The 72,089-nt window shown below is 36.7% G+C and overlaps 1 protein-coding gene across 1 annotated transcript; it reads right to left on the bottom strand.

Moving 5' to 3' along the window:
• Positions 1-11,529: 11,529 nt before the first annotated feature.
• SMC2 (structural maintenance of chromosomes 2) lies at positions 11,530-62,103 on the bottom strand. Its single transcript, XM_029203792.1, has 24 exons — positions 61,871-62,103; positions 61,109-61,258; positions 58,746-58,868; positions 58,090-58,128; positions 55,376-55,486; positions 55,125-55,169; positions 53,610-53,843; positions 53,223-53,372; positions 50,010-50,243; positions 48,390-48,549; positions 47,762-47,879; positions 46,867-47,005; positions 46,365-46,484; positions 38,650-38,854; positions 36,576-36,711; positions 33,234-33,358; positions 29,154-29,347; positions 27,980-28,123; positions 24,593-24,787; positions 22,500-22,700; positions 20,050-20,166; positions 16,762-16,922; positions 13,550-13,697; positions 11,530-12,656 (listed from the first exon to the last, which is right to left on the bottom strand). The coding sequence occupies exons 1-24, from the start codon at positions 62,036-62,038 to the stop codon at positions 12,498-12,500; spliced, it is 3,576 nt and encodes a 1,191-aa protein (XP_029059625.1). The 5' UTR covers positions 62,039-62,103; the 3' UTR covers positions 11,530-12,497.
• Between the last annotated feature and the right edge of the window lie 9,986 nt (positions 62,104-72,089).

Below are 72,089 nucleotides of genomic sequence, written 5' to 3'. Positions count from 1 at the left end.
AAAGCAATCTACAGATTCAATGCAATCCCTATCAAATTACCAATGGCATTTTTTTACAGAACTAGAACAAAAAATCTTAAAATTTGTATGGAGACACGAAAGACCCCAAATAGGCAAAGAACTCTTGAGGGGAAAAAACAGAGCTGGACGAATCAGGCTCCCTACTTCAGACTATACTACAAAGCTACAGTAATCAAGACAATATGGTATTGGCACAGAAACAGAAATATAGATCAATGGAACATGATAGAAAGCCCAGAGATAAACCCACACACTTATGGTCAACTAATCTATGACAAAGGAGGCAAGGATATACAATGGAGAAAAGACAGTCTCTTGAGTAGTGGTGCTGGGAAAACTGGACAGCTACATGTAAAAGAGTGAAATTAGAACACTCCCTAACACCACACAGAAAAAATAAACTCAAAATGGATTAAAGACCTACATGTAAGACCAGACACTATAAAACTCTTAGAGGAAAACATAGGAAGAACACTCTTTGTCATAAATCACAGCAAGATCTTTTTTGACTCACCTCCTAGAGTAATGGAAATAAAAACAAAAGTGAACAAATGGGACCTAATGAAACTTAAAAGCTTCTGCGCAGCAAAGGAAAGTATAAACAAGAGGAAAAGACAACCCTCAGAATGGGAGAAAATATTTGCAAATGAATCAATGGACAAAGGATTAATCTCCAAAATATATAAACAGCTCCTTCAACTCAATACTAAAAGAACAAACAACCCAATCAAAAAGTGGGTAGAAGACCTAAATAGACATTTCTCCAAAGAAGACATACAGATGGCCAAGAGGCACGTGAAAAGATGCTCAAAATCACTAATTAGAGAAATGCAAATCAAAACCACAATGAGGTATCACCTCCCATCGGTTAAACATCTGAAAATCTACAAACAACAAATGCTGGAGAGGGTGTGGAGAAAAGGGAACCCTCTTGCACTGTTGGTGGGAATGTAAATTGATACAGCCACTATGGAGAACAGTATGGAGGTTCCTTAAAACACTAAAAATAGAACTACCATATGACCCAGCAATCCCATTACTGGGCATATTCCCTGAGAAAACCATAATTCATAAAGACACATGCAGTCCAATGTTCACTGCAGCACTATTTACAATAGCCAAGTCATGGAAGCAACCTAAATATCCATTGGCAGACAAATGGATAAAGAAGGTGTGGTACATATATACAATAGAATATTACTCAGCCATAAAAAGGAATGAAATTGGGTCATTTGTAGATATGTGGATGGACCTAGAGACTGTCATACAGAGTGAAGTAAGTCAGAAAGAGAAAAATATCATACATTAAGGCATATATGTGGAATCTAGAAAAATGGTACAGATGAACCAGTTTGAAAGGCAGAAATAGAGACACAGATGTAGAGGACAAACGTATGGACACCAAGAGGGGAAAGCTGGGGGTGGGGAGGTGGTGGTGGGATGAATTGGGAGATTGGGATTGACATATATACACTAATATGTATAAAATAGATAACTAATAACCTGCTGTATAAAAATAAGTAAAATTCAAAAAACACATAAATAGTTAAAATAAGTTTAATGATGTAATTTAAAGTTTGAAAATGAGAGAATATCCAAGTGTAATTCTAAAAGTCCTGCACTACTGTTGGTACTTTCTAATTTTGTTTCATATGCGTGTAGAATGGAAAGGCTGTATGTGGTCTGGGGCATTTTTTGCTTTCTTGGGAAATGGCAAATAGCAGAAGTGTCCAACATATAACTTCCCCCACCATGTTTTCTAAGAAAAGTGATCTACGAACTGATGCCTCTCCCTCTCCAAATAATTGCTGCCTTCTCACTGTATTTTCTTTTTTTTTGCGGTACGTGGGCCTCTCCCGTTGCGGAGCACAGGCTCCGGGGCGCAGAGGCTCAGCGGCTCCGCGGCATGTGGGACACTCGCGGACCGGGGCACGAACCCGTGTCCCCTGCTTCGGCAGACGGACTCTCAACCACTGCACCACCAGGGAAGCCCCCCACTGTATTTTCTGAGTCACATCAACCAAAAAGATGGTGCGGGTTTTAATAAGCTCACTTGGAAACACTTTAATATTAAATAATGTATACATGCTGTAAGAAAACACCAGTTGAAATGGAGTGCTTTCAGCTGCAAACAGGAATTTGTATTAAGAATGATAATTTGGGTGAGAAGCTAAAAACTAGAATTGAAATATCTCTGAGCATGTGTTCACAGGAAAAAAAAATGTAAAAACATGAAGACTGCTAATTGCAATTTCAGTGGAATCTGTCACAACCTGCACAAGGATAAAACAGGTCTTTGCACCAGCACGTTAATTTGTTGTGGTCACCTGAAAGATTCAGTGCTAAGAAGTTCCTCCATTGTGGTAGCTGCTACGTTTATAAACTTAATGTGCGACAAGCCTTTTTATCTGGATTATTTGATAATGTTCCCTGTGACATGTTGGAGAACATCATTGCTTTAAGAGATTCTGCAATAACTAGATTAGTTGGCATTATTCTCCCAAAGTTTGGATGTTCTTTTAGAGAAAGAAAGCATTTATGAGTCGAATTCCTCATTAGAATATTTTTACTTAAAAATATTTTTACTTAAAAATATTCTGAAGGTCCAAATTTCCTTCCCAGAGAAGCAGAGGACGCAAGGCTTAGCCTGGGCTGGAGTTCTAGAGACAGGCTGGACCTGGAAGTGAGGTAGGAACAGGTCTTTGGGGAAAAAAAAGATAGTATTGGGGAAAAATTGTCCTGTAGAAATACTGGCAAAGGATCTACCTACAAGAGCATGCCATTAAACATCAAAAGGCCAGGCAAAAGTGGAAGAATCAGGTTCGTTAGCAAGACTTGAGCAGATAGGTTCAGGAGGTAAGAAAAGGAGTTGCCTGAGGCAGGTGTGAAAGGATGAGAGGCTCCTGAAAGTGACTTGTTGATTCTGATGCTCTGTTACTCAGACTCTCTCTAAGGCTTAAGAACCTAAGTGGAACCTTATTTCCATCCCGGGTTACTGAGTTAGGTTTGTTGTCATTGTCTGTAGTTTAGACAGAGTAGGAGGCACCAAAAAGTGTAGTCTATTTAGTGTGCCTGGAGTTAAAAAGTTAGTGAATTGACAATTTTCACACCATGAATTCAAGTTTGAATTTATCAGACTTCCACTTTAGTTAGAGACGGTGCCTTTGTAATAAAAAGAAAATCAGAAGGCCTAGATAACTCTAGGTGTGGTTCCTTTTCCAACAATATTGCCTAAAATGCAGGAACATCTTTTACCTGCCTTTGTAGTATTTTTTTCCCATTCAGGAACATTTTAATTATGTCTCTGGTTATTGCTCTTGTTAGAATTGTGCTAAATTTTCTAATTTCTAAATGGGGCTACAGCCACATTTGAATAATTTTTGTCCGTTTTCCTTTTATATTTTAGGAGGGAGTTTCAGTTTTATTCTCCTGATATCTGATTAGATATTCTAGCATCAATTTTCCATTCAAATTAATTTGAATAGACTTTTCTCAATCCAGTCCTAGACTACCTTTCCAGCTTTTTTAAAAATTGAGGTGAAACTGACATATAACATTATATTAGTTTCAGGTATACAATGTCAATATTTGTATATATTGCAAAATGATCACCACAGTAAGCCTAGTTAACATCCATTGCCATGCTTAGTTATAAAAATTTTTTATGAGAACTTTTAAGATCTCTTATCAAATTTCAAATTACAATATAGTATTAACTATAATCACCACGCTGTACATTACATCCCCGTTATTTATTTTATAACTGAAAGTTTTTACCTTTCGACCCTCTTCACCCACTTCGCCCATCCCCCACCCCTGGGAACCACCAATCTGTTCTCTGTGAGTTTAAGGTTTTTTTGTTTTGTTTTAGATTCCACATGTAAGTGAGATCATATGGTATTTGTCTTTCTCACATTTCACTTAGTATAATGTCCTCAGAGTCCATCCATGTTGTTGCAAATGGCAAGATGTCCTTCTTTTTCATGGCGGAATAATATTCCAGTGTGTGTGTGAGTGTGTGTGTATCACATTTTCTTTATCCATTCATCCATCAATGGACACTTAGGTTGTTTCCATACCTTGTCTCCATATGCTAGTGGGAATAGCGTTTAACATGTTTTCTGTACCTTATATGTTTCAAGAAAGGACAAACATGTACCATTGTCTAATTTAATTTTTCTATCATCCTATCAGTTTGATATTATCAATTTCACATTATGAAAGAGGCATAATAAATAGGTTGCATTACATTTGACATTTTTACAGGACTTTGTGAAATTAAAAATTAGACCCAAAATGGGAGAGCTATTCCAGCTAGCTTTCCTTAGTCCCAAAATAACAGGCAGGAAGGGTGTTCTGAAACTGTCACCTTTCAGGAAGGTGGAGAAGCTTTATCCTACATAAAGTATAGTGGAACAGAGATGTGAAATACTAGTAAAAATGCTGTGAAAAGAACCTTGCCTTTGTTAGAGAATAATGATCCTCTATACAAATTATGTAAGTATATCTTTGATATACTATAGTGCAATCTTTTTCAAACTGCAATTTGAGGATCTCTGGGGAGCAATCTCAGGATACATTTTCAGGTCTGTAATGCCTTCAGTTAAATTTTTGTGCTTTTATTTTGGTAAGTTTAAAAATACATACATATTTGGGGCTCATCTCAACAGCTTGCATATTAAGCATTGCATGGTGATTTCATTTATACTTCTATAAACAATCTCTTTAGCATGAAGTAGAGGTATTTTAATAGGCTATGAAATAAAAGAACCGAGGTGTTCTTAATCTGTACACCCAGCAGGTGATGAGAAAATGACATTATAGCGTGCCGTACAAGGTTTTATAGTGAAGGGTGAGGAAAGTGGTGGGAAAATGATTCATTACAAGATTCACATTAACATGCTGCTCTTCAGAGTCTCGCTCTAAGCATTAACTGTTTCACCTTTACCTGAATAATTAGATGTTATTGAGCTAAACTTTGTTTTTGTGGTGGTTTGTACTTATTTTGTATTTTTTGTTATTTTACAGTTGTATGAGAATGGAAGGCAAAAGGAGTTCATTTCAAAGTTATACATATTTAAGTAAATCTTGTGTGTAAAGTTTTTTTTCCTTTAAATAGTTTTTACATTTTAAAATAATATTTTAGAAGCAGTTGTGTAGTTGAAAGATCATGAACCTTGGCGTCAGACATATTCAAATTCTGATTTTGCTGCACCTTAACTGAGGAGGTAAATTAACTTCTCTTAGCCTCTGTTTTCTCATCTATGAGAATGATCACAGCAACTTTGTTGTTAAAGTCAGGTAACAGGTGAAACTACACGCAATGTATGCTTGTTTTCTTCCTTTCTTTTCTCTCTTTATCCTGAATCTACATTTTGCCTTCTCACGTTTTCAGTAGCAACCCACCAGGGAAGAGCGTAGGCCGTGGATTGGCAGCGCAGTGCAGTTTTGGTTCATGTAGCCCTGGTGGAAATTACTTGAGAGAGGGAGTGGAAGATAAAGCTCATGTATTGGAGTTATTTATAAAAGTAAATTATTCATGCTCTTTCTGGTCCCCAGAAGCAGGGGTAGTCAGGGTATGTTTAACACCTGCCGCCTCATGCTGAGCTGGAAGCACTCTCAGGATAAAAGTATTTTTTAGATTTTTCTTTTTCTTTTCTTCAAATTAACATCTGCTGTGGATTTTTAATCCTAAGGATTTAACAATGAAGCAAGCTTCTATACTTAAGTTACTAAGGGATTTAAAATTATGTCTTTGATTAAAGTTGATGTGAAATAAAAACCTTTCAACTTTGGAATACAATAGTTTAGACAATTTATATACTTTTCACACCTACAAAAATATCAGTAGAATAGGAAATAACAGATAATAACATATAAAAGGGCTGATACCGTCAATTCTTTTAATTCTTTGGAGGAAAAAATCTCTAGCATGAAATCCTGGCTTATAAAATTTTACTGCGACACTTCATTAACAAGCATGGTTACGTGACAAAATCCTACTAGTAACTTTTCAGAGTGAATACGGGTTCATCTATCTCATTCTAGTTAGTTTGATAATCCATACAGTGTGGTAATGGTCTATTCCATCTTTAACTTTTATGATTCCTTATACTCATTTACTAAGCAAATAATCTTTGAGATCAAGGCACTACTAGGTTACGAGCTCTAAAGAGATGCACTCAGCCGTTTATAATCTACTAAAAGAACTAAGACGTGTTCAGTTACTACAACTTTGGACTATTTTTTGATGCCATTTGAAGGGGATGGGAATAGAGAAGTATCCATAGAAGTGGCGACTTTTGAGCAGAATCTTGTGGGTACACTGTCGGTAGGATGGTACAGAGTAACTTCCACGTGGAGAGAAGAGCATGCGCAGAAACGTAGAGATAGAGAAGAAAGCTGTGTTCAGGAGGGGCAGCTGTTGCAGATTGGGTGGGGTAGGGCTCCTTCATAAAGACAGTTTAAGATAGGCTGTGATTAGAGGGCTTAGAATGCCAAAATGTCTAAATAGGGCAGCAGTGTGCACTAGGACCAATATGCAGAATGGAGCAAGAGTGAGCCTTGAGATTTAAAAGAACTTTAGATGCTTAATGACCATCAGGTAACAGAGCTCATCCTATAACCGGGTAAGTGGTAAAGGATAATATGTGAAGCCTCAGGCCATTGAAGAAAACTCTGGTCCTTAACTGGTGGCAAGAAAAGGGACCGTTTATGCCTACCATTCTGTCACATCTTTAGGGATTAGTAGCCATACTATCTCACTAAACCCTTAGGACTAACCTGCAATCTTTGTTCTCTACAATGGATTTAAATATATCACTCCTTGCTCCCACCCATGCATGACATGTGACATAAGAATCTCACCTATGCAAAATAATGTGAATGTTCTCTCAGCTCCAGGTACAAAGCAAGGAGTATACCTAACTTACAGTTTGTTATATCATAATGGCTAGGAGTATGGCTCTTCAGCTAGACAGTCCGAGTTTAAATCCTGCCTCCACCCCTTTCTACTTATACAACTTATTCAAGTTTCCTGTCTAGAGTTGAGAATAAATACATAGTTGGGAAGGGGAGGAGTATTAGATAATGTAGATATTCTTTCTTGATGCTAACAACAAAGTGCAACAAGTGACAGCTTCTTAAGCCAGTTGCTATGTGGAATCTGAAACTGTATCAAAAGTTGTCCTACCAGGCTTCCCTGGTGGCGCAGTGGTTGAGAGTCTGCCTGCTGATGCAGGGGACACGGGTTTGTGCCCCGGTCCGGGAAGATCCCACATGCCGCAGAGCGGCTAGGCCCGTGAGCCACGGCTGCTGAGCCTGTGCGTCCGGATCCTGTGCTCCGCAACGGGAGAGGCCACAACAGTGAGAGGCCCGCGTGGTGCAAAAAAAAAAAAAAAAAAGTTCTCCTACCTTCTAACACTAGAATCACTGGTCTTTCCTGTAATTAGAATGGCTATTTTACCCATCCATGATTTTGTAACATCACACATTGGTCACTGGAAAATACCATTCACTGAGTTATGCAGATCTTCAAAATGTTAACACATTTCATAATATCTAAAAAAAATCCCATGTGTTAATATTACTACCAGTGTTATCAGAAAAGTCTTTAGTATTGAGAAGATGTCAAGTCCACAATGAGGAATACAAGGTTGCCAAAATTCTAATTTTCATTTGAGAGCTACAATTTTATTATTTGCAACAAAAATGTCAGGTTCTTATGACAGGCTCTTTGTTCATTTTTGACAAATGTCTACCAAATACCATAGACTTAATAACTATAGTTTGTCTTAGTCTATCTGTTCAAGTACAAATGGAATTCCATGAAAAGGGTTACTTCAGCTCCCAACTGAAACAACTGCATTTCTGAAAAAAAACCATCATGTTTTGATATGTGCTTTATACATAATTCTCATTTTATCACTCACGTTATTGAAGACGTGTACTCAAGATGTTGAGATATAACTTTTACAGCTTCATTATACTCAAGTGAAACTGCCATTTTTTAAAAATTCAAATAAATGGCAGTGAAGAATGCAATCAGTACTACTTGTACAGTGTGTGGCACTGCCTTGATTTATGCCAAGTGACAGTTTTACCTACCATTGCTTTCGCACCATTCATGCAAATATCCAATGTTAGTTATAAGTTCTTTATACATCTTGTACTCAATCCTGTCAACTCCGTACACTGAAAATAATCTTTCCTAGTCTGTGGTCTTTTTGTTATCTTTTGAAGAGATTTTCAATTCAATTTTAATGTTCCATTTGTCTTTTTTTTTTTTTTATGGTTTGTTTTTTGTCCTAGGAAATCTTTGCCTAATCTAAGGTCACCAAAATGGTCTTCTAGAAATGTTTTAACTACTTTTGGGTCTATGACTCATTTTTAGTTACTCTTCCTGTATGCTTCTTTTTCCAAATAAATATGTCAGTACCATCTTTTGAAAAACTTGAAAATGGCTTAACTTTTATCGATGTTGTTAGATTTGGCTTGCTAATATTTTCAGGATTTTTGTTCCTATGTTCATGAGGACCACTGTCCTGTTATTTTCTTGTTTTGTAATGTCTTTGTCAAGTTCTAGTATCAGACAACACTGGCCTCATAAAATAAGTTGGAAGTATTCCCTCCCCCTCTACTTTCTGAAAAACTTTGTATAATTATGCTTGGTGTTATTTCTTCGTTGAATGGAAAAATTTATAAGAGGAACTATATGGGATTGGAGTTTTCTTTGTGGGAAGATATTTCATAATAATTTCAGTTGTATTCATAGATGTGAGGCTATTCAGGTTTTGTTCTCTTCTTGTGTCAGTTTTGGTGAGTTTTATTTTCCTAATTGTTCTATCTTGTCTTATGTTGTCAAATTTACTGGCATAAAAATGGTCATAATTTTGCATCCTTTTAAGTAAGGTAAGATCCACAGTGTCAACTCTTCCTTCATTCCTGATATTTGTGATTTGTAATTTCTCTGGTTTACTTGAATGGTCTAATTAGAGATCTACTGATTTTGTTGCTCTTTTGAGAAACAGATGTTGGTTTCATTGATTTTCTCCATTGTTCTTCTGTCTTATACATTGTTGATTTTTACACTTTATTATTTCTATTTATTTAATTTGGGTTTATTCTTATCTAGAAAAAAGATTAAGAGAACTTTAGACCACTGAATTTGTATCTTTTTAAATTTTCTAATAGAAGTTCTTAAATCTATCATTTTCTAACAATTTTTTTTAAAAATTGAAATGATACAAAGTATGAGCCCTGACCATAACAAAATTAAACTAGAAATCAGTAAAATAAAGCTCCCTGGAAAATCTCCAAGTATTTGGATATTAAGAAAAACACTCCAAAAAAAATTCAATAGTCAAAATGTAAATTAGAAAATCTTTGAAGACAATATCATTGACAAATCTCCAGCAAGACTGACAAAGATAAAAAGAGAAAAGACACAAATTACCATTATCAGGAATAAAACAAGGGATATCAATTTAGAACTTGTAGACATCAGAAGGATAATGAGGAAATGCCATAACCTCTATACACTAATTTGATAGTTTAGATGAAACAATTCCTAAAAAAATACAAGTCACCCAATATGAAATAGATAATTTAAATAGCCCAATAACTATTAAAGAAACTACTCATTTTACCACCCCCCTCCCCAATCTCTAGGCCCAGATGGTTCTACAAAATAAAGAATTCACACCAATTCTATACAACCCTCCAGAAAACAGAAGAGGAAACATTTCCAAATTCATTTTATAAAGCTAGTATTACCCTGAAACCAAAAAGTAGAAGAAAAAAACCAAAAAACCCTACAGAACAATGCCCCTCATGAATATTCACAAAAATCATGATCAAACTATTAGCAAACAGAATCCAGCAACAGCTAAAAAGAAATATACATCATGACCTAGTGGGGTTTATTCCAAGGATACAAGGCTTGTTTAATATTCAAAAATTAAGCAATGTAAATTTATAACATTAACAGGTGTAAAGAAGAAGTCATCTGGTCATATCAATGCAGAAAAAGCATTTGAGAAAATTCAACACCCATCCATGACAAAATTATGATCAAACTTGGAATAGAAGGGAACTTCTTTAACTTGATAAAGAGTATCTACCAAAGGCCTAGAGCTAACATTATATCCAGTGGTGAAAGACTGAATGCTCCTAATTTGGGGGAAAAGGCAAATATGCCAGCTCTCATCACTCTTATTTGCAAATGACATGACTGTGGGAGTACTGGCCTGTTAGATTACTCCAACATATGGAAGAGGGATTCTCAAGTCTTTGCTTTTGCATTTGCTGTTAGCATACGTGAAATACCAAAACAAAAATACAAGGAATCCTTTCTTCAAATGTTGGTGGTTCTTCCTAAAGATAATTTTCACATGTTGTGCATACTAGTCATCCAGACCTCTTTTAAATTTACTATGTACAATAAATGCAGATGTTTGAGCTGTCAGAGAGGTAGTGTATAATAGGTTCTGGAGACCAACTACTAAGATTTGTATCTTGGCTCTGCTATTCACGATCTGTATGAACACTGTGGGCAAGTTTCTTAACTTCTCTGCTCAATTCAATTTCGTCAGTTATATAGTGCTGATGACAACAGTTACTTACCTCACTGGATTATTACTAGGATTACTAGGATTAAGTGTGAAAAGGTGTGCAAATGAAAATAGTGTCTGATGTATAGAAAAAGCTCAATAAATATTAGTTACTCATATTATTGCAGATGTTTGAAACAAATGTTCCCATTCCCCTTAATGTGTTCCCTCTAATCAAAGAATAATGACATTACAAAAATTTAATGTTTGGGGATTTCCATTAGAAAGCAAACAAACAAATAGAAAATTTGTTAGCAGAGGAAACAAAATCAGTACATATGCAAAATATTCAATCCCACAAGTTACTTATAAAATGATAATTCAAATAGCAATTAAATATCATTTTATAACTAGTAAATTAGAAATATTAAAATTAACAGCCAGGTCTGACTAGGTTTTAGTCAACAGGCATACTGTATTGGTGACAGTGTGAACTGATGTAATTCTTTTTGGCAAATGATTTGCAAAACATTTGAAAAGAAATATACTTACGTCTATTGCATGACACTGGACTTCCTGTAACTCAGCATTTTCAGCTTTGTCTCCTTCTCCTCCCACAGTGGACAGAACTAATTCCATATTCAGTCTTTCCAATGTGCCCCCCAGTATCAGTTACCTGGGTGTTATCTGACATGCTCAGATATGATATGAGGATGAAGGATGAGAAGTATTAAACCCAGGCCAGGAAGTATGAGCATACATTAGGAAAAGGATACCACAAAGGAACTGAGACTCAAGTATTAAGAAATGTGGGGCCAAAATAACATACCCAAGGTCAGATTAGATCGTGTCAGAACTTTCAAGATTTGGAGTTCGGAACACATGGTTCTAGGGACATATTAAGAGAGACTAAGAACCATATATAGTATTCTTACAGTGTTTATTAGCGCCATCTTTTGAAATCTTAAAGGAAATTCATGGTTTTAAGCTGGAAAGCAGAGGACACTAAGAAATATAATAATCATCAAATTTTGAGTCCTTTTGGTAGAACAGATGGATCTATTTATTTATATATATTGGCTCCTATATTCTCACTCACCAAGATTGTTATTTATTGGATTATGAAAAGGCTGACAAAAATCTTTGAAAATATTAGGAGACTTCAGATAAACTTGCAACAGAGAGCAGCATGCAACATACCTCTCTCCCAAGCTTTTATTAAAATACTCATAAAGGTTTTTAAAAAGACAAGACTGCACAGACCAATTACTAAGCATACAGAAACATGATATTCAGACATCATTAGAATGACAGAAATCTTTTAAGATCTGCTTCCCATCTGAGTCTAAATCAAGGATCTGGCATTGTCCTCAAGGAACTAACCACAAATAACACAGTGCATGCCTAATAGCTTTCTTTGTGTTCCCTTTGTTGGTCCAGCTACTTGCTTTATAATTCTTCCTTACCTGAATGACATTATTAGCAATAGAAAACACACAAATATTACCGTAGGAATTAGCTAATTATTAAAAGCTGATTATCAGCTATATTTATCCTATAATTTAATTTCATCTGTTTCTTTGTAGTTTTGCTTTTACATACAAAATATGTATCTCTGGCTCCCTAATATATAAAAGACTCTCTGGCTCCCTAATATATAAAAGACTTGTGTAAGAAAAAATATTTGATGACATACATAAAATCACAATCACAGTAATTGGACCACAGTTTACACTAATTCAGAACAGAGGAATTTATGCTCATTTATAAGTGATTATATAAAGGAAGAGAAAATGGGTTAGGTAACAAAATGATTAAATTTTTTATATGAAAAAATTACATGAATCCCAAGTTCTTAAAAAGTTCATGTTTAAAAAATAAGTCAAGGTGAAAGAATAAACTTGTACTTTTAACTTCCGTATGTGATCATTTGGGTCCTTTTGCCTTGGATTTGGTTTCCTTTGGAACTTTTCCATTTTGACACTGAGTAAATCTGGCTACTGTAGAAACACCATCCACAAACTTGGTTTTGAAAAGGACGTTTGCATTGTTGAACATACCTTCCTTTAGGGACACCACAATGAACTTAAGGGAGAAAGAAAAACAGCATAAAAAGTACTTTTTGCAGTATCCTTGAAGAAGTTCACTCTTTTTATACTGAGGTTAAGAATCATTTGGAGATACTTTGTTATTGCTTTAAATGCTTGGCTCCATGCATATGCACATCCTCAAATGCAAGTAACAAATAGTTATTATTAGGCACCTCAATGAATTCTTTCCATACGCAGTTTTAGGAGTCTCTTAATTTTACTTTGAGTACTTCATTACCCAAGTTACTATCTTCTGCTGGTTGGCTGCTTGTTGCTATCTTCTCCAGTTAGTATCACTGTCTTGTTGCTAGCTCTAAATGCCACTGTTAGCTGCTAAAAAAACTGCCACAATAAATACACAGTCTATGATAACTATGGTAAGTGAAGCCCCCCAGAATTGTTCAATGCATTATCTATACAATCATATTTAGTAGCCTTAGTTCCTGTAGCAACAGTTCAATAAAAACAAACTGTTTTTAGCTTCAAGGGTTTTTTAAATCACTTTCTAGGAGGAATGAAGAGTACCCCATCAAGTGCCACATGATTTTATGATATATTTTTCAGGTGTATCCTTGAAACAGTCTTGTTTTGATTGTGTATCTTCTGGCAGCTAGCTAGAGAAAATAATTACCCTAAAAAATTCCAAATTACAAAAAAATTAGATTCTCCCTCATGTTACAACCTATAATTTATAATTCCAGGCTCTTTTCTTTAATAAGAGACAAAACCCTCTTTCCTTCTATACCCATCTGAATAGAAATATATTTAAAGAGATACATAACACCTTAGTATTCCTCAATCCTGAATATCTTATTTATACTGACCATTACTAAAAAGTAGTTTTAGAAAACAAACTAGAACTATTCTGAGACTTTTTTTGGTTCTTACCTGAGAATGTGTGAAATGAGTACGTAGCATCTGTCCAATATTCTGAGTATGAGAAAGATCCAAGGCTGCATCTACCTCATCCAGGATGTAAATTGGGGCAGGTTTGAAGAGGAGCATGGACAGTATTAATGACAAAGCCACTAAAGACCTAAGAAAAGAAGGCCGAAAGAAAAGCTGTCAGAACTTGATTTTACCACTTTTTACCAAAGCACTGAAGCAAATCTGCTGTCCTGTTACTATTATGAATAGTGCCAGTTTAGCTGAAAGATAGTTATAGAAAAAAGAATCTTAAGTTTCAAACTTGAAAACTTTTGTTTCATTAAAATGTTTTTTACTTTAGGTTTCCATTTTTCCCTCTCTTCAACAAGTTTTATTTTGAATAAAACAGGTATATGTTCTTCTTTCCTGTCAGATAATTAGGATGTTATATTTGGCACCTAACCTTAAGAAAAGATCATATTAGTGTTAATAGTTTTCTCTTTCTCTCCCTAAAACTCTTTTTCAGTTCTTTTCTATATCCCCTTTAACTACAGCTGTTTTTGTTCTAGTCTGGAATGAAGAAATATAACAATTCTTATATTTTTCTTAAATATTTCATTAAAAAGCCTTGTTTATTATAATACAAATGTTTAGAATTATTTAAAAATAGTATTAAAATTACAGTAACATCTGTAGCACACTTAATTCTGTAACTTCAAATATCTCCTGACATGCAGCACTGGAGTAAATAGTCTAATGCTTACTGTATTCCAATAGGGTATTTATTAAGAAACATGTAAGTGGGGAAAAAAAATTGTGTGTGTAAGTAGAGGGGGGTCTAGGAAGGTGAAACCAAAATTTCTAGCAAAGGAAATGAATGAAACAGTACAATAAAAACCAAACAAGTTGATCTTTACTGCTATAGAGGGTAGCGAGGGTAGCTGAGGTCACTCAAGAAACCTAAAATTACTTTTCAGTGTCTCTGTACCAAATATTTAAGGCACTGAGCTTAAAAACAACTCATCAACACTTAAACTACTATGCTGGATTATGGTATATCTGAAAATTAAGTTTATATCATCTAAATTATGGAAATAATTTTTAGGTTCCAGTAAGAAAATAAGCATACATTCTCTATTTTCCTCAAAAAATTTTCTAGAACTTTGGCAAAAACAATTAAAGATGCTGTGATCTAAACTGTGGAATTCAACTTTGATTGACAGGCAGCAGAAGCTGTCTTTTTTGACTTAAAATATTTTGGAATTTTATCAATAATGAAAAATAAAGAGTGGACTTCTATTCATAAAAATGACAGAAGATTTCATAAAAGAAATTAACAGGTCTTAGTATTTTCTACATACATAAGAGAAGAGTTACAAGATGGCATAGAGCACATGAGAACAATTCAAGAACTGTGGACTGTACATCCTGTAGGGGAAAAAATACAAAATTAATAAACATCTTCAATTATATTGATATTCACAATTTTCTCTCAGGAGGTTTTAATTATTTGGCTCTCTGCAGTTAAGAAGTTAGGCCAAATGACCTTCTAAGTTTCTCTCGATATACTGATTGTCTGAATCACTGTGTAACACAAGGCTGGGAGAAACTTCCCTGAAGCCCAGAACATGCTATTTCCAGTACTCTTCTTTCATTTATGTAGATCCAAGTTTCCATTTGGTATCATTTTCCTTTCACCAGAGAACTTCCTTTAACTTGTACAGTTCTGCTGGAATCAAATTCTTCCACCTTTTGTTTTTCTGAAAAAATATATTGCCTTCAATATGAAGAATATTTCTACTAGATACAGAATTCTAGGTTGACACATTTTTCTTTTAGCACTTTATAGATGCTGTTCCAGACTTCTGGCTTGCATAGTTTTTGTTTTGTTTTTTTTAACATCTTTATTGGAGTATAATTGCTCTACAATGGTGTGTTAGTTTCTGCTTTATAATGGCTTGCATAGTTTTTAACAAGAAGTCTAAAGTCATTCCTCTTTGTTCCTTGGCACTTAATATGCCTTTTTACCTCTGACTGCTTTTAAGATTTTTCTCCTAATCACTGGTTTTCAGCAACTTTATATGACATGCCTTGCTGTGTTACTGTATGTGCAGGAAGCGAGTGTATGCGTTTATCTTACCTGGGGTTCACAGAAATCAAGTATGTGGGTTTATAGAAGTCATCAAATCTGGAAAACCTGGGTCCATTATTTTTTTTGTTTTTTTCTGTTTTACCTCTTCCTCTCCCTTTGAAACTCCAATTACATGTATGTTAGATCTCTCAATATTGTCCCACGGGTCACTGAAGCTCTTTTTGTTTTTACAGTTTCGTGTTTCTAAGCTTGACTTGAATAGATTCTATTGATATGTCTTCAAATTGAGTCATCTTTCTTTTATTCTGTCGAATCTGTTGTTAATCTTATGCAGTAAACTTTTCCTTTCAGGTATATTTTTTATCTCTAGCAGTTCCACTGGATTCTTCGTTGATAGCTTCCATGTCTCTCATCACATTCTTCTTTTCTTGTAAATAACCTCCTTGTCTGCTAGTTTCATCACCTGTCATTTCTGGGTCTGTTTTTCCTCTAGGTTATGAATCATATTTTCTCAATTTCTGTCTAGAATATTTTCTCAATTTCTGTCTAGTAATTTTTATTAGATGCTGAACACTGTGATTATGTTGTTTACAGTCTCAACGTTGTTGTCTGTCTTTAAAGCATGTTGGGCCTGCAATGAACCTTTGCTAAGGGGTGTCTAAAATAGCCTTCACTTAAGGGGTAGTGCAAATGTAATGCTAATGTGTAGTAGCTCTCTGGGGCTTCCCCAAATTCTAATCTGTTTCCTTCATTTAGTAAGACTACTGGGCTTTGTGTGGGTTTCCCTCCCTGCATCTGCAGTCAAAAAATTGCTCCTAGGGAGAAAGCTAGGGTAAACAGTGGACTACAGCATTTTTGTTTCATTTCTCTCAGGTATCTCCTGGGTTATCCATTTTCCAATGTCTGAAAGTAATTGTTCCTCATGTATTTTGTCTAGTTTTCTAGTTGCTAATCCTTATTTCTACTTTGTTGCCTACTATGTTAATCAAATGTCCTAACTAAAATTTGTAGTCTCACATATTAGGCTCCTTAAATTCTACATGCAAAGATAGCAAAGCAAATCTGAAATAAAACTGGGAGGCAATGAGATGTTGGACTATAATAAAGTAAGAGGATTATTGCAAAGGGATTACTCACTCACCTCTGACCACCACTAAGTTCAGTAAGGTTTTCTTTCCAAGTATTTCCTAAGGCAACCTTAAACTCCAGACCATCCAATACATTTTGCCCTTCTGGTGGTGCAAGCATAGCATTAGCACCGGGTAAAAGAGTGGAAAAAATAGATCCAAAATCCTTGTTCACCTGGATAAAAAAATGATATTAAAATATCAGAGAAGGTTTTCCAAGAAGAATCAAATGATGTGTATATATGCAAACCAGCAGAAGCATTCTGTTGTCTGTTACCCTAGCTCTGAGGTTGGCAAGTTATGGTCCATGTGACAAATCTGGCCATGCCCGTTCATTTATGTATTGTCTATGGCTACCAGCAATATAGTCTAGTGGTTGCAACACAGACTACATGGCTCTGAAATACTTATCTGTCCCTTCACAGAAAGAGTTTACTGAGCTTTGCTCTAACTTCCAGGGGAAACTAGAGGCTATACCTCTAACTCTACCATGAAGTTTTGATACAACAAAAGGCCATGGTTGCCGGAATCCTCAGAGACACACAATTGGATAATATAGGAGATTGAATTTTCAGCTGGAGAAGAAAAACAAAAACTCTTTTTGGCATAAAGTGTTCTCTTAAAAAATTTGTTTTCTCTTGACTGGTATGGTAAGGCCTGTGGTTATCAGCTAACTTTAAGAAGCCTAAGATCAGGGTGAAGTCTAGGAGAAAAAGAGGCATGAAATCAAACCAGATCTGTTAAAGGTGTTCAGTGGTTCTTTTCTATGCTTCTTCTCAAAGCCAAAGAAGTTAAGGTATCAAGGGAAAGGAACAGGATTGAGCCCCAAAAGAAAAAGGCTAAAGAAGCTATTTGGCCTATTCCCATAAAGGCTGAGCAGAAGATTACACAGAGATTTAGGACCAATATTCTAGACTGTAACTGAGTAATTTTTGTGCATACACACTTGATCAATGCCTTGAGAATTCAGCCATCTGTCTTCAAAGACATGACTAATAATCTTAGAGAGTTCAGCAGACAAAATTGAGAATGTATACATGCATGCACACATGTACACACACACGAGGATTTGACGTCCATGTTCTCTAGGGAAATCTCCACCTTCAAGTACAAAATTCAAGTGCAAATACACTTTTTATGAATATTTGTAGTAACAAGGAAATCTCCTAGACATAAACAGTCTCCTAAATATAAATTTACTAAGGAACACATATCTTAAGAACAACTGTACACATGCTAATATCCTACACAGAGAAAGTAGATTCTAGTTTTATCTGGGATAGATTTCCAGAGCTAGGCAAGGTTCATCACAATGAGGAGAGGACTGCTGTCTTTTCTAGGAGAATGACAGAAGATAGCATTGTATTTATAAACACCCTTTTCTTTTAAAAATTTTTTTGACCAGGCAGGAGAGAGGCAGCTCAAAACTAAGACTACTAAATGCTACTAAATCCCAAAGATGACCATGGATCCTGGATCCCATGTGGAAATTCCTCCAAAAGGGAAAAGACAAACTTTCAGTTAGTGGGTAGAGAAGAATACAGATAGGAAATAAACTGAATTTTGAAATTCCAATAAGGCTAAGAAGGAAACAAAAAAGCAAAAAACACAACCAGTGCCTAAAATACTCTGGCTTTGTCAATCAACTATACTTGAAGCCATAAGGAAATAATGTAATGCTGATAATAATAGTACCTACTTCATTAGGTTACTTTGAGAATTAAGTGGGAAAATTAATAGGAGAATAGTGCCTGACATATATCATAAGCACTCAATAAATTTACTTGCTTTGGGAGAACTTTAGAGACTGGGGAAAAATCAGTTTAAAAGATAAATTTGTACTCACACTAAATCCAGGAACCGTGGGGAAAACAAAAGACAGAATCTCTCAGATCTAGCGTTAAATCCACATATTGTGCAAGAATAATGGGGCCAACTTTCTGCAAGCATTTTTAAAAAGACAAATACTACAGGGAGACTGAACACTGAAAATAAGTTGTAGAGCAGGAAAAACAACGCAATTGAAAGACACAATTGTTCTGCCATTACCAAAAATAAAGTTCCTGAAGAATTAAAAAGAGAAAAAGAGGTAAGGTGCCAGTTAAATCCCCGAGGCCCAGGCCTGTTAAAGTACCAAACAGCATAGTAACTATGGAATCTTTTGAGGAGGAGTCTTTTTCTATGGTAGGTATAGGAAAACTTCACAGAAGAGGCTAGGGAATTATCCTAAAGGAGATAAATCTATGCAGCCAGGGAAGTAGAAATAATAGTAAAGAACCCTGAAATCTGCCAAAGTTGTCATAAAACGAAACAAAAATGGTAATTGGGATTCTGTTGCATATGAATCCTGGAAATGAATACTGAACTTCCTTGTTTATTACCCAGTTCTACTTCTTAAAAAGCAACAAAAGGCAATTTTAACTTTAGTTCTAATTAGGAAAAGAGAATTCCATTTTTTCTACCTTTTGATTGTTATGATATTAGGCTATTTCACCTTTCTAAGCTTGTTTCCTCATTTGTAAAATAGAGATAATAATTATCAAAGTTATAGAATTAAGATAATTCATGTAAAATGACAGAACTGCTCTTAACTATAATTATATAAAATTAATATTACTTTATAATTATGTAATTATTAATCTAACATGTATAAAAATCCTTTGCTAAAAATCTAAGAATGCCTAATACTTATGAATTCTGAAATGCAATTAATTTATAAGTGGTAAGGAATACACAATCTTGCTATAGAAACATTCTTAGAACTAATATTTGACCTCTATGAGTCTGGGCAAGAGAAACTGAAGAGCTAAGAACTGAAGGAGTCCTTTGGAGAGGTTTTCCAACAGTTAGAGAGAGCTTCCCCAATGTGAAACAGATAATGCTTCCAGTTTTAAGCAGAGGATGCGTGGGACTATAGCAGATATTTGGAAGAAACCTTAGATACTGTCCAACATTAGAACCTACGATCTCATAAGAAGAGGTAAACAGTAACCCAGACCCGGCAAACGATGTAAGAAGGAAACATGTAGAAATCTAGAAAATTAGAAATTTAATATAGCTTAGGAACCAGAGAAGTAGACTATGAGAGCATGATGGAATGACACAACTTGTCTTTGCAAATCAGTAGTAAAGTCCAAAAGGACAAAATGCTTTAAAAAGCCTACAAGATTTTAATTAAGGTCTGAGCTGTGCCTCAAACAAAAATTAGCTATTTCAAATTCATCTTAGAGTACAACCCTATTAACTTTATCTTTCATCCTTTCCTCATACAGAATAAATTATACAATTTTTGGTTCAAATACCTTTTGCCAAGCAATATTTAGGGCTTGGTTTTTCTTCTGGTCAAGGTCTTCTATAGTTGCAAGGATTTTGGATTTGTCATTTTCTACAATTCTCTTCTTCTTCATCAAGTCATTATACTAGTAAGATAATAAAAGGCATACTTAATTGGGAAAACACAAAATTTTCTTTATATTCTAGAATTCAGTCAAGAATAAAGAGATTTCAATTTTCTTATATGCAATATATACAACTCCTATTTACCAAAAAGATATACTACATTGAATTATAATGTAAGCCAAATTAAGGAAAGTAAATATATCATCTATATGTAAAATTCAATTACTATAACAGAATTTATAGGACAAGCTGTTGAAATATTTTGACTCCACTAGTATTCCCTTATCTTCCTAGCAGCCAAGGCAAAAGGGAAAATTTGTCATATGTAAACTCAAAAGTAGCCCTGCATGCTTAAGAAGCAAGGTCAGTCTTAGCAGTGACACAAATAAAATTTTAATTCTTCACCATGGTGTATAAAGTCCTACATAAATTGGATCTTATTTATCTCTGAATTTCTGGCATCACACTCCTCCCCAGGCTCCAGCCATATGGTCACTTTTTTTCAGTTTCGTGAACATAATAAGCTCACTGTAGCCTTATGGACCCTGCATTGTTCTTCCTCTATTTCTGACATAACAGGTGCCTCAAGTTTCCACTCAAACATCACATCTTCAAAGTAGCCTTCCCTAGTTAATGTAGAAATTTACTGAAAAAAATTCTGAGGGAGGCAACAGAGGAAGAATAAACCATGAGCAGCAGCAGAACTTTCTAAAAATCCTTTTAACTTATTTCTCCTCAAAGCCTCACATTTCAAGGAGCTTCAAATTCTCCCTGAAAAACTCCAGCCAGTCTTGCTAGTTTCCTTGCCATCCCTCTCCTTTGTGGAGAGGAGGTTTTAGGAGCGTGGCCATATTTTTATCCTATTCCTTGCTAATTCCATATAGTTTCTTATATGTGGTGACACAAAATATAACAACAAAAGGCCAGCTGCTGATCAACAATAGAGCCTTCCTCTCTGGTAAGGAGATGGGAGTTGGTAAATTCTTTTTAAAAAAATATTAGCCCCAGTTATCATTATCTAATGAAGCAAACAAGTAAAAGTAAACAAGTTTCATGATGTTAAGCAGCTCAAATTCAGACAAAATATTTCCTTTCCAAAAAGATGCCATATATTGCAAAGGTTTAATGGAGAAATGTAAACCAGCAGGATCATTTTATAGAGATCACAGCAGGTGCATTATTAGACTGTTCAGCATCTAACATAGATTCTCTGTAGACACTAATGTCAATAACAGTTTACAAAAACCTGTTACCAAAAAATTTGTTAAAAGTCATTGAGCTCGTAAGTATTTCCATTTTTAAAGAGCTCTCATTAACTCTGCTATACAAATTCAATCAGAATTTTACAGAATTAAAGAAGGTATAATATAAAATTACTCAGATTGCTATTTCCTATGGAGCCATCAAGAATAGGAACTGCTTTCTCCTTTGGGTTTTTCTAGGGACATGCAGACTATAAAAGGTAGGGGAGATGGATAACGTTATCAAGTAACTGAGAGCATTAAAACAGAGAAGACACTGCTGCATTTACAGATTAGTAAAACAGTGTTTATGTATACAACAATCTTAGCCATTTACTTATGTGATGGCTCCAGCATATACTGGAGTCAAAGGAAGACAGGACTTATGGAGTGGCTGACCGTGAGGAGGCAGACAGGACACAGGTGTCCCCCACTTTTCAGAAGTTTGCTTTACACCACTACTTTTACAAGAAAAGGTAAAAAGCACAAATAGTGTTCAGCATGTGTTTTGCAGTGAGCCCTTAGAGAAGCAGCACACACCCCGAGCAGGGAGAGTGGCACCATCAAGCTCCTCACAGGGAACAACACTAAGCATCTCAGCATTAAGCCGCCAGAGCTTTGAACTGTGTCGATGAGCATCTGTGCTTTATCTCAGTTTATTTTATGCATCTGTTAGCAAGATGTGCCCTAAGGTAATTGCTTCTTTGCTTTATATCATTTCACAGGAATAGTTTCACAGGATTGGTGCTACTTTTGGACAGTGGGGGAAACCTGTACTCTATTTTTCAAAATCTTTCAAAAAGGCAAGTGAAAGAAATGATAGAAATGTGAAGAGCTAACATGATCAAAAATGTTGTTTTTATTTACACCAAAAATAAGAAAGGAGTTGGAAAAGTCATTCAAGGTAAAACAGAATATATAACTGATGATGCAAAAAGAATGAAATAAGAAAAGAAATAACTGGAAAGGGAGAAAGGGAAAATGCAAAGAAAACAAGTTATCAAAAGCATCAAGTAAAAGATTGACTCTAATAATCGCCTCAGGGGTCATATGAAGCCATCAATGCTACTCATATTCTGAAGTGGCCAAATAGTCATAGCAAAGTGACTTACCCGCTCTTCAGCTTCTGTCAGTACATTCATAGCTCTCATATTGACATTTCTTCCTAGTTTCTCCTTCATTTCTTGCAACTTCTGAAGTCTCTGACCAGCTTCTTTTGGGTTGTTAGTTTTGAAATCATAGGTGCTATTGGGTTGCCCAAAGAGGTGTTTCTCTGCATTAATCCAGTCATAATCTTTCAACATTTTGGACACCTAGCCACATGTGATAATGATAATAGAATGATATCATTGCCTACAAACCTTTATTTAAAAATTAGTTTCTTAAATATTTACTAATTTTAAACCAGACATTTTGGAAAAAAATCCCACAACGACACATTTGGAAAAAATGGGATTCACTGTTGGCAGTGGACCTATAATAAGTATGAATATTTTTACCTGGAGGATAGGTAAGAAACTTGAGACTATATAGAAAAAGATTTTCCTATTACTCAAGCATGAGAGTAAGAGCCAACTCAAGAGAAATAGTTACAAAGTGTGTGTGTGTGTGTGTGTGTGTGTATGCACACACATATATAGAACATCTCCATTATAATGAAATATAAGTCAGATGAGGCTCCAGATTTTACCAAATTCAATCTATTGCTTCAAAAAAACAACTTGTGAAAGTTAAAAGTCTTATAAGAATACTTAAGTCACAGATTTGGTAAAATCATGGAAGCCTAATCCTGAGTGATATCTAATAATTCTTCTAGAAATTATAATCTAAGTAAAAAACTGTCCTAAATATTGACTCTATCCCCTTGCCACCCTCTTTTGACAAGGCACAGTAAAATACTTCTTCATATAATATAACCAATTAAAGTTTTTTAATTATAGTGCTTAAGGAAGACTTTCTTCTACTAGAATTGTTCAAGGTTGGTTCTGACTGGTAGAATCTAATCCTCTTCAATCATCCTTATTAGTTCCATAGGTACAGTCTCACCACTAGAATCCAAAGTAAAATAATCATTTCTTTCCTGCTGATCTGTAAGCTCTATGAACACATTCTGTGTTCATTCTTATATCTTTAGTGCCTGGCATAGTATGCAATAAATATTTGACAAACTATGTATTTCAAAGAATCCTTGACTTTTTAGCAGTTCCACTTACAAGTCCTTCTTTCTACCCCCTTCCCTAACTGTAAATAAAATCCCCTAGCAATCACCAATACTAGCATTTTCAATTATAAAAAAACCATTAACAGTAATATTAGCATTGGTAATAATTCAGTGAATCCACTAATAGGAGGGTACTAGGAAAGCAATACTAATAAAATACTAGGATATTATGACGTGGCCATAAAAAAGTGTTTTTTAAACCAAGTAATGAACCTGAACAGAGACTCATGGCTCTTTCAGAGAGGGTGGAAAACTGTTTTTTATGTTAAATCTCTTGTATTTTTATGATGTTAAAAAGATTTAAAAGGCACCAAACTGTTACACACCAGTAAGAAAACATGCTGAGTGAATTACTAAGACCATATAAATGCAATCTCTTAACCAAACAACGAATTTCTACAAAACCATGTGTTTTCTCTAAAGTACTTAAGGCACTGTGACACATGAAAGAAAGAAACTTCAAGAGTAACCAAAAAACTGTGGGATAACTTCAAAAAGATAACTGCTTGGCCAAACATCAGATTTCAAATGAGGCTGCTAAAACTGACTATAACCGATCCTCATAAGGACATCCAGAAACCATTTAAGACGTTATTTTAGAAGTTGCCTGTGTATGTTTCTCTGTGAGCTCCCTAAATTCAACTTGCAATAAGGTAAAGAATACATATTATTACTACTAACACATTAATAACTAGTTCTATGAGCAGCTGGGGATAAAAACCAGTCATTTCCATAGGAGACCACTCAATATTTGGTTAAAAACATCTTGGAGATGGAATAAACTCCTGAAATTAAATTTAAAAATAAAACATTTTTGCCTCTTGGTGATTACTGAGGAGCAGTTAACATAGTTGTAAGCCTCAAAGTTATGTTACACAGTAGTTCTGCCATTTATAGTAAGGTCTTCATTGAGCAGTTTACCAGACTATTTCAACACAGAGGCAAAAATTTGATCAAGGGTAAAAACGAACAACACAAACGTGCCTTTGCAGCAGCATCTTCAGCTTCCCGTTTATGTTTGCTGATGTTGTGGTCCAGTTCCTTAATTTTAAGCTGAGATTCATTGTTTTGCTCCTTATGTTTTGCTACTTCTGCATATTTAGCTTTAACTATGCTGTCTTGGGCTGTTATCACTTCTTTTTGCTTGGTCACCTCTTCTTGAGCTTTATTTACTAACTCCTGAAACAGATCATTAGAAGACAACATATAGCAAGGTAAGGTGGAGACATTTTTAGTTTACTGAAAGATCATCTAACAGACTTCTGGGCAAGATGGCAATGTGATTACAGACAGGTAGTCATCTAACCCTCTACATTTTATATCCCCATTAAAATGACTAATGAATTTACAGATAAGTGAAAACTTGTATTACCATTAGAAAAAAAAAAAAAGGTTGGGATGTACTGTTCCTGCTGAAAGCAACAATGTTTCTGCAAGAGACAGTGTAACTGGGATCACCTTGGGGAGGAGGGACTACTGGAATCTGACCTGTGAGGTCTCTCAAAAAAGTGGCATTTTGGGGAGTTTACAAGATAATATGACAGACTCCCAAATGACATTTATTAGGAGGGGCAAAGAACAGGGGTGGAAGCAGGTAAGCTGGCATTTGTTCCTTTCCCTTCTATAGAAGTAAGCCATAGGGACTTTACCAGTGGCAGTAGAAAGTCAGTGTTTGGTTCTAGCAGAGGGATCAAAACGGAGATATGGAAGAGGAAGAGAAACTTTTTTGAAGAAATGGATCTGTGGCACAAAGAAAAACTTCTTGCTTTGACTTTTACTATCCCCTACCTCCTGAGGTTGAAGTTATTCAACCTCCAAAGTGATAATTACAGCTGGGATTTAGTCTATCAACTCTCACCTCCTCCCCCTCAAACCTCTTTGCTAGATCTTAAAAGTCCTTCTGGTAAAAAGATATGGTCACAGACTCACACAAATGTCTGAAAACAAAAAAACCTAGCTCAACTCAGATTTAGGTAGAGGGAAAACAGATAAGTAGAACAACCTGCTAAAAGACTGAGGAAGAATAGATCTCTGTAAGTGATGAAAAGCACCAGTAAAAATTTAGGAATTTTTTAGGCATGCTCATTAGAAAACAAGATCATTTTGAGCAGTAAACAATATTTGACATTATGGTTAGGTTATGAATGTGCCATAAATGCTTTAATTTCCTTATAATGTTTTATAATGTTTAATTTGTCTCACTTAAGGTCCTTTGCAGGAGGAAGATAAATCACAGCATTCAGCTAAAAAACCCAAAACAAAAACCCATGACAAAATCGTGTTTATGAAGAAGATTCCCTCATGCCTAGAGGTTGAAGATTGCATCACAGGTATGACTGTTTCAATCTTTACAATGGTAAGAAAAAAACAAGGAAATCTATCACTTAAGATTGAGCAAAAATGTTTGAACCTAATTAGTTAGTAGGCAATTTCTCTTCTTAGCTCGCTGAGAGTGTCCTTAGTTACTATTATCAGCAAATGGAAACAATTTAGAATGTAAAGCCTGAAAAAACAACCTTTACAAACTAAGTGATCCACTTTATAGTTTTCCATAAAGAGAAATGGATGCCCTCTTTACAGAAATATGTACATGTTTGGATTTTATCTTTATTTAGATTAAGGAAGAAGTGGCTTATTTTACTTCCACATTTCTCTTTAGAAACATGACATCTAATTTTTTAAAATTCCACATGATGTCCATGAAAGATGGTAGAAAATATGGAGGAATGAGATGAAAAATGAGATTAAAAGACAAGTCAGAAGGCAGAAAAGAAACTGTAGAAAATGTAATCAGCAACACAAAACACAAAGCTGAAAAGCATTTCTACACATTTCTATCCCTTATCTTCAAAAAGAGTAAAGAATTGTTATTCTGCTATTGGTTTGATAAATAATGTGTTAAAAAAAAAAAACCTGAATTTAACCACAAACAGAATGAAGAGGAAGGAACTACTTTCTAAAACACTGCACGCTACAATTAAAACAATCATTTCAAGGGAAAAACCACAGAAAATGTAAAAGCTGATGACAAAAGGCAAAAACACACTTTACTATAATGTAGGTAAAATGGATGGAACTCCCCTGTTAAAAGCTGTTATATTTTAGTTAACATGAAGATCAATGATATATTACTTACAAAAACAGTATCTATATAGCCACACAGCAGAAAACTTAAAAATGAAAGTTATATTGAAAAAACAAAAGTGGGTACACTTTGTACAGCATAGTGACAATATTTAATAACACTACTGTATATTTGAAAGTTGCTAAGAGTACATCTTGAAGTTCTCGTCACAAGAAAAAAAATTCTGTAATTATGTATGGTTACTAGACTTATTGTGGTGATAGTTTCACAATGTATGCAAATATTGAATCATTACGTTGTACACAGGAAACTAATATAAATGTTATGCTAATTATATCTCAGTTTTAAAAAGTAGGAGTAGAAATAATATGAAATAAAACAGAATTCAAGTTCAGAATTTAAAAAAAGGGTTAAGAGGGTATCCAGTATTCATGAGGGACCATTTCTAATATTTGTAGATAATAGAAATGTCTTCATAACATTTGAAAGCCCCTCAGTCCCAAATCCACCCTTTACTTCCTGCTTCTGAGATGGGGACATTGCTCCCTTGCCAGGTGCAACAGTATGAAGCCTCATCAGTAAAGGATGCTATAGGGTCACTGTAGAAGGAAGGGGCTTTACTTCTTGGTCCAATGTGCTTTTCTCAAAGGCAAGCTTGTCATGTGCAGGGGCTAGCAGCTTTCATGGCTTCCCCTGGCATCCCAGCATGTCCGCAGGCTGGGCACCTCCCCATGGCACCCTGGAAAGCTATTTCCCAGCAAGTGCCCCTGTGTAGCACTTTCCTATGCATGATTTCCCCTAGTACTCCACCAAACTCCACCACCAGTGGGCCACAGTTATCTTCTACAAGTAGATGTGGTTCTCAGCCCTGCAGGTAAAATGGGGCTCCTTTCCAGATTTGTTCCTTCCAAGGGTGCACTGCCTCAGCCTTATGGGTAACGCTGTTCCCTGTATCTGCTGTCCGTATAGTCTTTAGAGTTTTCTTTATCTCTTAGCAATCAATGCTGCATCATTCCAAACTCCTGTTATAGTTAACAATTTTTATTTAAACTTTGCCTGGTCAAATTACTGTGTAGTTTTTGTCTTCTGAATAGACCTGGACCAAAACAACTAGTAATATTATTTCAGGTCTCTTTCTGGATTGGTACTCATAATTTTAACTCATCATGACAGGAGTGAAGAGACCATAAAGTCTCTAAAGACCTCTAAAGTCAAACATCTTCAAGCCACCATTTCAGAATTAGATTAACATTTGTAATTTCTCTAATATGGTTAGTAAATCTTACCTTATTTTTAGCCACCTCAGCTGCCATTACTGCAATCTGACCTTCATAGGATTTGATAGCTTCATTTACAGCTTCAAGCTGTTGTTCATTGGATGCATGCTCTCTCTTGAGCTCTTCTAGCTCCAGGGTGATAGCTTCAACTTCCTATAAGAAACACAGCATCTGGGCATTCAGCAGGTTATTAACTACTGAAAAATAAATACATGCATGTCAACAAAATTAGTAAGATTCTCAAGCAAGTAAGACCCATAGCTTAGTTAAAAAACTACCAAAACATGTAAGCTACTTCTAAAGAAGGGGAAAGGAAATTTATTTTTCTATATTAAAAAAAAAAGACAAATGTACATACAATTTTTAAGGGTTCAAGGAACTTTGTATAAACTATATCCTTTATCCTTTTATTCCTATAGGGATAAACAATATACAGTTCTACATAGCAGATAAATTAACAGAGGTAAAGCCTTTTTAAAACAATTATTCAGTGACAAAAATATTAGTTTCTTAATTTTCTTCTTTCCCATTATAGCCTTTAGTTCTTTAGAAAATACTGTGCAAGCTATGAAAGAATCATAAGGTGGGTTAAAAAAAACAAACAAAAACTATGAACAAAAGTCAGACTTAAGTGAAACTGTACAGAATAGTGATTGAGCACAGCCTCTGTAGACAGAAAAACGCAGGTCAAATTCCAGCCTTGGCACTATCCAAAAGATATAATCAGATATCACCAGTCTATGATCGAATAGCACGTTGTAAATATAACATGCCTGGTCATATATCATTCTTTCACAGTGTATGTATGTTCACAAAGATGATCAAACAGAAATGTCAACAGTGAATCTCTGATACGACACAGCTCTGCGTACATGATATGAGCTTTGGTCCACTCTTGAATGAAACATTTACCAAAAGGCAACTTTGCTCTTTCTCCAAAATTAGCAAGCCAATGCAACCCCTACTCAAAATTACATAACAGTTAATTCCAGGGTTTCAGAGTAACGCATATTTTAATTTGACTCATAAGATGTGTAATGTGTCTCCTAAAGAAGTACATCTCACTTTTGGATTTTGTGATAAATACCGATGAATAAGGCCAAGGCCAACCAACGGTGCTCTACCACCTTCAGTTCTATTCTGATGTTCAAAGATTAGTTCCATTTCAAAACAAAGTTATTACCTGTTGTTTTTCTTTCATTTTCTTGGTAGAAGCATCTGCTTTAGTTTTGGCACAATCTAGTTTTTTCTGTGCATCCTTCAGTTCTCTCTCTCTTTCAGCTTCTGCGTTTTTCATTTTATTCTCCAATACTTCATATTTTTCTTCTGCTTTTTTTTGAATTTCTTTGGTGTTTTTTAAGGTCCCCTCACTTTCCTCTGCATCATAAAGCAGGTAAATATGCCTATGTGAGGTCTTACAACAACTATTAACAGGTATAGATATTAATGGCTTACAAATTCAACTTTTAATAGAAGAAAAGGTATGGAAAGTTGGAGCCAAGAGTTTAAAAAAAATCAACTGTTCTAATCTTATTCTAGAAATGGTATATTGAAACACAGATCATGCCTAAGAGCCATACTTGAATTACCTAATGATCTGTAAAGAAATTATTTCCAATCACATGAAATTGAGTAACATAAACTTTACCTACAACTTAACTTATAAAAAGATCACAGACCATCTTTTTTGGGCTTCCCTGGTGGCGCAGTGGTTGGGAATCTGCCTGCTAATGCAGGGGACACGGGTTCGAGCCCTGGTCTGGGAAGATCCCACATGCCGCGGAGCAACTGGGCCTGTGAGACACAACTACTGAGCCTGCGCGTCTGGAGCCTGTGCTCCGCAAAAAGAGAGGCCGCGATACTGAGAGGCCTGCGCACCGTGATGAAGAGTGGCCCCCGCTTGCCACAAGTAGAGAAAGCCCTTGCACAGAAATGAAGACCCAACACAGCAAAAATAAATAAAATAAATAAACTCCTACCCCCAACATCTAAAAATATATATATATATATCACAGACCATCTTTTTATATGACTGTATGCTTCCTAACATCAGAACTGAGTGTGTAACTATGGTATTTTCTTTTTATTTTAGTTATAAGTAAGCTTACAATTTACTTCATAAGCAAGCTTACTTAGTGTTCCTTCCTCCTTTATTTTTATTAAAGGAATCTTTTATTAAAGTAGAGAAGCACTGTGAGAACATATCTAGGATGAAGCATAGGAAACATATAACCTCTAAATTTATAAATTTAAAAATAAAAAAGTAAGATAGAATGAGCATGTGATGGTCACAACTGACATACACTGTTAAGCATTAGGACCTAGGTACAAATATAACCCTAGAAGCCATGAATAGACAATTTCCTATACTACTTTTCACTGTAGAGATGTCATTCCAAGAAATCAAAAGAGAAATAAAAAAATACTTTGTCACAAATGAAAATGGAAATACAACATACCAAAACTTACATCACATGTAGCAAAATCAGTTCTAGCTATGAGTGAAGTTCATAGCAAAGTTCATAGCAATAAATGCCTACCTCAAGAAACAAGAAAAATCTCAAACAGCTTTACACCAAAAATCTGTTGTGTTTCTATACACTAAATAATCCCATTTACAGCTGCATCAAAAAGAAGAACAAACAAAGCCCAAAGTTAGTAGAAGGAAGAAAATAACAAAGATCAGTGTGGAAATAAATGAAATTGAGACTAAAAAGAAATAGAAAAAATAATGAAACTAAGAGCTGGTTCTTCAAAACTGCCAAACTTTTAGCTAGACCTAAGGAAAAAAAGAGACTCAAAAGTCAGAAATAAAAGATGAGATGTTACAACTGACACCACAGAAATATAAAGAATCATAAAAGGTTACTATGAACAATTTTACACCAACAAGCCAGACAACCTAGAAAAAATAAATTACTAGAAAAGACAACCTATCAAGAATCATGATGAAACAAAATCTGAAAAGAGATTATTAGGAGATTTAGTAAGTAATCAAAAACCTCCCAACAAACAAAAGTCCAGCACTAGACAGCTTTACTGGTGAATTCTAACAGAAAGATCCCACATGCCGCGGAGCGGCTGGGCCTGTGAGCCATGGCCACTGAGCCTGTGCGTCTGGAGCCTGTGCTCCGCAATGGGAGAGGCCGCAACAGTGAGAGGCCCGCATACCGCAAAAAAAAAAAAAAAAAAAAAACAAGACAAGGACGCCACAAGAAAAGAAAATTACAGGCTATTATTCCTGATGAACACAAATGCAAAAATTCTCAACAAACTTTTAGCAAACTGAATTCAACAATACATTAAAAGGATCATACACCATGACCAAGTAGGATTTATTCCAGGGATACAAGTACGGTTCAACATCTGCAAATCAGTCAATGTGACACATAATACTAACAAATGAAGGATAAAGTCATGGTCACCTGAATAGCAGAAAAAGCATCTGAGAAAATTCAACATCTGTTTATGATAAAAACTCACAATAAAGTGAGTACAGAGAGAACATACCTTAACATGATAAAGGCTATACATGACAAGCTCACAGCTAACATCACACTCAATGGTAAAAAGCTGAAGGCTTTTCCTCTAAGATCAGGAAGAAGATAAGGATCCTTGCCTACTCTCCACTTTCATTTGACATAGTCTTGGAAGTCCTATAGCAATTGGGAAAGAAAAAAAATGCATCTAAACTGGAAAGGAAGAAGTAAAACTGTCACTATTTACAGATGACATATTATAAATAGAAAACCCTAAAGACTCCATCAAAAAACTGTTAGAAATAATAAGCAAATCAATATATAAAAAAATCTGTTGTGTTTCTATACAATCCCATTTACATCAAAAAGAAAATACCTAAAAATAAATTTAACTAAGGAGGTGAAGGACATGTACACTGAAAACTAGGAAACACTGATGAAAGAAATTGAAGAAGACAGAAATAAATGGAAAGATATTCTGTGCTCGTGGATTGGAAGAATATTGTTAAAATGTCCATACTACCCAAAGCAATCTACAGATTCAAGTCAATTCCAGTCAAAATTTCAATGGCATTTTCCACAGAAATAGAATAAACAATCCTAAAATTTGTATGGAACCACAAAAGACCCAAAACAGCCAAAGCAATCTTGAAAAAGAACAACAAAGCTGGAGGAATCATACTCCCTGTTTTCAAACTTTATTACAAAGCTAGAGTAATCAAAACAGTATAGTATTGATATTAAAAACAGACAGATCAATGGAACTATTGAATAGAGAACCCAAAAATAAACCAACACATACATGGTCGCTTAATTTATGACAGAGGAGTCAAGAATATACAATGGGGAAAAGACAGTCGCTTTTATAAATGGTGGAAGGAAACTGGACTTGCAAAAGAATGAAACTGGACCACTAAGACCATACATAAAAATTAACTCAAAATGGATTAAAGACTTGAACATAAGACCTGAAACCATGAAACTCCTAAAAGAAAACACAGGTGGTAAGCTCTTTGACATTGGTTTTGATGATTTTTTGGATTTGACACCAAAAGCAAAAATGAACAAGTGGGACTACATATCAAACTAAAAAGCTTCTGCACAGCAAAGGAAACCATCAACAAAATTAAAAGGCAAACTACTGAATAGGAGAAAATATTTGTAAATTATATATCTGATAAGGGGTTAATATCTAAAATATATTAACTCATACAACTCAATAGAAAAAACAACCAAATCCAAAAATAGGCAGAGGACCTGAATACACATTTTCCACAGAAGACATACAGACGGCCAACAGGTACATGAAAAGATAGATGTTCAACACTAATCACCAGGGAAATGCTAATGAAAACCACAGTGAGATATCACTTTGACCATTAGAATGGCTATTATCAAAAAGACAAGAAGGGCTTCCCTGGTGGCGCAGTGGTTGAGAGTCCGCCTGCCGATGCAGGGAACACGGGTTCGTGCCCCGGTCCGGGAAGATCCCACATGCCACGGAGCGGCTGGGCCCATGAGCCATGGCTGCTGAGCCTGCGCGCCCGGAGCCTGTGCTCCGCAACAGGAGAGGCCACAACAGTGCGAGGCCCACGTACCGCAAAAAAAAAAAAAGGGCAAATTAATAGAAAATTATTAAAATATTTAAATTGAAAAATATTTTCTAAAATTAAAATATTTAAAGTAATTAATGCAGATAAATATATAATAAACACAAAAGCTGCTAAATACCTAAAGTAAGGTTATCAGTAGAAACAGATTAGCACAGAATGTTTTTGTCTTACCAATGATTTTTTTAAGAGCGTCTAATTCTTCCTGTTGCTTGTGATATGAGCTTTGCTGAAGCTTGGTTTGTAGTAAATCTGCCTCCTCAGTTTTCATCTCCCACTGCTGTTTTAGTTGGCGATACCTTAAGAAAGAGAAGTTTATAATAAATGACAACAGTTTTTCTGATGTTAGAGACATGCTTTTAAATAACAGGCTCTTACCCAAAACAAACTCATACAACATAATATAAGATGCCACTGGTTAGAAGACTCGTTTTGATAACTTCCGCATTTCTGAGGCATCAATTAAACTCAAGTTTGACTTGGTTACTGAAGGTAAACAACCCTAAATGACCAAGACCAATAGTAACTATCCAGAGAAATATTCTTAATTTTAGAAAATACTAATAATCTTTGAATAAACATGTTTCCTTAAAAATAACTCCTCCCACTGATCCTTATCAAAAAGAAAAACTCCATAACAGCTCCCCATCACAAAAATAGAATATATAACAATTATATAAAATTTCAAAAATTTTATCTATTAATCCCTAGTTTCAAATGTTTAAAAAATGTTCCCTACATTTTGTAAGGAGACTGGTAGTTTAAAATGGCACAGTACTGAACTTAAACATTTGCAAAGCACTTTTTTTGCAAACCCTGTAATTCTCCCCCAGTTCTGGATGCTTCAAGTTATTTCTTTGGAAGGTATTTTGCTAATTCAGCTGCAGTGAAATTTTAAATTACAGTAAATTCAAAGGTTGCTTGTCACTAGAAATTCATGAGGTTTGAGGAAAAAGTAAGGAAGCAACTTATAAAACATAAATACTCCCTTGAGTATTCTTGTCTGAGACTGCTTGACAGCATAATTTTAACTTGAGTCATTTTCCAACTCATTTAAAAATGTAAAGTGTAGAAATGTGCAAAAAAGATATAAGCTATTTTCCTGATATGATCTATGAAAGAATGGCTTTAGTTGACCCTTCCACTCTCATTTTTCAAAATCTACTTCTCTTCCTTAACCTCTGGGCCACAATTAGTCTACAACACAACTCTGCAGAATAATGATCCAGTATTGCTCAACAAAGTTAACAGTTCCAAGCCAAATGTGACCACATACTCATTGCCTTGACAGAGCTTCCATATATCAGAGAAATCTTTTTGTATCTTTCTCACAGAAAAAGTTCATTCACTTTATGGTTAATGTATGTTAATGAAGGTAAAAGGCAGGCTTTACATGTATATAATGTTTGAAAGTGGGCATTTTGATACAATTTACATCTTCGAATGGCCACTTTGACTTACTGTAGCAATCTTTTCCATATAATACTGTGTCCCAAAGAAGTCTTGGTACCATTCTAAGTTTTGATGATTTCAGAAGATGAATGCCAAAAGTTTACCAAAAAAAAAAAAAAAAAAAAAAAAATCACTTCAAGTGTTTTAAAATTATTTATTTTTGGCTGTGTTGGGTCTTCATTGCTGCACATGGGTTTTCTCTAGTTGAGACGAGCGGGGGCTACTCTTCATTGCAGTACATGGGCTTCTCATTGCGGTGGCTTCTCTTGTCACGGAGCATGGGCTCTAGGTGCGTAGGCTTCAGTAGTTGTGGCTCCGGGGCTCTAAAGCACAGGCTCAGTAGTTGTGGCGCACTGGCTTAGTTGCTCTGCGGCATGCGGGATCTTCCCAGACCAGGGCTCGAACCAGGAAAGTCTCTCATTTCAAGGTTTTTATCTCTCTCTCTCTTTTTTAAAGCTTTATTCAGTATTGTGAATTCTAAATAAAATGTTTCTTTTTTTTTTTTTTTGCGGTACGCGGGCCTCTCACTGTTGTGGCCTCTCCTGTTGCAGAGCACAGGCTCCAGACGTGCAGGCTCAGAGGCCATGGCTCACGGGCCCAGCTGCTCTGCGGCATGTGGGATCTTCCCAGACCGGGGCACGAACCCGCGTCCCCTGCATCGGCAGGCAGACTCTCAACCACTGCACCACCAGGGAAGCCCTGATTTTATCTCAGTTCCCATTTGCCATCTTCAGAGTGACTAGAAAAAAATTACAATTAAGCTCTCAAATACTGTACTTAGTAAGTTTGTGGCATTTATACTCCTGAAGCTTTTACAGCAAGTAAGGACTGTTCTCCTGGATAACCACACGGCGAGTTCACTCACATCATTCTGGTATTTATTCAACAGTCTTCTCAGTAAGGCTTTCCCTGCCCACCCCATATAAAATTTCAACACCTCTTTCTTTGCCCTGGAAAGTTCATATCTCCTTTACTATTTTACTTTTTTCTTCTTAGAACTTAGCATTATCTAACATACATTTTACCAGTTTACCTTTTTATATTATATTGTCTGTTGCCCAGCTACACATATCAAAACAAGATGAAGAGGTTTATATGTTTGACTCCCTGCTATATTCCCAGCTCCTCGAAGAGTACTTGGCATGAGGCACACAACAGTAAATAACGTTAAGTGTCAAAAAAAGGTTGCATTAAATAGCATAGTACCAATTTTGAAAAAAAAAAATGGCATACACATATTGTGTCATACACAAAATATGTATCATACACAAGCAGAAGTAATGTTGAAAAGTACACATACATACCTATATCCACGCCCACACAGAAAATACACTGTAAGTAAGCACTTTAATTCTAGCAGTGACTTTTGACATGAACTTGTTTAACTTCTCCATAGGAAACTTAGCGATCTTCAACATCTACAGGACAGCCATAATGCTGCAAAACTTAGTGCAGACACCCGATCGATGCTATAATATTACATTATTTCAAATCAAGGACTCAAGTATCCTCTGGCATCAACCTCTAGAGTATCTATGGATTTCCTCACTAATCCCAGCAGAATGTTAACAGAGCGTATCTCAGCAGAAAAAGGGGAATATTTGGCTGATTTTTCTTTCCTTCTTTTAATTAGCTTTCCCCAATTTCTTAAAACAAAGACACTATTTATGTTAAACTGATAAGTTAACAGCTCACAACTTATTCAATAATACCAAGGTTATTATTAAAAAAGTCAGAAGTATTTCTTTTATGTTTTGTTTTGGTTTTGTTTTTGCGGTACGTGGGCCTCTCACTGTTGTGGCCTCTCCCGTTGCGGAGCACAGGCTCCAGAGGCGCAGGCTCAGCGGCCATGGCTCACGGGCTTAGCCACTCCGCGGCAAGTGGGATCTTCCCGGACCGGGGCATGAACCCGTGTCCCCTGCATCAGCAGGCGGACTCTCAACCACTGCGCCACCAGGGAAGCCCAGAAGTATTTCTTTAAATAAAATTTTCTTTCATCTTCTACCATGCAAATCTTTGACCAAGAAAATTTTTAAATACAGCTTAATCCAATCAAAGTCTTACTTTTCAGCAGTGTTTTTAAGACCTGCTAATTCCTCTTCTAGAGCCCGTAGCTCATTCTCCTTGATTCTCAGCTCATCTTGAACATCTTTGAGTTCTTGAAACTTGGTTAAAATAGAAGCTGCCTGGGATCGAGCACCTGACAGAGGCAAATTGAAACAGGCCTTTGACACCAAGTTACCACGTATTTAGTAAGCAATAAAAACTTTTCTGAGAGAATTATACTTGAAATAATTCAACAGCCATTCTTTAGTAAGTTTATGAAGCTACAGAATTCACTTCATCATTTGAATCTTAGGGCATACATACTTGATAACAAATACTTCTAAGTAGATGTGGTGGGTTATTTATTCAAAATAATCATTGCCCTTGCCTACTGGGCCCATCCCTCCCAGGTCCATTTCCCTCTCTACTGTCATCAGGCTTAGCCATGTGCTTTGCTCTAGCCAACAAGGGAAATGTACCTCTTCTGAAAGGAAGCTTTAAGAGGCAGCACATAATTTACCATGTTTTCCCCTTCCCTTCCCATGAGAAAAGTATGTTCACAAAAGGGACTTACTTCTCGGTCAGCCTGGGTCCCATAATGAGAATAACATGGAGCAGAGGCAAGTGACCCACAGTTAATGTAGCATAATTATGGAATAAACTTGTAAGCTACTGAGATTTGGGAGCTGTTTATTACCACATCATAATGTGGTCTAAACTCGATGTAGCAGCGTAAACTGGTTTCACCTTACGTGCACTATAACTGTCTGGCAGTAACAGGCTGAGGTGTTAGGTTGGCAAGAAGACTCCAGGTTTGATGGGAGGATGCAAAGGTCAATTAGCAATGCTATTGTGAGCACTTTGTTTATATGATATGGGGTTACATATTTGCCATCTCTTAAGCAGGAATTTTAAGAACCTCTAATTCAATGAAATCTAAAATGTTCCTTCTATTTTAGATATTTAAAAATATTTGGTCTCTATCTTCCAATTGCAGATGCTAGTCATCTTGTACACTGGGGAACTTGCTACTATATCATGGAATTCATTATATTGGCTGTTTTCTTGGCCTAGAAAGAAATTAAGACACTTGATATCTCAAGAGGCATCCAAGTCTCTTGGTTTGGTTAAAAGCACAAACTCTGTAATCAGACCACCTGAGTTCAAATTCTGAGCTCTGCCACTTACCAGCAAGTTACTTAATCACTCTATACCTTAGTTTCTACAACTCTATAATGGAGATGATAGTAATGTCTACCTTATGGTTGCTATAAGGATTAAATAAGCTAATCATTTAAAGTCCTTAGAATAGGGCTTTATAGAATGATAGAAATGTTCTATATTTGCACTGTCCAATTACCCACTAACCACTTGTGGTTACTGAGCCCTTGAAATATGACTAGTGCAATTAAGGAAATTATTTTAATTTTATTTAATTTTAATTATCTTATTTTGGTGTAAAGAGCCACATGTGGCTAGTAGCTACTGTATTGGACAGTACAGTCTTACAACACTGCCCAGTACACAATAAGTACTATTTAGTGTTTGTTATTTATTACACGGTCACTTGACATGGATCTGGAAACTCAGTATTGCAAATATTAGAACAAGAAATATATGGTCATTATCTCAGAATTCCTTACTTAAGGCATTCAGGCAGATTTAATTTTTTGTTTTGACAGGAGCAGTAACATATACACAAATTAGAAGTTAACATGTTTCCTAAAGGAGAAGTGGGTTAGTTAAGCTACAAATGTACTGACTAAAAATACTTCATATCCTAGTGACAAGAATATCTTAATAAGACAAAAAGCAAGAGAAAATAAATGGGAATAGACGTAAGATGAATAAGAAAAGCTATAGGACTGATTACTAGCCTATGAGTTCCTTCAGGACAATGACAGTGTATAATTTCTCAATTAATATTAAGCACCTGTCACAAAGTAGGTATTCAAAAGAAAACTCAATCTTTTGATTAGGAATAAAACACTGGATTAACTCATTCCAAGTCCAATATTTCCTGTTTAAAAAAAAAAAGCCCCCATCCTATCTACCACGCAGAATTGTGAGGACAAAATGATATAAAACCTACCTCCACTCAACGTCCCGTGAGGATCAAATACATCACCTCCTAGAGTTACGGTTCTAGTCATTATCCTTTTATCGAAAGCTACCTTTTTTGCATTATCCATATTGTCACAAACAAATGTTGTTCCAAAGACAAATTCCATTGCTTTCTGAAGTTCTGGTTTGTATTCAACCAGGGAAAGAGCCACATGAACATTATTAGGGCCAACCTGGGGGAAAACAGTTATGTCGGGATACATATTACTCCTTTCCTTTCAAATATTATTTTATAAAATAGTAAGAACTGCCACAACAGAAACTGAATACCTATCCAGCACTACAACTCCTTTTGAACTTTCTAAAATGCTATAGAAAACACTTTTAGAAAAAAACAATTCCAAGTTTAAACACTGAAAAATCTAAGTAAAACATTTAGCTAGAATACCAGTCATTATGAGAGTTTCGATCAAGCAGAAGCCACTACCAAGTTTCTAAATTCAAAGTGGATTATTTGAACACACTTTTTTTTTAACATCTTTATTGGAGTATAATTGCTTTACAATGGTGTTAGTTTCTGCTTTATAACAAAGTGAATCAGTTATACATATACATATGTCCCCATATCTCTTCCCTCTTGTGTCTCCCTCCCTCCCACCCTCCCTATCCCACCCCTCTATTGAACATCCTTTCTTAATTAAAGTACATCAATTTCTGGATCAACACAATTACATAAAATGTTTTGCTTCAATTATTAACTTGGTTGTTCCAAAGTGAATACTTTTTCATTCAAATAAAACATGCTAAGGCAACCACCTGCCAGTTACAGAAATAAAAACAATGGAGTAAAAAAAATCTTTTTAAAATCCTTCAATCTTTTATTTTGATCCAACTGTCTTTTCAACCTTTGTTTATAATGTCTACCTCTGCCCACATTTTTAGAACAACTTAGCATACTTTATGGAGCTTAGTAGTAGCAGAAATCATAATGAAGGCAGCTCTATGTAACATATGTTCAGCAGTGTCCTCTGACATAGCAGTTACCATTAAATGGGTCTGGCTGAGGGATCTGGGTAGAAGTGCTTTTGTTGTTACTTAAAACCCCAATTGACTTCTAACACTGGAACTTGACATAGGACTAAAATAACTTCCAAAACCTTCTAGACTCTAAGGTGATTTTTCTAAGTAAAGGATGTAAATACTAACCAAAAATACCACCTTTCAATTACTCTGTACTCATCTTTCTTCTTCTGATAGTAAACAGTTTTCATTGAAGGCGTCTCAATTTCAAGAAATATACTATCCATTTAGTATCTTTTTTTTTTTTTTGCAGTAAGCGGGCCTCTCACTGTTGTGGCCTCTCCCGTTGCGGAGCACAGGCTCCAGACGCGCAGGCTCAGCGGCCATGGCTCACGGGCCTAGCCGCTCCGTGGCATGTGGGATCTTCCCGGACCAGGGCACGAACCCGCGTCCCCTGCATCTTCAGGCAGACTCTTAACCACTGCGCCACCAGGGAAGCCCAATCCATTTAGTATCTTAATTATACATGCATTTTCAGGTTTCATAGAATTTTCTTTTCAACTCATGCACTTGGAATGCCTGCTCAATAACTGATATCGCTGCTGAATGTTATGATTGGCTTCATGCTTGTACCAAATATTATGCAACCACAACAGCCTTTTAAATGTATTTCCTTGTACTCATCTGTTTACTAGTAACCACACCACTTCAGATCTATCTCAGCAGCTGACTGCATATACTGGTTACCTGCTTTGTATGTTCATAGGTTGGTAAGCAACCTAGAAAAGCTCTAAGAGAAGCATCTCTGCAAGATGGATGGATACCTTCCATAACAGTTGTCACTGTAGTCAGTTTAAGTGTGCCTGGCATGAAAAAACCTGAAGAATTCTTGTATTTATCTATAAGCTCTATAATTCTATTTGGAAATCAAAACTTTAACATTTAATGCCACCTGATAGTCATGTGACTTAGGTTTAAAGACATTCTAGAAGATGGCAGAGTAGGGTGACGTGGAACACACCTCCCCACAAATAAATCAAGAATACATCTACAAATGGAACAATTCTCACAGAGCACCTTCTGAATACTAGCAGAGGACCTCAGACACCTGAAAGGACAAGAAAGATCCCCATGTAACCAGGTAGGAGGAAAGAAATAAAAAAGAAAAGAGGAAGTGGGATGGGACATGTACCCCTTGGAGGGGAGCTGAAGGAGAGGAGAGGTTCCCACACCTGGGGAGATATCCTCACCAGTGGGGAGATCAGATGGGACAGGAGGGGAGCTTCGAGGGCTCAGAGGGAAGTACAGCAACCAGTCTGTGACAGGCAGGGCAGAGTGAGATCTACACGGACGGTCTGTGCCACAGTCGTGCGCGCCCCAGCCTGAGACACGTGTGGTGGTACGGACAGGGGCTAGGCGCTGGAATGTGGGGTTTGGAGAGCTGACCTGGGGAGAGGACCACTTTTGTCTGCATGGAGTCAGCCTGAAGGGACAGGAGCAACCAGGAATGTTCGTGGAAGAAGCCCCAGCTACCACAGAAGCAAAGCACTGTTGTTGAGTGGTGTGCGAAGGACACAGCCGCCACTGCAGCCTCTTTCCCCACGCACTGGCACCTGCCGCTGCAGGCACTACGAGGGGCTCCCGCCTGGGCAGCCCACACATCCTGACCACTGCCCTGGCCCCCTCCCACCTGGGCGGGCCCGAGCACCTTGACCGCCACCCTGGCCCCCTCTTGCCTGAGTAGCCTCACAAGCACCAGTCACCACTCTGGCCCCCTCCTGCCTGGGCAGGCTCATGTGCTCAGGGCAGCCTCAGGAGCAGAGGCTGGTAGATCTGAGCCCCAGGGGCCGTGTGACTAAGGAAGAAGAGCTGACGTCTCTCCTTGCAGCTTTGTCAACCATGGATTTACACCTCTGCTGCCGGCTTTGTAAATTTACCACCTACAGAATATCCAAACAGACAACGAGTGCTCCTGCAGCTGAGACAGGTCTGCCTTTAGCAGCTGTGGGTTTTGTGCGAGTTGAACCAGGCCAGGGTCTGAGCTGCCTCCATAGGTCCCACAGCAACTCCATGTGCATGACTGCTGCAGTCCTGGCACCTGACTTCAGTAGATGTGCATTGGTGGCCTGGTGAAAACAATGCTTTAGAGACACCGGGGCCAACTGCCAGCATACCCACAGTTAAGAGGGGACGAGAGCAGGGCCAACAACAGTGTACTTTGTGAGCCAGCACAATGGGTGGAAGGTGACACAATAGAGCACAATCACAGATGAACAACTCCAGAGGAGGAATACTCAGTGGTTTCTCTCCCAGTGGGAGAGAAATCCTGCCTACCTCACACCGCAGGTCAGAAACACAGCTCAGAAACGGATCTGGGGGCTTCTACTCCAACAGCTAGGAAGCAGACCCTGCCCCTGACGGCAGTGACAACCACAGAGGAAAGTGGAGGCCCTGCTCAATATCCAGTGCAGGCTCTGGTCACCACAACACTGGCCACTGCCACCGAATGAAGAAAAAAGAATGAGAAAAAATGAGGACAGCCTCAGAGACCTCTGGGACAACATTAAATGCAACAGCATTCACATTATAGGGGTCCCAGAAGGAGAAAAGAGAGAAAGGGTCTGAGAAAACATTTAAAGAGATGTAGCCAAAAACTTCCCTAAAAGGAGAAAGGAAACACTCACTCAACTACAGGAAGCAAGGAGAATCAAATACAGGATGAACCAAAGACACCAAGACACATGTTAACCAAACTGACAAAAATTAAATACAAAGAAAAACATTAAAAGTAAAAAGGGAAAAGCAACAAATAACATAGAAGGGAACCCCCATAAGGTTATCAGCTGATTTTTCGCAGAAATTCTGCAGGCCAGAGGGAGTGGCATGATATATTCAAAGTGATGAGAGGGAAAAACCTACAACCAAGAATACTCTACCCAGCAGGGCTCTCATTCAGATTCAACAGAGATCAAAAGCTTTATAGACTTTCTGCAGGGTTTTTATCATAAATGGGTGTTGAATTGTGTCAAAGTTTTCTCTGCATCTATTGAGATGATCATATGGTTTTTCTCCCTCAATTTGTTAATATGGTGTATCACGTTGATTGATTTGCGTATATTGAAGAATCCTTGCATTCCTGGAATAAAACCTACTTGATTATGGTGTATGATCCTTTTAATGTGCTGTTGGATTCTGTTTGTTAGTATTTTGTTGAGGATTTTTGCATCTATGTTCATCAGTGATATTAGCCTGTAGTTTCCTTTCTTTGTGACATCCTTGTCTGGTTTTGGTATCAGGGTGATAGTGGCCTCGTAGGCATACAGGGAACTTTCCTCAACATAATAAAGGCCATATATGACAAACCCACAGCCAACATCATCCTCAATGGTGAAAAACTGAAACCATTCCAATAAGATCAGGAACAAGCCAAGGTTGCCCACTCTCACCACTATTATTCAACATAGTTTTGGAAGTTTTAGCCACAGCAATCAGAGAAGAAAAGGAAATAAAAGGAATCCAAATCAGAGAAGAAGAAGTAAAGCTGTCACTGTTTGCAGATGACATGATACTATACATAGAGAATCCTAAAGATGCTACCAGAAAAGTACTAGAGCTAATCAATGAATTTGGTAAAGTAGCAGGATACAAAGTTAATGCATAGAAATCTCTGGCATTCCTATACACTAATGATGAAAAATCTGAAAGTGAAATTAAGAAAACACTCCCATTTACCACTGCAACAAAAAGAATAAAATATCTAGGAGTAAACCTACCTAAGGAGACAAAAGACCTATACGCAGAAAATTATAAGACACTGATGAAAGAAATTAAAGATGATACAAATAGATGGAGAGATATACCATGTTCTTGGATTGGAAGAATCGACATTGTGAAAATGACTCTACTACCCAAAGCAATCTACAGATTCAACGCAATCCCTATCAAACTACCAATGGCATTTTTCACAGAACTAGAACAAAAAATTTCACAATTTGTATGGAAATACAAAAGACCCCGAATAGCCAAAGCAATCTTGAGAACGAAAAAAGGAGCTGGAGGAATCAGGCTCCCTGACTTCAGACTATACTACAAAGCTACAGTAATCAAGACAGTACGGTACTGGCACAAAAACAGAAATGTAGATCAATGGAACAGGATAGAAAGCCCAGAGATAAACCCATGCACATATGGTCACCTTATCTTTGATAAAGGAGGCAGGAATGTACAGTGGAGAAAGAAAAGCCTCTTCAATAAATGGTGCTGGGAAAACTGGACAGGTACAAGTAAAAGTATGAGATTAGAACACTCCCTAACACCATAAACAAAACTAAGCTCAAAATGGATTAAAGCCCTAAATGTAAGGCCAGAAACTATCAAACTCTTAGAGGAAAACATAGGTAGAACACTCTATGACATAAATCACAGCAAGATCCTTTTTGACCCACCTCCTAGAGAAATGGAAATAAAAACAAAAATAAACAAATGGGACCTAATGAAACTTAAAAGCTTTTGCACAGCAAAGGAAACCATAGGGCTTCCCTGGTGGCGCAGTGGTTGAGAGTCCGCCTGCCAATGCAGGAGACACGGGTTCATGCCCCGGTCCGGGAAGATCCCACATGCCGTGGAGCTGGTGGGCCCATGAGCCATGGCTGCTGAGCCTGCGTGCCCGGGGCCTGTGCTCCACAACGGGAGAGGCCACAACAGTGAGAGGCCCGCGTACGGCAAAAAAAAAAAAAAAAAAAAAAAAAGGAAACCATAAACAAGACCAAAAGACAACCCTCAGAATGGGAGAAAATATTTGCAAATGAAGAACTGACAAAGGATTAATCTCCAAAATTTACAAGCAGCTCATACAGCTCAATAACAAAAAAACAAACAACCCAATCCAAAAATGGGCAGAAGACCTAAATAGTCATTTCTCCAAAGAAGATATACAGATTGCCAACAAACACATGAAAGAATGCTCAACATCATTAATCATTAGAGAAATGCAAATCAAAACTATAATGAGATATCATCTCACACCAGTCAGAATGGCCATCATCAAAAAATCTATAAACAATAAATGCTGGAGAGGGTGTGGAGAAAAGGGAATGCTCTTGCACTGCTGGTGGGAATGTGAATTGGTAGAGCCACTATGGAGAACAGTATGGAGGTTCCTTAAAAAACTACAAATAGAGCTACCATATGACCCAGGAATCCCACTACTGGGCATATACCCTGAGAAAACCATAATTCAAAAAGAGTCATGTACCAAAATGTTCATTGCAGCTCTATTTACAATAGCCAGGAGATGGAAGCAAACTAAGTGTCCATCATCGGATGAATGGATGAAGAAGATGAGGCACATATATACAATGGAATATTACTCAGCCATAAAAAGAAACAAAATTGAGTTATTTGTAGTGAGGTGGATGGACCTAGAGTTTGTCATACAGAGTGAAGTAAGTCAGAAAGAGAAAGACAAATACCATATGCTAACACATATATATGGAATCTAAGAAAAAAAAAATGTCGTGAAGAACCTAAGGGTAAGACAGGAATAAAGACACAGACCTACTAGAGAATGGACTTGAGGATATGGGGAGGGGGAAGGGTAAGCTGTGACAAAGTGAGAGAGTGGCATGGACATATATACACTACCAAACGTAGAATAGATAGCTAGTGGGAAGCAACCACATAGCACAGGGAGATCAGCTCGGTGCTTTGTGACCACCTAGAGGGGTGGGATAGGGAGGGTGGGAGGGAGGGAGACGTAAGAGGGAAGAGATATGGGAACATATGTATATGTATAACTGATTCACTTTGTTATAAAGCAGAAACTAACACACCATTGTAAAGCAATTATACTCCAATAAAGATGTAAAAAAAAAAAAGCTTTACAGACAAGCAAAAGCTAAGAGAATTTAACAGCACCAAACCAGCTTTACAACAAATTCAAAAGGAACTTCTCTAGGCAGGAAAAAAAACCAAAAAGGAGTCCACAACTAGAAGCAAGAAAATCACAAATGGGAAAGCTCACCAAGAAAGATAAACATAAAGTAAAAGTTGGAAATCATCCAGACACAAATACGATATCAAAACCAGCAACTGTGAGAAGAGAAGAGTACAAATGCCAAGAAATGGGAAATGCATTTGAAGTTAAGAGACCAGCAACAGAAACACTCATAGATTTCAAAATCAAACTTATGGTTACCAAAGGGGAAACGTGAGGGAAAGTGATAAATTAGGAGATTGGAATTAACATATACACACTACTATAAATAAAACAGATAACTAACAAGGATCTACTGTATAGCACAGGGAACTCTATTCAATATTCCATAATAACCTATATGGGAAAATAATCTGAAAAATAATGGAGATATATATATATATATAACTGAATCACGTAGATGTACACCTAAAACTAACACAACATTGTAAATCAACTATACTCCAATAAAAATTTAAAAAATAAAATAAGGACATTTAATACTACAACTTTAAAATATCAAAGGGTATTTTAGTCTTCCAACATTTCTATTCTCTCTCCATCTAATTTCACAAAAGCCAACTTATTTTCTTTGGTATCTTAACTTTTTTAGGCATGGTATCACAATAAAATTTTGTGCTTTGATATATGATTTAAATCCCAATTTACTTCAAAGGACAAAGCTAATGTCCTGTAATTAAAAAAAAAAAAAAAGTAAGATGCAGATAAAGCATATAAAAAAGACTTACAAGATTCTGAGCAACCCTCAGAGTTTCTGGAGCAATACATCTGGCTGAAATTTTATTGAGTGGAATTATAGTGTATCTACGCTTCAATTCCCCTTTTTCTAGTAGCTTTTTTCCAGTAACCTAAAACGTTGTGCATTAGAAATGAAAAAAATATTAATGACAGAGAACATTTAAGTGGAATGAGTGCAAGTTTAGGAATCCATAATCAAATAAATGCTGAATGCCTACTATCCTGAACAATCAAAATTCTAAGATCGATAATATGCATTCTGGGCTCCTGAGTTAGCATTACTCAGCCATAATAAAGAATGGAATACAGTTAATCAAATATAATCAATAACATAATTAAAAAATCATTAACTCTATAGTTTTACCCTGTAAAGATAAGCATCCAGCCTTAGGAGAAGCTTAAAACATCAAGAAAGTACCCAGTTCTACTAGGAACACATGATTTTTCAAGTAAACAGCAATTATAGCTTTTCTTTCATGAAAATCAATTTACCTCTGTGTCTACTACAACATTGTAGAGTCGGTCCCCAGCCACCAATTCTAAAGCTGTGGTTGCAGAAGTATCTTTCACACTAAACAGTGAAGCTACAAGTCCTTTCACACAATTTCTATTCCAGTTCTTCTCTGGATCCCTAAAACAGAAAAGTGGACAAAAATTAATCTTAGATAAGAAAATAGAAAAAGTTGTACTTTAGTAGTCAAGAGCTCTTTCTGACAATAAAGTAATAGCACAAGAATCATATAGTTTTAATGGAACAAAAATTTTCAAATGTCTCAGATGACTAGCCAGCTACAGGCATACCTTTTATTGTGTTTCACAAATACTGCTGTTTTTTGTTTTGTTTTGCTTTTTACAAATTGAAGGTTTATGGCAACCCTGCACTGTCAGCTGATAGTATTTTTTAGTAATAAAGCCTTTTTTAATTAAGGTATGTACATTGGTTTCTTTACACAGTATGCTACTATACACTTGACTATTGTTTTAAAATCAATTGAAAGATCTTTCAGTATATATGTTTTCAATGTAACAAAAATAACTTTGATGTTCTAATCTTTGTAATACATATATTAAGTATTCCATGAAAAAAGAACCATATAGTAAAACAAACTGTAAAATGTTAATGTTTACAGTTATTTGGTATTAATGATATAATAACTTTAAAGGAACTTTCCAACTGAGATTAAATTCCCCTCATTTTGGTTTTAAGATTAGTGGCATTAGTAGCCTTAAATTTCACAAGAATTTCCCCTGCCTACAAATCTGAAACATTCAATAAACATTTAAGGAAAATATATCAATTAAGGAAAAGCAGCTTACAATAACTTTCATACAAAAATATATCCTGGTTATTACCATGATGTTAGAATTCAATGTTTAGCTTTCTTACCTGTAGGCAAATCGAAGATTGGGAAATCTGGCCAAGAGAGCTTCATATGTTTCTTTCAATCTACTGATATCACGAGATAGCTGCCTGTGCCTTTCCAGAAGGCATTCCTCCTTGTTTTCTGAACAATAAGTCATAAGTAAATTGAAACCAAGTTTTAAAAACTCAAATATTCTACTGCTTTAAGGAAAATATTAGTAACCTCTATTTCCAAAGCATTTCTAAAAGCAAAATACAAACTTCTGGTAAGTATTAAATAAAAGCATGCTTGACATTCAAATTTCTATCAAGTGTCAAGTAGACATATTTCCAACACATAACACCATTTTCATGCCAAGAAACAACATATGAATTGGATACCTACTAATGTAGAAATATATAAATAACATTTTTGAGTTTTCAAGTGGCACTTCAGAGTGACTAAAGCAGGAAATTCTCAGTATTGAGCTTTCAAAAATTCAAAGGGTTGATTTATACTTATTTTTTGTGACTATATTTATAAATAATTCCTATACTAATATCCATTAATATTAATGGGATAAAATATTTCCTACTTGCTATTTCCTTTATTTAAGGAAGTTTCTATCAATAATCACTACTTTCTAATGATTTAACATCTTTAAAGACCAACCTTCATAATTTAGCTTTTTCATTTCGGCTTCAAGTTTTTCTCTAAGTTTCTTCACAGCTTCTAAAGCTTCTTGATCCTTCCTATAGCCACCATCCATCTTCTTAATTTCTGTTTGTTTAGTCTTTAATTCTTGTTGGGCATGTTTCAACTTCATCTGAGCCTATAACAGAAAAATGTAACAGACTATATGAGGCAGACAGTGCTAGTGATAAAATGGCCACAGATTCAGATTGCTTTAAGAGACATCAGCCTTAAAAATGTAACTGTTTGGTCACTTGGATCAATATCTCAGTAGATCATTTCCCAATGTTTTCACCTCAAAACACTACTCAGAATATAAATGAATAAAAGCTCCAATCATTAAATAATTTGCAATTTAAGTCCATATTTTTAATATTTATAAAACTGATATCAATGAGCTTAAAAATTATATCAAAGAATAACTATCATTAGCTGGTTAAATTAAAAACAAAATAGAAAGCTATTTCTATCACTTTCTTCCCTCCTTTTCCACTTAGATATGCATGTTTGTATTTATGTATATTTGTGTTGTATAATTAACTGTACAACTGTATTGAACAATGAGAAATAAAATTATACAGGAAAAGGAAGCTAAACTGACAGAAAAATTTAAAAGCTATAAGTCTGATGTTTAAATGCTAGTTTATATAATTGAGCACTATTCCTTAAAACCATGAACTAGTATTCTAAGATCTAAATGACTGTATACTTCCTTTAAAACTGAATGGTGGACTTTTCCCAATATAAAATAAGTTAACAAAAAAAAACTGACCACCACCTTTTTTGTGACCATAAGCTTCGAATGAAAAAGTTGCAAATATATAATAGAAAGCCTTGAATGGGATTAATACACACACATCTGTGTATATTTTTAAAGATCAGTCCTCCATGAAAAAACAAAAGAATGTGCGTGTGTATATATACATTTTTTCTTTCTGCCATCAAAACTCCTGCGTTCATAGGACTTCTAAGCTGCACAACTATCTGAACAAATATGAAAACCATTTTATAGATCGAAAAGCCATTGAAGATTATGAAATCAGAGTAGGGAAACCAAAGACTGGAATGGGGGTAAATGAGAGGTAGAGATACTTCCAAGGAGGATACTACAAAGTTTCAGAAACAAAGTTTTAAAGAACTAAGTGTGGTGGACATAGAAATGAAGACATTTTTGTTTTCCTGTTAAAGCTGAAAACTTCAATTTTATGTCAATAAAATAGCAAAAAGATGAAAACAAACTAACCTCAAATATTCCATACAATGCTGAAAGCAGAACAGAGCATTTATGGCACTTATAATTTCAATTAATCTATAAAGGTATTTTACGTTTTATAACATCTTAAACTAACATTATAAACTAACATTTATAAACTAACATTGTCAACAGTTAGCAATCAACATATTTGAATTTCATTGTTTTAGGTGCTAAAGAGTGACAGAATATAGTAAACAATAAAAAGTTCCTTGATATTGATCTGATTATTTTCAACATTTTATAACAACTGCCAAAGCATAATGTGAAGGAGCTTCTCAAAAAAAAATGAAAATAAAAAAATAAAAAAAAACTGCAATCACATAGTGCTTACTGTCTATGTTTACCTGTTTGGCTTCTGTCTGAACTTTACTTATGTCATTTTTACAGGCCATCATTTGACCAGCAAGAGTTGCTTCTGCTCCATCTTCATTACTGGACAGGCCAGCGGAAACAGCATTGAAGTGCTGCTGTGCAGCAGCCAAAGCTTCAGCATCTTTATTACTTGCTTCTTGAAGGGCACTCAGCCCATCTGTCATCTTTTTAACCTCTTTTTCCTTTGCTGCTAAAGTTTTAGAATCCTTTAGGAAGAGTTTCAGATTGGAAAGTATTATATTTTAGAAAGCCATCCATTTTCTTAAACACATATACCTTTATGTCATCAAATTTCACAGCAATTTGAAGTGAACATGGTAATTTAACCATCATAACTTTATACTTTATTCCCATTTTGAAATTCAGCCTTTCTCAGTTTTTAGGATAAATGTACCTCTTATCCTAATAATACTTTCATTCCGTATGTTATAGTCAAATCTGGGAGACAGTGAACTAAAACATCATTGCAAATTTAAACAAACCACTTGAAAAAACTAAAAATCAAGTTCTAAACCTATAAAATTGAAATAATAACCACCCTACCCAAAGCTTCAAAGTAGAGATTTTAGGATTAAGAGCATGAATAGGAAAATATAAGCTATTAAAGGCCATAAATTTAAGTGTTAAATAATTATGGGAACAGCATTACTAACACTTAACACCTTTTAAGTTCTAGTAACCAGGTATCTAATGCTATGTAAGATACCAGCACTGAAAGAAAAAAAAAAGAAAAAAAAAATCTAGTCATATTTACATGAAAGTGACCAGAAATTTTGGCTCACTTAATTCATGATTCATTGGACATTTATTAGATATGTACCAGGCATTATTCTAGACATTAAAGACATAGGGTCCTCAGGGAGCCTACATTTCTAAGGTGGAAGACATAGTAAACAAATAACTAAAGCAAGGTAAAGGGACAAGAAATGATGGGACTACTGTTTTAAGAATGATGAAGGAAGCCCTTTTGTGATGATATTTTGAGCAGAAACCTAAATGAAACAAAAGGAGTGATCATGCTAATACTAGGAGGACAGCATACTTGGCAAGCTCTGAGGAATATGCTTGGGTGTTAGAGGAACTGTGGTTGGAGCACAGTGAGCAAGTGAAAGCAAGGTAACTATTAAGGACACTACTGAGTATCCCTCCTGGGAGGTGATGGGTTCAACCAGGTTAGCAGTGAAGGAGGTGTGAAAAGTGGCTGTATTCTGGATATACTTTTAGAGTCAACAGAATTTGTTGATGAACTAGATACCATAGAGTTTGAGAGAAAAGGGAAAATTCAGGAGGACTCCAGGTTCTGGAGTGAACAGCTAGGTTAATAGCGGTATCATTTACTTACATGAGAAAAATTCAGTAACTCAGGCAGGTTTGGGTAGGTAGGGAAAATTTAAGAGTTCTATTTTGGTTATGTTAAGTTTTAGACTTCTAAAGTCATCCATATAAAAATGTCAATTAAATAGCTTGACAAATGAGTCCTTCAAAGAAGGAGTCAAGGCTAATTATTGATTTGAAAGGCATCAATATATAGACGGTATTTAGGGCTATAGGGCTGTATGGGATCACCTAAGAAATGAGTGTATATAAAAGAAGTCTGAGCACTAGCCCTGGGGCATGCCAGCATATGTATTTTGATTTGTATTTTCAACCTGGATTCAAGGTTCATATATTCAACTATCAAACCAACATCTCTACTTAGATGTCTAACTGGCTCCTCAAGCCTATTATCCTCCACTCAACAAATGGTAACCATATTTCACACTGTCAAAGACAAATCTCTGGAGTTATCCTTCAGTCCTTTTTCACAGTCAAAAACCAATCTGCTGGCACTACTTACAACAGCCAAGACATGAAAACAACTTAAATGTCCATGGACAGAGGAATGGATAAAGATGTAGTGTGTATGTACACACCCACACACACACACCCACACACAATGCAATGTTACTCAGCCATTAAAAAGAACGAAATAATGCCATTTGCAGCAACATGGGTGGACCTAGAGACTATCATACTGAGCAAAGTAAGTCAGAAAGAGAAAGACAAATACCATATGATACCATTTATACGTGGAATCTGAAACATGACACAAATGAACATATCTACGAAACAGGAAGACTCACAGACATAAAGAACAGACTTGTCGTTGCCAAGGGGGAGGTGGGTGGGGAAGGGATGGGTTGGCAGTTTGGGACTAGCAGATGAAAACTATTATATATAGGATGGATAAACAACAAGGTCCTACTGTATGGCACAAGGAACTATATATTCAATGTCCTGTGATAAACCATAATGGGAAAGAATATGAAAAAGTATATACATGTAACTGAGTCACTTTGCTGTATAGCAGAAATTAACACAACATTGTAAATCAACTATACTTCAATTAAAAAAAAAAATCTACTGGGTCTGTCTGCTGGACCTATCCTTAAAATACACATAAATTCCCACAACTTCTCTAATATCCCAACTTCTATTGCATTTATCCAAGGGCTATCACCTGGACACCTACTACCTGGATTCCCTGCTTCTTCCATTTATCTTTAGTTTATCCTCAAAACAGCAATAGTCCTATTAAAATATTAAAACGTCATGCTTCTGCTCAGCCAACTCCAGCAGCTTCCCATGCCACTCGGAATAAAGGTCAAAGTCCTTCACATGTTTTGCAAAATCACATGTGATCCTACACCCCATTACCTTTCTGCATTTCTACTACTTAGTGATAACCAGCTACACTTATCTCTTTACTTTTGCAGTACCTTAGGCACTTGGGGCAATTGCTGTTCTTTTGCCTGGAACATCTTTCCCCACAGCCTCCCAATTTATCTACATTGTTCTCTGACCTCCTACAGGTCTTTAATGAAATACAGCCCTCCCAATGAGACCTTCGATGGCTACCCAATTTAAAATCCCAAACTACACCCCCATCCCCTATACTACAACCCTCTCCACTGCTTTATTTTCTCTCCACATCAGTTATCACTATATAACATATGATATTTTTCACTTATTTATCATCTTTATCATCATTTCCCTCACTGGAACAAAGACCCACAAGGTGTTTTGTCCATTGCTACATCCTACCCCAAACAATTACCCTTGATCCATAGCAGACACTCAATAAATATTAACAGAATGGATAAATGTATACTACTAGAATTAAATTACACTTCTCGTTTGCTTACCTCTACCATATTTTTTTCCAGCTCTTTGCGTTTGTTCTCTTCACTTGCCAGATTTTTCTTCTTGAAATCAAAGGCACTCTGAGATTTAGTATTAACTCGCTGAGCTTCTGCAAGAGCATCTTCTAAAGATCGGAGTATACCTCCAATTTCCTATAATCAAATGCACCCAGTTCAATCAATGTACTTAAAAATTTGTTCATGGTGCCCTTTTCTTGTATAATTTCTACATAAATTATTGACTTTTTATAAGCTATTTCATTATTATACTTTAAGATTAAGAAATCGATACAGAAGACAATGCCCAGTAAATCCTAAATAGTTATTGTACAATATATAATGTAATATCTTTTTCAGAGTGTATATTCTATTCTTACATATATGCCTGACCTTATCTTTTCTTTTTTCCAACTCTTCTATTTCATGACTAAGTGCTTTTATTTTTTTATCGTTTTCAGACAATTCTTCTTGAAGCTTCACAATTTTATCCTGCATTTCTTTTAACTCCTCAGCTGAGCGTTCTTTGGTATCTTCAGCCAGCAAAAACTGATAAGCAATATATAAACGACTCAAATGTTCTATTTCTCTCATTAGCTTTTGGTACTCCAAGTAGGAAGATCTTTCCTGAAAGAGAAATCACCAGTAAAGTATAACTCAAAATTCATATTTTTAAACAAATTTGGAAAGAATCAAAATACAGCAACATGTATAAAATTTCCCACTACATGATATAATGGATTTTGTCTTAAACTGAGCGATCATGGATTATAAATTTTAGAAAGCTTTAAATAACATTAGAACTATGGTTAGATAGCATAATACCATCTCTAGTGAATGTGGTTATTTCTTCTCAAATATAATCATGCAGTTGGGATTAACAAAGAAATGCAGACATAAGATTCACAGACTGGCAGTAATAAGAAGTCTATATAAATACAACCTACACAACCATGAATGATGCACTATTAGATGTACTTTGTAGTAGTATTACCAAGATGCCCACCCAACATTCATTCATGTAACTATTTATAAGTATTTGCTCACACATTACTAAACTGGATTCCCGTTAGGACCTACTGGGACAAAGTAACAAAATAACAAAAAGTTCCTAACTTGAAGAAACAAATTCAGGGTGATTAAATGACCACTCCATATTTTCAGATTTAGAAAGAACTTGTCAAAATCAAACATGACATCTAGGTTTAAACTCGTGATCTAGTGTTTTCTACTAAATCATACATACAAAAGGCAGAACCTTCAAGATCACAATTTTTCAGTTTTTCCAATAATGTCTATGCTACTATATGGATTCAGAAGAGAGCTTGAGAAATATCAAACTTTAATGAACATTTAATAAATTCCTAAATACATAATTTAAAACCAATGTGCTATAAACACATTCTTTCACTGAAACACTAATTACAATGTCAGAAGCTGCAAAGATTATAGAGAAAACAGTCATCTGTTTCAATACCTTTCGTTTACCAATTGCCTTGACAGCAGCAATTATAATGACAGCCCCGTTTTATCCGAGAAGTTATTCACTCTACCAAGAAAAGTCACTGAGAGGGCCATATCTTTATGAAATATTATTCCATTCAATTCTAAATGTACAGGAAAATTTAGACTCTCTTCAACAAAGAATTAAAATCTGGCATATTTTCTGAGATTAAGACAGGCAATCTATTTACAAAGCCATTATGACTTAATAGATATGAAGTACACTGTCCTCTACAAGCAGAAGGCTAAGTATGGACTACCAACTCTAACGCCTTATCTCATCCGCCAGAATAATTCCTGAGAAGTGGTACACATTTCATCCCCATGTGCATGTGTATGATCGTGGATACATCACCAATTTTGAGAAACATTCTAGATGGCTGTCCTCACATATATAGTACATACCTCTTTTAATTTCTGAATGGTTGGAGTAATTTCTTCTTCAAGTATCTGGAAAATAAAGGAAGATCATATTTTTCAGTATGTTAAGTACCATTAAAGAAATTTAAAAGGGAGAAGTAGGATGTAAGACTAAGGAAAACTGAACTAAGGCTGGGCGGAGCGGGGGTGTGGTAGAATTTCCCTTTTTACAGCAGAGAAACTCTAAATGCAAAAGTACTCTCTTCTCTCAAAATATTTTATATAAATTTAATTACCATCTTAATTTCTTTCAGCTTAGCCTCCTTTTTTTCTATAGTCTTCTGGGCAGCTATCTTTTTGTATTCATACATCCTGGTTCCAGCTGCTTCTTCTATCATGGACAAAATCTGGAAAGACGATTGTATTAATGTTTTAAGAATCCAAGACAATGAGTCTCATTGGAATTTACATTAAGGATATTATTTAATGCCTTAACCTAAGTATCTTAACAAAATTACGGATCATAAAAGTTAAGTACATAAAATTGTGCATATTAGCTAATAACCCTAACATTCAAGAAACATTTCTGGCCTTCACTCCAATTCTAAAATCAAACTTTATGCCATGCTGAGGTTCCAGAGTGCATTTCCTTTAAAACTGAAGCCAGTAATTCCTTCCTCCTCTTTTCCTTCAAATATGAGTCTTAGAAAAAGTAAAGGCTAACAACATTCAGTTTTCATTTTAGAAATTTCTACTTAAAATTGTTCCAAGTGAGACTTCAGCCATTTTGTTCCTACAAGAATGAAGCATGGCCTAACGTCTGCATTCCAACTGTGGCACATGCTTTAAGAACTTGGGAAAGTAACTTAATTTTTTCTGTGCCTCTGTTTCTTCTTCTGCAGAGTACTGATAATATCTCACAACATTGCTGAGAAGTAAACATGAAGTAAAATAATTCATGAGAAGTACTCTGAAAAAGGCAAATATTAATTACAATTTTGTAAGTAGGACAATTTTGCTAGCACTCCTTTTTCAGAAGCTTCTAGTCACCATCAATCCCTATCTCAAGAGGATTATTTCTCTGAAAACCATTTTGATTTCTATGTATTTGACAGGTTTTGAATTAGAAGTTTTCCCTTAAGATGTTATCTAAAGAAAATAAGCATGACCTATGGTCAAACCAGACTAGTATTATCAATTATCAGTCATCTTCTTAGTTCTTCTCCATAGAAAAAAAATACCAAAAGAGTTTTTGCTTATACAAAACGTTCATTCCTTCGTACCAACTCTTCTCAAGGGGGCTCTAAGAGAAAATTAAGTCTTAATGTCCTAAGCAATCCATTGTATGTAATGAATTAATTTCACTCAAATCTTTTTCTATAGGCTGACATGGAACACCAGTTGAGAAAGGCTACTTTATAGAGGCAAAATTTCTTTTAATACTGTATCGGGCACATAAAATTCCTAGACATCAGTCTTGGCAATGATTTTTTTTTGGATTTGACACCAAAAGCAAAGGCACCCAAACCAAAAGTGAACAAGCGGGACTACATCAAACTAAAAAGCTTCTGCACAGCAGAGGAAATCATCAACAAAATGAAAAGGCAACCTACTGAATGGGAGAAAATATTTGTAAATCATATATATAAGCGGTTAATAACCAAATACACAAAGAACTCATACAACTCAATAGAAAAAAATCAAATGAAAAAAATGTGCAGAGGGTATGAATAGATATCTTTCCACAGAAGACATACAAATGGGCAGCAAGTACATGAAAAGATGGTCAACATCACTAATCATCAGGCAAATGTAAATCCAAACCACAATGAGATATCACCTGTCAGAATGGCTATTATCAAAACGACAAGAAATAACAAGTGCTGGTGAGGACGTGGAGAAAAGGGAACTCTTGTGCACTGTTTGTGGGACTGTAAATTGGTGCAGCCACTATGAGAAACAGCATGAAGTCTCCTCAAAAAATTAGAACTACCATATCCAACAATTCCACTTCTGGACATTTATCTCAAGGAACCAAAGACATCTGCACTCCCATGTTCACTGCTACATTATTTGCAATAGTCAAGACATGGAAACAACCTAAGTGTCCACTGATGGATGAATGGATAAAGAATATGTGATATTTATATATATAAATAAATAGAGTATTATTTAGCCATACAAAAAGGAAATCCTGCCATTTGTGACAGCATGGGTAGGGCCTCGAGGGCATTATGCTAAGTAAATTAAGTCAGACACAGAAAGACAAAAACAGTATAATCTCACTTCTATGTAAACTCTTAAAAAAAAAAAAAGTGAACTCATAGATACAGAGAACAGATTGGCGGTTGCCAGAGGTGGGGAAAGGGTGGTGGGCAAAATGAGTACAGGTAGTCAAAAGGTACAAACTCTAAGTCCTGAGGATGTAATGTATGGCATGGTGACTACAGTTAGTAATACTGTACTGCATATTTGAAAAGTGCTGACAGAATAAATCCTAACAGTTCTCATCTTAAAAAAAAATTTTACCTGTGTGGTGACAAATGTTGAGTAGACTTACTGTGATCATTTTGTGATATATACATATATTAAATATATGTATATATATATAGAATCATTATGTTGTACACCTGAAACTACTTTATGAATTATATCTCAATTAAAAAAAATAATTTTTTAAAAATTTTGCTTAATAAGGTCCTAAGACTTTTCTTTTACTTCTTTTAAGGATTCTCATTTAATCCTCAGAACAGACCCTGAGGTAAGGATTATTGGCTCCAATTTATGGATGAGGAAAGTAAGGCTCTGAAGGTTTGTTACATAACTTAAAAAAAAAAACAGGGCACAGTGTTAAATATTAAAAAACAAAACTATTTCCTCTACTTATCATTCTTAAATGTTTCCAAGAGTTTTAATAATGGAAAAAATTATGTTAAAAAAATTGATTACCTAGAAGATTAAGACAATATCTATAATTACTATTTTTACTGTCCTTAAAGAGTACTCTTACCTCTGGAGGTTTCATATTCAACACTTTTGTAATTCGGCCCTGAAAATAAAATTGGCAAACTTACTATGATAATAACAAAATACAGAAAGAATAACCTAAGACATACATGTTTATCTGCACTGAAGCTGTTGTATCCTAATACACCAATCTTTTGGGAGTTATTTCTTCCACCTACATGAAAAGATGTTTCTTTTATTATATTTGAGACCAAAGGTAGCTTATAACTCTAGAATTTTGTTACCCACTTTCTCACGAGTGATACAAATTACATGTTATTAAATGATACAAAGTTAACTCGACCATATTTCCGAAACAGTTAATATTAATGATGTAGAAGTCTCCAATTCTAAGACAGGTAAGTATATAAATTAATGTTAGCATAATTATTGAACATTTCTTGATTTTTTGGAACAATGGCCCTCCAAGATAAGTCAAAGAAAATTACTTCCAGACATTCTTCAAAATTCAAATGTATACAATATACTAGAACACGTAAGTACAAAAAACTAACCCACATTTCTTAACAGGTGCCCAAACAGCAGGCTAATAGTAAAATAAAAAATGAAAAATCCAAACAGAAGCACTTCTCTTATAAGTTAAAAAATAAAAGATGTCAAAACTATTATGAAAGAGATATAAGACCACAAACGAAATACCTGCATGATGAGAAAGTGAGGGTTGTTAACATTAAGGCCAACAGAACAAAAGAGATCCTGTACTCTGGTATTGTTTGCATTTACTCCATTGATTAAATATTTATTTCTGCCACCAATAACCACCTAAAAGGGAAAGAATTTTAAAAGATATAAATGAACACACACATCTTGTGCTATGATGATAAATTCCCAAATACATTATTTTTCATGTTTGTTCTGTCCAACTAATGGTAAACAAAATCAATATAGGGTAAATAATAAAGAAAGTGTGACATGGTCAAAAAGAATATGAGACTGAGTCAGGATAATTGGCTTCTAATCCAGGGACTTTTACTAACTAGTTACGTAACCAAGCACAAGCCTCCTAACCTCCCCTGCAGTGGATTAGGTCTCTAAGGGCTCTTCTAGCTTCATGTTTCCAAGTATGTGTAGATTGTAGTTTCTATCCCTGATCACCCTCTTTCTACAATTTTCCATACTCAGAGGTTAACCCCTCTTCCTCCCTTTTGATTTCCAAAGGAAAAGAAGTCAGATACTGAAAATGAAAGGCAAATAGTTTAATATCAATCCCTGTCAAGATGCTAAAAGGGATTAGTAAAAGACATGACTGGTAAATACTTGAAAGAAAAAGAGTAACCATGGAACTTCGGCATGGGTTTAATAGGAACAACTTATACTAGATACCAGCTTGTTCACACTCTACTACAGCACTTGCATTATCATTTTTGGGGTATGATTGTCTCACCCATATTTTGAGGTCCTTAAAGACAAGGTGTGTTTCTCATTCTTTCTATCTGTATTTCCCAGTGCATTCAACAATGCCCAGCACACATTAAGCACTTAATAAATATTAAATAAATATTAATTCACTCCTTTTCCCTGACAGGATTATGAGGGTGGTAGATCATTTATTAATATATTTGAACAACAGTCCTAATTTACCCATAAGTAATTTGAGACAGTCTTTATAACAAAATTATGGTGAAGATACAGGCATATGGATTGCATGAGGACAGGAATTTGGGGTAGATTAGTAGCAGACTTACTTAAAATCCTTAAAGGGTTATTATTTGATAGATGCTTAATGACAGAGAACAGGATTCTGTCCCAATCTAGTCAATCCCCCGCCCTTTTTTTTTTCCAACCAGAGGCTTTCATTAAAATAGAGAGGGAGGGCTTCCCTGGTGGCGCAGTGGTTGAGAGTCCGCCTGCCGATGCAGGGGACACGGGTTCGTGCCCCGTTCCGGGAAGATCCCACATGCCGCGGAGCGGCTGGGCCCGTGAGCCATGGCCGCTGAGCCTGCGCGTCCGGAGCCTGTGCTCCGCAACGGGAGAGGCCACAGTGAGAGGACTGCGTACCGCAAAAAAAAAAAAAAAAAAAAAAAGTAAAATAGAGAGGGAAATCTAAGTTACATAATGCTAAGTTGGAGAGTAAATGCGAATTAACATAATTTTTTCAAATAAAATTTTGACAAACTGAAAACATTGTCTGACTATAATAAAAAAAGATTTTAAGGGACAGATGTAAGGTCCTTCCTTGGTTTCAAAAACCTGCTTAGATACAGAACTGGCAGTATGTGGCTAAGTAATAACACATGAACAATTTACAGGGATTTTTAGTAAATCAGATATGAATTCACAATGTATCATGAAGTCTCCAACATCATATTGAGAAAAATAGAAGTAGAGTACTTAAAAATGAAAGAAGCAACAATTCTGCTTAATCCTGTCGTAGCTAGACCAATTCTGGTATATGTAATTTGAGGTGCCAAGCATTAAAAAAAAAAAAGATATAAAAACCTGGAGCAAATTTATATTCAATTCAACTGAAAGACCTATAAACAACTAAATATCAATTGAAAGACCTAGATAGAGAGTTAGCTTAGGAAACAGACTTACAGAACACTTAAATATTGAAATACGGAATAAATTAGATTTGCTCTTGATGCTCTCAAGAAAATGAGGATTAATGTGTAAAACTTGAAGACAGCACTTTGGCTCAATATATAGGAAGAACTTTCTAATTAGACCTTTGCAACAACAGAATGGGTTACCTGAGAACACAGAAAGATCCCAAGAGCTACACGTGTTCCAGCACAGAGAGAGAAGACTCAAGTGTGGTTCAAGATTTAAGCATGGTTGAGTGCTTGGACTGATGGATTTCAGATCCCTTTCAATCCTCTTGGTACACGGCGGAATTTGCATGATCAAAATTTAACATAAGGAAGATATTCTTAAGGAATCTAGTCAGTATTTGATCCATCAATTTTGCTCATAAACTTTCTCTCTCCAGTAGTCACATTGCCAAAACGCACATCAGACCTGCAAGTTTCTAGGTAACCAAATATTTAGTAGCCACTCACCTGCCTTGTTACTGTAATTTCATCATGAATCTCAAATCCTAAAGGACTCTGCTTTTTGTCAGAATTATCAAAGGTGATTGACACGGAGGCTTTGGTAATACCAGCCTGCCCATTTTTGTAAACTAAATCTTGTAGATTAGAAGCCCGAACCTAAAATAAAGGAAAAGTTTCAGTTACAAAACCCCATACTACGCAAAATAGCACTAAAAATGTGCTTCGTGCTGTCGGAAAATCACCCATGTAGTATCCATTAAGCAGCCAAGGATAGGCAGTGGCATTCATAAGCAAGAAGAGCAAAGAAAATGGGTAACAACCTGAAATGGGCACCTTTCTCCATAGGACTTTTTCAACCCTGAAGAGAACTATTTTCTACTCATTTCTTAACAAAAGCTCATTTGAAAGATTTAAGGAAAGACAGTGTCTACGAATTTCACTATTCATCCAATCCCATTAGAAGGTCCTGAAAAGACATTATAATGGGGGGGCGGGGGCAGGGATGGGGTGAGGGTACAACTCTGGAATGAGAATGCCTGAGTTTCAGTGTTGCTCCAAACATCTTAAGAAGATGAACCTTAGGCAACTCCTCTAAGTTTCTATTTTCTCACCTAAAATATGGACTTTAAAGGACTGTGGTGAGGTATAAGATATTTCACATAAAAATGCAAATGAAGAGGATACTGGCAATAGTCTCTAAGTGCAATGAGGTTTCCCTCGAGGCTCCTCAAACTTAAATTCACATAAATGAGAAAGTTTACACTTTACCTGAGACAGGTTGGAGATGCCCAGCAAAAAGCAGATGGAGTCCAATATGTTGGATTTCCCACTACCATTTAAACCAGTGATAGCATTGAAGAGGGGGTCAAAACCATTGACTTCAGTCCTCTGAGCATAGGACTTGAATCCCTCAAGAATGATTGACTTAATGTGCATTTTCACTACTGACTCCGACAGGCAAATCTCTGCTAGAAATCAAGCAAGCCACAAAGCAGTTCTGTACAAAACAAATAACAACACATAAGTGGAATGTAAAACTGGAACCATAATAAATGTAGAAGACTGAAACATAAGAATGACAGCTCTATAGAAATAAAACAGCCACTTGCCAAGCTACTTCCTCTGATGCAAAGGTATCTTTCTTTAACTTAAAAATATACAGGCGTTAGTCTCTAGTTAGAACTTAATTAAACCATTAATTCAACCTGGAAGCCAACCACTTACTTCTCCAGGCTTATCTTCCACCGTTATCATACTCTAGGTAACGTAGGCTGATTATTTCACACCGCATCCCCTTTGCCCATAATGCCCTTCTCCCGGATACTGGCACGGCTCACTCTCCATTCCAAAACTCACGTCTTTGCTCAAACGTCACCTAACCGGGGTCCTTCCTGACTTTCCTCTATAAAAGAGCACCTCTACCCACCCCCTCGCTCTGCTTCCTTTTTCCTTCATTGCACTTAAAGCTGACACTAAACAGTACTTATTTACTCGTCTATCCAACCTATCACAATGTAATCTCCGTAGCATCTTCGCCTACGTCCACCGCAGTATGCCGGAATAGTCCCTGACTCGAGGGCGCGGGATGGGGGCGAGGGGGGGTTTGTAAATATTTATTAAACAGATAAACCCCACATAAAGAGATGAAGCTTTTTGCTTTCACTCAGGCTCTTTCCTCGCCTCACCAGGCCTTTCTGTCAACACTTCCCCGCCCTACTTCAATGGCAAGAACTAGCCATTCTGCCAGGAACCCCTTAGAACTAACTTTAGTCTGAGGTCCCTTGCTCCTCGGCTCCCCAGCCCCCGACGCCCATCTCCGGCCAGGAATGCCAGGCTAGGCCCAACCGGCCGCGCGCACGCACCTGCCTCACCGCTGCGTCAGGCCGCCTGGGCTTGCGGCACCCACAAAGCTCTTCCTAGTCACTAGGGCGGAGAGTGGGCCAGCCTTGCCCGGCTTCGGGCGCTAAGAAGCAAATCCCACCATAGCGGCTACAACACTCAGCCCGCGCTCAGCAGCGGAGAGGAACTATTTATGCCTTTGAATTTAGGCGCGAGCAAAGGACCCCACCTCCTCTGCCTATTTCATTGGCTGGTGCCGCAGAGATGCCTGACTTCCATTTTTCTCTTCCATCAAACAACCAAAGTGACAGGGAGATAGAAAAGAAGGTCGCGACGGTGGCGGCTCCGGGAAAGCGACGGCTTGGGCCTGAGGACTAAAGGAGCTGGTGGCATACGTTGACCTCGGCGTCCGGCACACCTCGGACAGCCCCGCACCTCCGCCTCGGGGCCTCGCGCTCGCCGGCCCCGCCCCGCCTCAGGCCCGGTTTTGCGGCCGCTGCGTTCGGGAAACCCTGCCTTCCCGCGGGCCTGGGGTGGGGGGGGGGGGGGGGGGGACTCGCAGGTGCCGGCTGTTGTGTGGTCTGTGAGCAAGGGGGGCAGGGTGGCTTCCTACCGGCCTCCTCGCTCTGCTTCAGAAGCCCCGGAATCTCCCCATGCTGGCGCAGATTCATCAAAAATGGAAGCTGCCCCTTGTTGGGACGGGGGCAGCGCCGACCGAACTTGTGAGGACTGTGGGTCGCGGTCTGGCTCCACCCCTCGCCGGCTACATCTCGGGTTTAGCGTCCGGAAGGGACGATAGGCTCGCAGCCAAAGCTGTGCAGCGCCCAGGGGAGAAATTGAGTGGGGCCGATAGTAGGTGCTGGACGAATAGGAGTTCCCCTCCTTTCACTGAAAAGCTGTAGAATGATAAGCAATGGCAGAACTAACATTTCAGAGAATTTTAGGGGGAACACCTTGTAACAGCTGATATTTATTGCGTTTCGTGTGCCAGGCTGCGTTCCAAGGGCTTTTAAAAATCCTCGTAGCAACCCTGTGAAATCCGTGATACTGCTCTCATTTTACAAATGAGCAAACTGAGGCACAGGTTAAGCAACTTATTCCAAGTAGTAAGCGGAGCAGCGGAGATTTGTTCCCACGCAGTCTTGCTCCAGAGCACGTACTCTTAAATAGTATATTTACTTCTCTTCGTGTATAGACTCCAGTACTAGTAATAACAGATCCTGTTATCAGCGTGTACTTTTCTTTAAAAAAAAAAAAAAAAAGGCCAGTTTACTCACAGTTAAGGATATTGATACTAATGAGTTAGGAAGGGCTTGGCTTCATAGTGCACTATGGTGCTGTCTATTCCTAGGTGATGTATAAAAAGATGGTTCAGTCAGTATGCTGTTTTAGGTTGTATATTTAAAGTTGTTTTCTTCGCCCTGGGTTGGCTTTGCAATATTTAATACCAGTCGAACTACCAAGAATTACCAAGAATGAGCCAGTGTTTTGAAGTTCTTTCTCTACTTAAGAGAATAAGTTTTATGAAGTTTTTTGTTTGTATAAGAAAGAATTCATTTGTTTACTCTCATCCCACCCACTTATATAAGTCAATCATTACAGGCCTAACATCATTTAGTCAAGCAGTTATCTTTGTGTACTGTGATTCCTTCATCTACACTCCACAGCTCTTCACTTGTACTGATTCTATTCAGTCTTAATATACATTTATTTTCAACTCTGTCGTCTTCATCACTGTGAATAAAGAATTTTAATTTGCCAACAAACCCTAATGCGGATTTTACCAAGTTGTGAGATAAGCAGTTCTTTGGGGTGAAAGTGTAAGTGTTAAGACAGACATTATTAGCCTTTGCACTATTTTAATTAGTTAATAACTAGCTGATATTATTTAAGTCAAATGGATAAAAAATATATGCAAATACACTTGCTGGATAAGAACTTCTGGGTAGTTATAAAAATAAACACATCTAACTACTACTAAAAGTAATTGTTAAAATGAAAATTCCTTATAAAAGGAGAGATCTAGAGCAATTTTAGTCTTAGAACACGTCAGAAGCACGAAGGAATTTCCGTTAGTACAGGTGGACTTGAGGAAATCACTAATGGCTGACTTACAACTGGCCCCTGAGATCACCACAGAGAAGTGGAGAACACCAAGGCACAAAGCCGCTAAAACCACTCTAATGTGGAGAGGTTAGGGCTGGAAGTAAAGATAGACTGTAGGGTGGATATAGTATAAATAGAGCACTGTTCTCGTTTCATCACCGTGTATCAAAAGCTTTTGAAAGCTTTAACACTGGCTGGCTAGTGTAGTCTTCGTCCTTACGTAGAAGGCAGCAGCCCAGCAAGGACACTGATAAAAGCCATAAAACAAGACCTAGGAAAAAGACTTGGTCTTCTACTCTTCCAGGGCATTGGCAGGGACCGTCTTTCCCTGGGTGCACTTTTCTAATTTTGGAGTCCTACAGTAGTTCTTCTGTGGACCTGGGTGAATCCTCTTTCCCTGGAATTTAGGACAGAAGGAAAAAACTGAAAGAACTTTACCTTCATTGCAGAAATAAGGAAAGGTTGATTCATTTTGTTGAGAGATTAATTTTTGGTTCAAGGGGATGAACTGAAGTTCACATTGCAAAATTGTATTGAGTAGCAGCACATTTTGAATACACCAAGTATAACCTGTCTGACAAACTTGGAAAGAAATACAGCTGAGCATAATTTAAAATGAGGAATAGAAAAGGAGGTGATTATATTCATTCACTTGTGGGATCTGCTTGGACACATTCATTTTCATTTCAATGACAATATTCTTTTCAATACTCCATGTTCTGTTTGGTGCCTTGTGAAATCTGCCTGTACTTTCATTATGATTTCTATTATTTTGCCTCCTTAGTCAAGTTAAATATCTTTATCTTCTCTTTCAGGTACTTCTACTATTTCCAGCTTTTGAGTTCCTAACTCTTACTGTTTACAGCAGTGGCTCTTACTCATAGTGATTTATTTCCTCCTGTGGTGCTGTTCTGGGATGGGGTTGTTTTGTTTATGGGAGTCTCTTATGCCCTGAGTTGTGAAAGCGTCCTTTCAGACCAGTTACACATTTGTTTCTGCCAGAGTTCTTTGACTCTTAAAGATCTGGGTACATTTGTAAATGATTGTTTCTCAGTTTGTGGTTCCTGAATAATGCAGATATTGTAAATTTATATCTGTTGCAGGTCTGGGGTTTTGATTGCTCAGGAGTCATCTTTTGTTTTATTCCCCTATCCAAAGCTCCAGGCAAAGAACAAATTTCCTTGCCTCTTACCCAAGCTAGTAGGTGGAGTTTTTCCAATCCCAATGACTGGCAGATCTTTAAGGCTCCAGGTTTTACCTAAGGGCCTAGTTCCAGCTCCTCTGACTCAGTGAAGCTCAAGGGCCAGTGCTTGTGCATTAGAGCCCAGCCACTGGCTTCTGAGCCCTATAGCCAAGTGTAAAATAAATGTTGGAGGGCTGCCTGTCAGTGCCTGCTCTTCAAATTGTCTCTGGCACTTAGGATTTTCTAAGTGTTTTTTGTTTTTTGTTACCGTGCTTGATATATGGTTTACATGCCAATTGTTATGTTTTACCCAGTATTCCTATGAGTTTATAAAGGGAATTTTAGTCAGCCAGGCTAGAGGAGGTCTTCCCATTGACCTTTTATGAAGCACATCAGGGATCTTTGTTTTGCTCCTGCTGAACCTTGCTTTCAGATTCTCACATTCCACATTCAAATTAGCTTTTCCTAAAACACAGAGAAAGATGTCTGGTACTAGCGCTTAAGAAAATATTTTCATGCAGTACTCATAAAATCCAGTGTCTATGTACTTATTTCACATTTTTTCAGTTTTTCCAGTTCTCCTTGGCTTTTATCACTTCCACACTGGTTAATAGCCAACACTACTCATCTCATTGCTCTTCTGCTTTGCCACACCCCTTCCATTATGGGAGGATTATTCATTCCCCTTTCTCAAATATCATTCTCATTTCATTGTTCTCCCTCTCACAGTGGTTCCTTATTACTTTTTATTTCAAATCCACAACATCTGCTTGACCTTCCTCTATTGGTTTCCTTTTACTACCAACTCAATTCTTACTAGATTTCACTCTTAGATTTTTTCCCACAAGATCTGCCCCTCTGTAATCAACGTTTCCTCTCTGTTACATTATTCAAATTCCTACTTAAATTTCTACTTCAACAATACTTAGCCACCAGTCTCTGCCCTCTCTAATGTCCTACAAACTATATATGTTTCTGTATCAGAAATATGATATCTCTTTACTCTGTATAAACTTGGTGAAAATTGCCTACAGAATTAATTCTAACCTCTTTAAGGTGGCATGCCTGGCCTTTCATAATTTATTCTCAACCTGCTTTCCTAGACTCATCTCCTGCAGCTTCTTCCTTAGATTACCATGTCATTTGTTGTTCACTACTGTAAACCAAGCACCAACTAATGACAAAAAAAAAAGTGTTCGATAACTTTTTAAATGGATAGATGAATGAATGTATGAATTCAATAGGCATTTATAGAATGCCTACCTTATTCTGAGAATTGTACTATGTTCTGGGATACAAAGATGAATAAGATGTGGGCCTGTCCTCAAGGGAGTCCATAGTTGAATAGAGATGACATGTATAAAGACACTAACCAGAGGAAGACTGAAAGGCATTATAAACAGAATAGATTGCACAGGCAAGGGCATAGAAGATAAACATAATGTTTGAGGCAAGAAGTAGCAAGATTTAGTGTAGGAGATACACAGAAGCCAGATTATGGAGCATTTTATGTGCCATCTTAAAGAACTTTTTGTCATCCCTGAAATATTGATGTTCTCTTCTTTGTTATCTTCTTTGTATCTTTGCCCGTGCTGAACTTGAAATGCTTATCCCTTCTCCATATCTACCCCCATGTGTATTTCTACTGATACTTCTAACCCCAAATCTTATCCATTTCTGGATGATTTATTTGCAACCTCTTCTGTAATCCCTTAACCCTTTATCCAGACTTTTCTTCTGACCTATATTGCTATTGTGACATATCTTTGTGACATAGCACATAGTAGACAATATTGGTTGAATATGAATAAATTTAGGAGATTCATTTGCTGCTTTCTGATCAAGGTAAAGGGAAAGAATAGATTAAAAAAATAAAGACTTGGAAAATATTGAATTATATGACATAATCCACAAACTAGTCAATACTATAAGATTCAGCAAGTTAAGAGTGGTGATTATTTCGTTGATCTAACACTGAAAATTTTTTTCAGCTTGCAGTGTTCTTTTTGTGTAATACCACCAGCGACCACTGTGACATTCATAAGGCTGAGGAATCTATCATGACATGAACATTACCGCTTTTGGTTTCACGGAGCTCTCAGTGCCATATACTTTCCTCAGTCCTGCTCTTTTGACCCGTAAAATAAAAAATAGGTTGGATTTAGCATAGGTAGTAGTGCTGAGCAGGGACAACAGGAGGAAAGTTTCCTAATTGGGCTGGTTGGTGGCGTCTTCTTATTTATTATTTATGGCTGTGTTGGGTCTTTGTTTCTGTGCGAGGGCTTTCTCCAGTTGCGGCAAGCGGGGGCCCCTCTTCATCGCGGTGCACGGGCCTCTCACTATCGCGGCCTCTCTTGTTGCGGAGCACAGGCTCCAGATGCGCAGGCTCAGTAATTGTGGCTCACGGGCCCAGTTGCTCCATGGCATGTGGGATCTTCCCAGACCAGGGCTCAAACCCGTGTCCCGTGCATTGGCAGGCAGATTCTCAACCACTGTGCCACCAGGGAAGCCCCACGTCTTCTTTGTATAGAAAGAAATGTTGCCAGCGATTCTGCTTGGAAGACTAATTTAGAATAATTTTTATTTTGTATATTTTTATTAGTTAATGGGATCTAGAAGTGTAATAACCTGGTGAGAATTTCTCTGCAAACGGCAATCAAATTAGTCTTATTCATGAAACTCACAAATAAGCTATAATTCAGCATTTTATGTCTGGGGAAAATAAAACTGGGGTCATGCTGTTTAAGAGGATAAGGGGATTTAACGGAACACTGGGGGATTAACTGGAAGCTTAATTATGATTTAAATTAGAGGTCAAGCTGTGCAATGTGTTTTCTTTCTAGGGGAAAATCTTTGGGGAGATAGAGTATGCTTGTTTAAAGAAGAAACAGAAAGCAAATGAAAAAACAGACTGCATTTTCTGTTTTTCTTTTAAAATTTCAAGCTGCTGTAAGTCAAATTGCCCCTGAATTCCTGATGATGGCTGTTGTGAAATTTCTTTAACTTTCTTTGTGTTATTCTTGCCCTCTATTCCAGAGCAGTTATTTTACTTGACAGTAACAAAAAGATGTAGGCAGCATATCTGCCAGCAAACTAATATGGAAACTGGAGAATAAGGTATTCTCAACTCTTCTAGAATTGTGACATCCTATCATTTTAGGCTGACTCACATAAAATCAGCAACTTCTACAGAGGGAAGGGCCCTGGAGGAATTATAGCCACTCATTTTGCAAATGGAGAAATTAAGGCTTCTGATGATTTTCTTAAATTTATTCTTTATCTCAAATAAATTAAGGTCTAATGAGGAAATAAAATAGGTATATGAATGATTTTAATTCAAAGTATAAAGAAATTGCTTTCCTGCAAAATAAAAATTAAAACAGATTATCAGAGGTTGACTCTGTAGGTAGCATTTTTACTTGTAAAATAACAGTTAGACCTAACAGCCCAGACTTTTACTCTCTGACATTTCCCTCTCCCTCTGACAAATACCTCAATAAGTAATAGCACAACCACCATGCAGGATTCAGCTGTGGGTGCGGATAGAGTCGGGTGGGGAGTGGGGACAGAAAGCCTGAGAAGGAATTGAAATGATCTGTTCTCCCTTTAAGGCTCTGAAATAAGGCCAAGTCAAGAATGGAACATTTAAACAATCCTTGACTAGAACTTTAAGAATAATATTGGGGAAACAATCAATAGAATATGGTGAAAAGAGAGAAGACTCTAACTTACAAGACATAAAATGGGTCAACGAGATAGTCTGGGACTCACAGGCATAGTGTCATCTGTGTGGGACCCCAGAAAAACAAATGGCACTAGAGTGTCCCATCGGAATCCCTCCTGTTATTCCCCCCGACCCCACCATCTTCCATCCTAGTTTCTCTATGCCTTGCTTGAGAAGCAACCCTACAGTCATTCACTTAAAGGACCTTTTCCTCATATAAGGCAAACTTGTAACACAGGATTGGTGCAGAGTCCCAGGGAAGCCCAAAAGAAGAAAAAAATCATGGCTGTGGACATCATCAAGAGATACATCCTCAGAGGATTTTCCTAGATGGTATTTGAGCTGAATCCTTAAGGAAAAATATGCCTTTGACAGTTGGAGGTAGGGAAACAACAGTCCAAGTGGACAGATCATTTGGGGACAATACAAGGAGGTAATGGCTTTGATAGGAGATAACCCGGTACAGGCTTCCAATAATTTTACTAGCAATTTATACCACTCTTATAGCGGGTGCTGTGCCATACCACGCAGAATCCTCCTTCGGGTAGAGGCATGAGATCCTCCAGTTGCCAGGAGTTTTGGCTGCAGATTGCTTACAGCTGAGGCTCTTCCCCAGCATTGTCCTCCACAGAAGGAAGTTGCCCAGCTGAAAGCTACACCTCCTCTTCTGTGTTGGCCCATATCCAATGACTTGATGCAGGGACACAAAAACCCCTTTGCTTCAACCAGGACAACTATAAAGCGCCATCTGAAGAGCTCCCCATGCCATCAGTTGAAGCCTGTGACTGCATCGCAGTGCGGCTTCTCCCTCTGGCCAATTCTGCTTTCTGCACTAGGTCACAGGTGTTCTGCACAGCACTCCCAAATAAACCTACTGCACACAAATCTCTGTCTCAGTCTACTCTTTGGGGAATCCACCTAAGATAATGCCAGATAAAACTTGGGATACTATAGGCTATTTTAACAGAATTTAATGTAGAGTTTGGAAAGCCTAAAGTGTGCCTATGATTCAGTCATTAGAAGTGCTGACTCGTGGTCTCTATGGTAACAAGTTGGCATCTCAAGTTAAGTGCTGAATTACTAAACCGATTTATATTCCACTGACAAAGAACCGGAAAGGAAAGAAATACCTGAGCTGTGATTCTTCTGCTCTCAGGCTTTGCCAAACCCATCAATCAGTTCTGGTCACTAAGCGTTAGGTGCTCTATCAGAATGGCTATATCAGGAAGTTATGCTGTGGGGAAAAAAAAAAAAAATTACCAAGGGCTTAAAAACAACGACTTATTTCTTGTTCATGCTACATATCCATTGCAGAGGGAGGAGGCATTTCTTGTTTTCATAGTCAGTAAGGAAGCCAGCCTAATGGAGCAGCCACTACCTAGAATCTTGTAGATACCTGCTAGAGGGAACAAGAGCTCTGGAAGTGCCTAGAACCAGAATTTAAAATGCTCCATCCAAAGTGACACACGTCACTTACACTCACAATTCACCACAGCTATTTATGACAAGGGGCTCAGGAAATGCAATCTCAAAATGTGCCTGGAAAGGCACAAGGAGAAGGAGAGAACTGGACTATTTGGCAGGCTGTACTAGCAACTAGGGGAAAATCTTGGAATCTAGAAAATCAAAAAAGAAAAGAAATAGGTTAAACTGATAGTTGAATTTTCAACTTTCAATTAAATGGAAAGCATCTTAGTAGTAAGTACTCACTGATCCTTTATTATCTTTCAAATTATATTTGCACTGTTGGATTTTATATTTATCTATTTTGAAAACATGTGTTAGGTATCTGCTATTTACGAAGTGCTATGATAGTTACTCTTAGGGCACAACACAAAAAGAAATCTCTGGATCTGTTTCTTTAAAGACATATCTAGTTGGAGATATAGGCATTCAAATTATATAGGGGAAGAAAACAAAGAGAAGACGGGGTGCGGGGCAGGCCGTGTTTAGTGAGTGTAAAAGAGGCTAACTGTTAAATGCCGAGTTTCCAGGTTTGAAGCTGGAGTGGACAAAATTGTGCCTTCTACAAATATGCTTGAAAATAGCCTGCTGATCTGAGCTATACAGAGGGGCTAAACAAAAGTAAATGTTACATTATCGTTTTTAAGTCCACTTCTTGATTTCCATTCCAC

Source organism: Monodon monoceros, unplaced genomic scaffold (genome assembly GCF_005190385.1).
Source record: "Monodon monoceros isolate NGI ecotype Baffin Bay Population unplaced genomic scaffold, NGI_Narwhal_1 Super_Scaffold_5, whole genome shotgun sequence".
NCBI classification, from domain to species: domain Eukaryota; kingdom Metazoa; phylum Chordata; class Mammalia; order Artiodactyla; family Monodontidae; genus Monodon; species Monodon monoceros.
This window is presented reverse-complemented; position numbering and strand designations above follow the sequence as displayed.

Coding starts and splice junctions, on each gene's coding strand:
- SMC2 (XM_029203792.1), bottom strand. CDS start 62,038: ATGCACATTAAGTCAATCATTCTTGAGGGATTCAAGTCCTATGCTCAG. Junction 24,788..27,979: donor CTGAGGTGGCTAAAAATAAG/GTAAGATTTACT, acceptor GATCTGTTTCAG/GAGTTAGTAAATAAAGCTCA. Junction 22,701..24,592: donor CTGAAGATGCTGCTGCAAAG/GCACGTTTGTGT, acceptor ACATGTGGCTAG/GTGTCCAAAATGTTGAAAGA.